The sequence below is a fragment of the Onychomys torridus genome, chromosome 14 (assembly GCF_903995425.1).
Source record: "Onychomys torridus chromosome 14, mOncTor1.1, whole genome shotgun sequence".
NCBI lineage: Eukaryota > Metazoa > Chordata > Mammalia > Rodentia > Cricetidae > Onychomys > Onychomys torridus.
In genome coordinates, this window is record NC_050456.1 from 83,700,645 (window position 1) to 83,772,733 (window position 72,089).

Sequence of the window (72,089 nt, forward strand, 5' to 3'; positions counted from 1 at the left end):
TCCAGAAGAATCTATGCTCCTGATCCAAAGTAATAACTGTATTAGACCCCAATATTCCAGTGAAATTGGTTGTTATGAACACTTATATAAGCAGAAGATAATAGACACATTCTCTGCTTTCAAAGAATACGTTGCTTTGTTGTAAATAAATCATTACATTACACCAAAGGTGCTAAAATCAGCAATCACCTGATCATCACTGGCTAGCCTTGTCTGAACTCTACTTTTTTTCCTCATTAAATGAGAAGAGAGTGAAAGAAACCTTTGCAAACTGTCCTTTATACAATGAGTTCCTGGCTGTAGGGGGTAGGAGGATGCATCCATCTCCACTTATGGTATTAGAGAATGACTAAATCACTTTCTCCATGTATACTTATGAGGAATGATATAATTTTCTAAATCACATAAAAATACATAAACAGGAGGCAACTCTCTGCACTAGCTTCCTAAGAATTCATGTAGATATGAATTTCATGGAATAATATTAAAGGGATTTTTTTCAAGCATCTTCATTCTATTCGAATTCTGTCTACTTGTTTGTTGACACAGATTTTTAGCTCTGAATGTATGAGAGACTCATATTGTTTTGAACTTTGGCATCTGTGTTTGGAACATAAGACCTTAAAAGTTACAATTTCTAAGCATGCTTACCACTGTCTCTAATAATATTAAGCTTGTATCCCAAGTCTGACTATCACATTAAAGACTGCTTTTAAAATGTTGAGTGACCATAAAACTGGCAATGTGAATTTTATTTAAATTGATTTTGTATCTTCATCACCATTCCTTAAAATGAATCTTATTACTAGAGATAATGTATGTGTCAAAAAAAGAAGCCTCAAATGCACTTCCTGTGCTCTTGACAGGGTGACAAAATATTTCTCCTATCCTTTCCTAATTGAGCTTCAGTACAAAGGAGGACATTATAATAATATTAATAATAGTTACATGGATATTTGTAGGTACTGTGTAACCCTTCAGTCCATTTTCCCAGACAATGGTGACTACAAAGAGGCTTCAAAATAGAACATTGCACAATATGAATGCCACTTTTTTCTATCTTACATTTTAAAAACATCATTGAAATCAGAAAGTTCATTTACAAAGGACTGGCAGTTGCAATCACAGCAATAATGTAGTGCTGAGAAAAAAAGGGTAATTGGTTTGGTAAAGATCGCTTTCCATTACACCATAAAGCACTACACAATAGGAAAGGTCGCCAATTAAGCAATCATGAATACCAAGTACTGAAGCTGATGAAAATAGGGCAGTGGTTTAAATAGATTTGCAAGCAATTTACCTTTTCACAATGTTGGCAATCTGATGCAATTTGCTTGCAATTTTGTCTGCTTTCAGTAGCACTCGAAGCTGACACTACACAGACCAAATGGCAAAGAGGCCCTGCATAGAAAATGTAAAACTATCTTGGCTGCATCAGGAAACCAGAATGGTGGTTCATCAGGAAAATTACAACAATTAACATAAGTGCTGCAAAAATCAACACTTTAAATGTCACACTCACTAGTCTGTCCAAAGACTGTAAAAGTACCATCCCCATTGCTGGACTAACAGTAAATATGAAGCAATCACTAGCAAACCTTGGGCTGATGGCTTTACAATTGATGTGACATTCTCTGGGTGATAAAATAGCCTCTCATTTTACAAAAAGTAAGTATTTTTCTTTTTTAGGCTTAACCTGAATTATGTCAACACAAAATTTACGTTTAATTTTTTTTCCAACTTTTTCGACAAAGCCATTTCATGCCATGGTGGGTGTAGTTGGTCTTGACATTTAAAAAATAACTTTATATTTCAGAGAATTAGAGCCAAGTTGATAAAAAATAATCCCTCCTCAAATATTGATCTGAGGCTTTCAAATGTAAATCATGGCCCAGATTTATGTGGAAAACCATTACAGAGGGTGAAGTACAGCATGTCTGACCAGAACCTACTTTATTATCTTACAGAGGGCTCCAAAAAGCATCCCTGGAGATTCCCCGGAGGACTGGCTGGAATTACAGATGCCATCACATGTCTACAACAATGTATTCCCAGCTAAAAGTTAGACACCTTGAAAATAATTGATAACTTGTGCTTTGGCATTCATGTGAAGCTATAAATTTGTTAGGCTTTGGGGAGAATTGGCTCATAGTGTAAACCTGATGATTTCTCGGTGAGCTGGGAGGGTCTTGTACTGAGAGAACAAGAAAGAGCAGAAGGTCAGAAAATCTAAGTTTAATTTTCATCTCAATGTTGGCTGACAGAGAGAGGTATTTCTCGGTTGTGTCTACAAAGAGTCATCTTCCTGTTCTTAGTGGATTATTTCATCTTTGAGCGTAAGGACAGGGTATCATTTTTGACTCTCACAAACAGTTCTGCTTTTCTTGAGTTCAGATCTTGTGATTCACACACCAGTAAAGAAATGAGAGATTCAGGCTTGGAGTATTGGGAGATAGCATGTTCACAGTAAAAATTAAACAATTATGAAAACAAGATATTGGTGAAAAGTCTACTATGGAAGATGAACCCTTCCCAAAGTTCACTACTCAGTGTGATTTGCCTTTTTTCCTTTAGGTCTGCAGAGACTCATGTCTGAGAAGAGAATACAGAATTGACCTAAAAACTCAGGTCATCTTTAACTATGGGACCTAATGGATTGTGTGGACGCGTAATTCTAGGCTCCTTTCCCAGGTGGCCTCTTCTGTCATCACTACAGTGAGTTTCATCCAATCAGGAGTTTTAATCCCCAACACTTTTCTACCTGCAGCTCTTACAATGCAATAATATTAACTCCAAAGTAAAGTTGTATCAAGCACCTCCTTCTCAGATTTGTTCAATGAACACCTGTAAGCAGCATCTAATTAATGTAAGTCTCTGGAGTGGTCATCCACACTACCCACTGAAAGCCATTCCCAGACAATGAGGATACTGACCCAATATGGGCCATGTTTGATGTCTGGGAAGAATTTCATTGCTTTCCTAAAAACAAGGGTCTTAGCCTCGATGGGAGCTGACTACACAGTTTCTCAAATGTGTTCCCATTTTCTGCAGTATGAATCTTCCAGAAGGAATGAGTTCCTCCTTGGTTTTATATAGCCTGTGTGCATATGACCTCTGAAGGAAAGTGTAAATCTGCTGCTGCCTGTTCGTGGAAGACTTGGAGAGTAAGTCAGCACAGGAAAGGTATGACCTTCAGTTGCTGTCTGTGGCATAACAGAAGTGATTCTCTGGAAGGTTGGCATCAGCAGGCTCAAGGTAAATTATATGTTTGGAGTAGCAATAAGGAATTTGCTGTATCACCAATAAATTGTTCAAAAGTTTATAAAATTGCTTCCAGAGAAGCAAAGAAAAACATGGAGAAGAATTAGAATTAACATTCTCTCTCTCTCTCTCTCTCTCTCTCTCTCTCTCTCTCTCTCTCTCTCTCTCTCTCTCCCTGTGTGTGTGTGTGTGTGTGTGTGTGTGTGTGTGTGTGTGTATGTGACTCAGGATATATAAGGGAGTAGTATACAAGAGGATAGGCAAAACCCTTTCATTAATTTTGGTAAATATAATGACCTGTGGGATTTTTTTTCTCAGCTGTTGATTGGTACCACTGAAAACAATTATTACTGGTTAATTTCATTGCTGGCATAGTACATAGTAAATATTTTTGTTCTATCACTCTTTATTAACTGCAGAAAAGACCCTTTTGATTTTATTAATCACATTTGTCAAAACCACACACAGTTACTATGTAACTATAAAGCACAACGTATCTGAATCATCAAAATGACTTCAATGCCAGTCATAGCTCACATGGTTGACTCCAAAGATCAGAATTTAGTGAAATCCAGAACTCAGACTTGGAGTTAAACAATAAAGTTACCAACGAGGAGATTTTAGAGTGTTTAGGTTGATGTTTATACTCACTGTAGTTATTTCCTAGTCCAATGTGAGAATGTGAGTAAAAGGTTGTATAGATTATTATAAGGCTACTCAACTAGATTCACTCCATTGCCCCCAAAAATATAGCCTCCTCTGGAGGTTAACATTTATCTGAATAAATGTTTAATTAGACTTTTCATAACACCTTTTCATAGTCTCTTAAGAAAGCAATGAAATGAAAGCATTATTTTTAAACATTTTTAAAAATTATTTTATTATTTTCTGTGTATGAGTGTTTTGCTCGCATGTATGTTTGTGCACCACATGTGTGCCTGGTGCCCTTGGAGGCCAGAAGAAGGTGGTGGATCTCTTGAATCTGGAGTTACAGACAGTTGTGAGATGGCATGTAGGTGCTGAGAATTGAACCAAGGTCCTCTTGAAGAGCAGCCAATACTCTTAATCACTGAGCCATCTCTTTAGCCCTGAAAGCATTATTTTTTAATGAACATTTAAAATATGAGAATGAAATTGACTTGAGTGCCAGCTGTGAAGCCATGTGGGTTAAATATCATTGGATGATTTTTTTTTAACCTTGCTCTTCATCCCTGTGCACCTGTAGGGAAATCACATTTCTATGTCTAAATTTTGTCTTTTTTAAAATGAGGACAGAAATCTCACAGGAACTTGTGTGAATTGTAAGAGCTGTGGATTAGAAATGGCACAAATCAGATGCTTAAATAAAGAGCCTGGAGCTGTAGTCATGCCGGCTGTTTTAGCTGTGAATGATGCTGGCTGGGAAGTCTAGCCTGGTAAACATCCAAATGTCTCTGTGACTCAGGTTTGTTTGTTTGTTTTCAAATGCTAATAGTGTATCCGGAGCAAAAAATGGAAAATAGTTACTAGATTTGAGTGATATAATCTGTATTAAGACATTTGAAATGTACTGTAAAATTGAAGAAGTGTTTAATATCATAATCAGAAAGAGGAGAAAAGTCTCATAGAGGGTACTCTTCACATTGCAACTTTCTTTTTTGGTGGTTATAGTCACCACATAAGACACCATCAATCATCCACCATGTATTGAGAGTATTCCCAAAAATCTATTCTGCCTAGAAATACTGTCTATGTTCATCCTAATTCATGTAAGCAGAGTCTGGTGTTCACACAATGACAAAAATCAACTATCAATGTAATCTTAGAAAGTGTCCTATTGTTAGGCAATGCATGGCTATGCTACAAAATAGTTTTGAAACTGAAACAATTTGAATTCCAAAGGCTTGGCATGTGCTTGGCAAATGGACCTTAGAGTTTCTCTCAAATCTGTAGAAATAAGCAGATTTGTGTTCTTGTGGTGTTCCTGTACTGACAGTTCTGATAGCCTAGGAATCAATGCAGAAGGCTAGAGAGAAGGCCTGGGAAAGCATGTGGGGAAGGAGCAAGAGCTCAGAGCTCATGGTCCAGGCTGTCTGAGCATCACTGAGTCTCCAAGCAGGGATGCAGTGCAAATCTGAATCTAGAACAAGTTACAGACAAGATGAGGCCCAAGAGACTACAATGTCTGTCAGGGATTATAGATTGGGAGACATCATTGAGAGGAGGAAGAATATGCATCTGTGAATGGTGAACATTTATATGCACATTCCTTATCACAAGGTACCCGAACTCTCTAAACCAGCCTCTAGTGGTCCCCAACTAACCTATAATGGCTTCTCTAGGCAATGAGATAGCTAGATTTCCCTGTGACTCACTAGAGTTTAGTCAAAGTGGATGTATTTCCATCAGACCTGTGAATCCTCAAGATCTGTGCTATGTAATCTACCCACCAAACCTTATACCAAGTCCCTGATACCTCATGGGACATGTACAGAATCCATGGTCTCCATTTCTAGTGACCCTACAGTCTAGTATAAGAGATCATGGCACCCTATTGTAAGCAAATAAGTAAATAAAAGTATAGGACTCATAGGTGCCTTAAAGAAAATGAAGGTATCAAGATTGATGGGTGAGAAGATATTGGCAGTGCCTCTGAAGCTGAGTATAGTGTTTCAATAAACATTGCCCTTTTCTTCAAGCAAGGCTGATAATAACGTCAGAGAGCTGGTGCTTGAGACCATACTTAAATATTTCCTTAGTTCTGGTTTGGATGTGTGGGGGAAATATTTCAATGTGAAAGAACAAAAGAAGAAATGAAGAAATGGAAGAAGGGAGGGAGGGAGAAACCCAGCCCCCCCCCCCCCCCCCGCAGGCCAGCAATCTCATGTCCAGTTGCTACTAGAGATTATTCACAACTTAAAGTGACCCTGTCTAGTTTCAGACTCCCTGATGCTGTGAGTAATACAGTTTCCTCTTTTTCTTTCTTTTCTTTCTTTCTTTCTTTCTTTCTTTCTTTCTTTCTTCCTTTCTTCCTTCCTTCCTTCCTTCCTTCCTTCCTTCCTTCCTTTCTTTCTTTCTTTCTTTCTTTCTTTCTTTCTTTCTTTCTTTCTTTTTTGCCAGAGCTGAGGACCGAACCTTATAGCTTTTCATACAGCATACTCTCTATTCCTGGATCTCAGCATGTATTGTAATTCTCTCTCATATATGCTTATAACACAATAATCCTATACTGGAGTTATCTTGAAAGGACAAGTCGAAGTCAGAATGGTTGAATTTTCATCCCTCTGAGGCCCAATCACACCCTAAAGAGAAGCAATGATGTCATCTTCATGACCTTAGTATTCCAGGCTGAACCGGAACACAGCCCCAGGTCATCCTTAAGAGCAAATGAGAATGTCTCCTGCTAGGGATGCTTCTGCTTTCCAGTTCACTGGAAGGGTAGACAGTTTAAACAGGAAGTTACAGTCTGTACATCAGTGAAAGTTTGTATTTGCATTAGAAATCTCTGTAAACACTAGGATAAATAAACCTGATACCATCAGGTCTTATCCTGTGTGGCTGGCTGCAGTCACTTTTTCTGCTGTGGAAGTTCCATTTGCAGAACACTCAGTCCTTTCTCTACCTTTCTCAGGCTCCTTTTAATACCTACCCACACATCATCATGTCCACAGTACTCTGCAGTGGCTCTCGTTGCGGCTGGGATCTACTGGTATGTAAAGCAGGCACAACAAAGACCAACTCTTCAGCAGCTTTGGTTACAGAATGGTGACTTCAGGTTTGGAAGGGTCTTTCCAAGAGAGGCCTTGGGGCCAGGATTATTGAATGTAATAGACCAAACTTGTCTAACAGCCTCCTTGCCATAGAGCTACTTTATCTCCTGGCTCCCAAGTTTGGTGGGAATAAAAATATTGCACAGATGGGCCTATAACTGACCATAGCCTGCCCCATTGTATGTCCAACCATCTCTAATTACAGCAACACATGAAAGGAAGAGATTTGAAAGGGCAGGTGACAGGAGAGGAGAAGAACCTGTTTGACTTAAACAGCACAGGATCCCTCACCATCAGGCCTGATGTACATCAGCCTGACAGCTAATTAGGGTAGACATGAATTTTTCCAATGTAACAGATGTTCGCTAATCAGGCCAGATTTGGAGCCCTTGCGCCAGCAACATTTCATGCACAATTTAACTATCTAAAAGGAATAAACTACTTAATGCATTGTGCTGAAGGCACAGCTGTTTCACAATCAGAAAATTTGCTGTCAAAGATGTTCTCTTTAAAACTGACATGTTTTTATATAACTCTGATGGGGTGTTTATAATGTATTAATAGTTGTCAGCGAGAGCTGCTGTCATCATCAAGGAGTAAAATATTTCTGAAGGTATATTAAAATGAACAGGCTCCTTTCTCTTCCCCAAAAATCCATTCAGATAATTTAACTAGGTTGAATGTGGTCTGCTGGGTTCCAGGGTGTATTTGAAACAAAGGACATCAATGTATGCTTTCAGTGTGTTCTAAAATTAAGACAAAACCCTCGCTCATGCCTGGCTTTTGGCTTAATGGCTTAAAATAATCATAATTCCACATTTGGTTGTAAAGGTGGAATTTTTAAAAAATCATTCTACTTTTGTGGAAACCCACTGGAGGGACAGCATTTCCACACCAAAAATGTTTTATTGAGGGAAATGAGGTTTGCTCCTCACAAGCACACACTATTGTAGTCATGTGATGAAAATGCTTCTCTCTCTCCTCTCTCTGTCTTCTTCCACTCTCCCTTGTAATTCATTTACTAATTGACCCTCTATATTACAAATGACTGATAAATATAAACTTGGAAATCTTTGTATTGTCTTTTTCCAGGCAGTTTAGTCTTGTTTTTTTGTTACTAGAGCTTATCAAAAAGAGTTCACATCTTTTTGAAGTATGGGTGTGGAGGTCTTCAAGTTGTGTTTGAAGGAAACATTATATACTGTATGCCAGTGACTTCAGGTTGGGCAACAAAAACAGGGTGCAGGGCTGTAGTGAGCTGTACTGCCTGTATAATTTGGTGATTTGCTTATTTTAGTGATGCACTTTATCAGTTTTTTCACTATCCTATGAGGCATAATTGTGCACTTTATTTTCAACCAATGATGTTAAAAGTGTCATGAGTTATGCTTTATTTGACAAAAGAGCCATGATCAATGGTTTTGTAGTTTCTATGGAGACTGGGTTACTATGAGCCTCTTTTTCATGCACAGGCCCACTTGCACTTGTGACTTCTGAGGGCAGCTATGTTGAACTGATTGGATCAGTAGCTCAGCTCTGATAAATTAAAAAATGAGGTCTTCAAATTCCAGTCTCAATTAAAGAACTCTCCTCAGGGCTGATGAAGGAGGCCAGGATTTTCTGCTATGACTGAAGAGCATTCTGTTACATTTTTCTGGTAGGATGAGCTTGTCACTAAAAACTATCTGCCCATCAACTGTGCATAGTGTCACATCTCTATAAGATGATGACCATTGCCACACCCAGAAAGAGAGTTTCCTATCTGTGTGCCAAAGCAGATCAGCCCTGAGAGTTGTTCCAAACAAACTATGAAAGATTGGAGATAGAATGTGCTGATGTACCACCTCCCTGGAGATGTTCTGTGTAAACACATTTCTATCTGTCACCCTTATGAATATCGTAAAGATACATATCTGAGTATTCAAGACAATTTCTTAGTCACCAGTAGTTTTTCTTTTATATGGGGCACGTTGTCAGCTGTCTTAGTTTTGGTTACTATTGCTGTGATGAAACACCATGAACAAAAAGCAACTTGGGGAGGAAAGGGTTTATTTCACTCATGGTTCTGTACAACAGCTCATCATAAACAGCAGTGAAGGCAGGAACTCAAGCAGGGCAGGAACCTGGTGGCAGGAGCAGATGCAGAGGCCATGGAAGAGTTTTGCTTACTTGCTTGCTCTGCATGACTTGCTCAGTCTGCTTTGTTATAGACCCCAGGACTACCAATCTAGCGGTAATGTCACCTGCAATGGGCTGGGCTCCCCATCGATCACTAATTAAGAAAAATGCCACACAGGCCTGCCTACAGACTGATCTTATGGAGGCATTTTCTCATTTGAGGTTTCTTCCTTTCTGATGACTCCAACTTGTGTCAAGTTAACATAGAACTAGTCAGCACATGAGCTAACCTGTAGGTAAAGCTTTAAAAAATTCACATGTATCATAGGGCTACCTGTTTCCTCTTTGAGGATTCAGCTTGAAATGAACATATTTTATAGGATAATTTGAAAAATTTAAAGATCTTCTATAGATTTAGATTTCACTCAAGGTAAAATCAGTATCACTTCCTATCATCTAGGAAATGCTTCTCACCTGGTTCTTCCATCTCCCTAAGGGCTTCTATTGGCTTCCCTGGCTCCTGTGCTCTCACCCACTGCACCCTGCTCCCTGAAGCAGGAGTGTGGAGGTTTTTTTGTTTTTTTTTTCTCTCTCTCTCTTTTTTAGACCTAGAATGTTGTCCTCCCTTCTCGATCTGTCTAACTTCTCTTCACTTGAGTCATCTTGACTGGAGCTTACTCATTGAAGTCTCCCTGGAAACCCTGACCTGTGCTATCCCCGCCCCCAGTCCCCATCATATTGCCTACGTATTTTCTTGTCTTCATGGAACTCATCCAAATAAAGAAGTTCAGTAACATATTTACTCACATTTTGGTCTCCATTTCTGGATAACCACTCCAAATCCTCTAGACCCAAGAAGCTGGATATAGTAGCCACTAACCACATGTGGCTATTTAGATTTATATTGGGTAAAATTTAAATGAGATATAACTAGAAGTATCATTGCTAACTTTTTCTCATTAGCTCAGATATGGAACATTTTCTTAAATAAAATGTTACCATCTAACAGAGACCAAAAGAAAATCTTGACATTTTCTGTACTTCTAGGGTCTAGACTAGCAAGTTGCCTATCACAGCTCCGTTTATTCAGTGGATGGATGGATTGGTAGACAGACTACTATTTATAAGTAATTACTAAAAATCATGATAGTCCAGCTGTTATAATATTACAGTTTCTACTTAACCTTACACAATACCCTGAATAATTTCAGTAGGATAAGAACTAAATTGTATATCACTATAATATAGCTAATATAATTTCTTTTTTTTTTTTTTTTTTTTGCCGGAGCTGAGGACCGAACCCAGGGCCTTGAGCTTGCTAGGCAAGCACTCTACCACTGAGCTAAATTCCCAGCTATAATTTCATTTTATAGAGACTCATTTTCATATTCACTTTCTAAATATAACAACAGTAGCACAGACACTAAGAGAAACAATCAATCAATGGGACCTGTTGAAACTGAGAAACTTTTGTAGAACAAAGGACATGGTCAACAAGACACGACAGCCTACAGAATGGGAAAAGGTCTTCACCAACCCCACATCTGACAGAGGGCTGATATCCATAATATATAAAGAACTCAAGAAATTAGACATCAAAATGCCCAACAGTCCAATTAAGAAATGGGCTATAGAACTTAACTTGTAATAGATCCACAAGAGTATCAGGATCTCTCCAGAATCAAAGGAAATATAGGCTGTAGATCAAAGAATTAGTAAAATCAGAAAGGATAGGCACTGAGATTCCAAAATTCAAGTTCAGATCCATACTGATCCCCTACTCTCTGCTTGCTTTTTATCTCAGCCTGCAAAACTCTCATTTTTCCCACATGCAAGTTGGAAGAAAAGAATAGACATCACAGAATTGTTCTACAGATCAGATGTCATGTGGATGCTTGGCTTGTCATAGGCCTGCACTCCATGATAGCTCCCATTCTAACACCTAGTAAGTTAATGGTGTCATGACACCATAGACTTGAGATCCCAGGACACCATGTGCAGATGTTTTAACATATAATCTATCCATGTCTTTCTGAATACTTTAAATCACCTCAGGCCTACTTATCATACCTACCACACTAAAATGCTGTGCAAATAAATGCTATGCTGTGTGTTTAGGAGGAATAATGACATGGGAATTGTCTCTGCTGTTCAGTACCAACTTTCTTTTTCAAGTACTTCTCCCCCCACACACAAACCGACCCCCTACCCCCTACCAGAGCTGAGGACCAAACCCAGGGCCTTGTGCTTGCTAGGCAAGTGCTCTACCATTGGACTAAATCCCTAACCCCTTCTTTTCCTCTTCACTTGATTTAGCTTATGGGTGCAGAGCCATGGAGGACAGACTGTACTACAAGAGACATGACTGAAGAGTTTTCTGTGAGATACCTGCACAAGAATATATAATAGGCAAAATCCCTGAAGAGAAAAGCTTAACTTCTGTGACACTTATGGATGGTACGATAGGATGTACATTTTTTTAATGCTTTGACATCATTTTTTTAAAAAGCTGTGGAAAAAGAGAGCTTTCGAGCCTCAGGCTGGCCACTTCTGACCCACACTTCTCAGAATAAGCTTTGCAAACTAGCTTCCCACCAAATGACATTTCTCATTTGTTTCACGTGTGTCTGCAACTTACAGTTACCACTTTATTGCCATTTCTCTCTCTTCTCCACTAGCTCACAGTGGTTATACTTATTAAAATAAGCAACCTTTATCTAAATGGAGCAGAGCATTGGCCAGAACACTGAATAAAACTAAACCAGTCAGTAAACAAAATGAAAGGCTAGGCTGGATATCTCATTTGGTTTCTGTGACCCTCACTGATTCTCTCCAAGGCTCCGCACCTCAGCTTCCATGGCTATAACTCTGGGGCTTCAGTTCTGCTTCTGTGGGGGGTCTTTGGGATGCTGCTGAGTCGAGGCCCTTGGTTTAATCAGGTGGAACAGCTTTTGTTACTTGCGTGTCCCTTGAAGGAATGTGGTTTTGCAGGTGTGAAAAGTTTATCTGTAAGAAAATTCCTCAGCAGTAGTGTTGTTAGGTCAAAGGAGGTAGGCATTTATTCCTTTCAATGATAACAGTCTCCTAGACTTTCAGACATGCATCCATTTACACCATCAACAATACAGCAAATGACCTGTTTCCCACAGGCTTATGAAGAAAATTTTTTGCATTTCTACGTTTTGGGAACATCTGAGATTTTGGTGGTATACTTTTGAACTGAGATATTTTGTTAGAATTTTACATTTCACTTACATTAAGTGAGGTTCTGTTTTAAATCTAGGATATACTCATTTTCTATTTACTCTTTTCAAATTATCATTATTACTTTCAGTTTTTAGTTATTTTTAGAATGTTTTGACTTGTTAGGACAATTAGCCATTTGATTGACATGCAATCATTTTTCTAGCTTATTACTTTTCTCTGGACTTGCTTACTGATTTTGTTCCTATTCCTAGGGTTTTTTCCCCTATAAATTTACTTAAATTTTATATTATGGTCTTTGAATTTTATTTTTAAATGCATTTTTATTACTTTTTAATTTATGTATATGTGTGTAAGTGTGTAAGGTACTCATGTAGGTCAGTAGTGCTAGATCCACATGGAGCTGAGTTACAAGCAGTTGCAAGCTGCCTGATGTGGGTGCTGGGAATTGATTCTCTGGAAGAGCAGTACATACTCTTAACCACTGAACCATCTCTCCAGCCCTGAATTTTATTCTTAATTGCAAAGGCCTTTTATACACCACAATTTAAAATATAGCTTTATTTTTTAAATCTTTGAATCCTTTAATGTACAGTGTGAAGAAATAAGTTTTAAAAGTGGGTGTTACCACTGCTTTGGCACCCACCCTCTAGCCCTTCCACCTGCAAACTGACTTGAGATCCCACTTGATTAATTCTTGGACACAAGCATCTAAAAAGACTTTCACTTTTATCAGTTGGTGTAAACATTTGGAATTTAGCCAGTCAGAACCTTTTGCCCTTTCTCTAAACATCTGTGCACTACTCTTTCTTCCATGTCAAGTTATCAAAATTGCAGAACATTTCAGTCACCTTGAACTGATTCAATATGTTATTCTGCCTTGCCTTACCCTAATTCGCAAAACTTGATTTGTCTGCAAGACCCACAGAAACCACAACACTTTCAAAGAAAGGCCAGAGGACAGCACTATCTAACTGAAAGTGGTATGGGAGAGAGATACATGTATAGGGAGATGATATGTGTGTGGGGGAAGGATACTATGTGTGGGAAGATGTATCTAGAAGAATGATGCTGTGTGTGGGGAGATGGTACATGTGTGGAAGATGATATGACATGGGTGGGGAGATGATACATCTATGGAAAAACTATACACCTGTGGAGAGATAGTGCTACATATATGGAGAGAGGATACATGTCTAGGGAGAGGATACATGTGTAGGAGACAACGCAACACATAAAGGAAATGCTGTTATTCATATATGTGAAGACAGTGATGAGAATAACTTTTAAGCTACTGAAAATGTTTATCATGTATTAGTTTTAAAGATATTTGCAGGGGCCTGGAGAGATGGCTCTATGGTTCAGAGTTTGTGTTGCAAACCTGGCAGTGGTGGTGCATACCTTTGATCCCAGCACTCAGGAGGTAGAGGCAGGTGGATCTCTGTGAGTCTGAGGCCAGCCTGGGCTACAGAGTGAGTTCCAGGAAAGGTTCCAAAGCTACACAGAGAAACCCTGTCTCAAACAAACAAACAAACAAACAAACAAACAAACAAACCAAAAAAAAAAAAAAAAGAGTATGTATTGCTCTTGCAGAGGACCCAAGTTCAATTTCCAGCATCTACTTGGCAGATCACAGCCTTCTATAACTCAGGCTGATGCTCTCTTCTTAAGTTTGTGGGCCCCAGGAACACACACACAATGCACAGACATGTATGCAGGCAACATACTCAGACACCTAAAAAAAATAAAATAAACACGTAAGAATAAGATACACATAGTATTTTTTCTTTAAAGATTGTATACTTTTATTGAGTAAATCTTCTCAGTTATAATACTTTTTAAAGAACAATTTCATGCTCAAGGAACAGCAATAGAACAATTATCTTTGTTGGCCAATGAAGTTAACAATGTAACAATGTAATAAATAAAAGACCATTAGGAATTTTTTCAAATTAATAATATATCATCTCTACTGTGCAAAATCCCTCTCCACTACTCCATCCTCAGCAGCAATTATAGATTTCTTCTGTTCTTTTCTCATAGCACTTCATACAAACTTCCATTTTAGCATTTTGTTCTAAATTACAGCATTGTCACTTGCCTGTCACTCCACTGAGCTATCGGCTCCTTGTTCATTACTGAAGTTCAAACAATAGATAAGAATTGCTGGCTCTTAGTAAGCAAACAACAAATGTCAGTGGAAGAGAGGAAGGCAGAAAAAGAAGTGGGGGGGGGGAGATAAGTATTCAATGGTATCAGAAGAAATGTCTGCTGCAAATTGCAAATTGGGGAATGTGAGTGTGAATGGAATCGTCTGCTAAATGGCCAGAGATGAGTGTGTGCCATCCACTAAAGTATACTGCTCAAGATCCTCTGTGTCTCACATAACCCAGGCCCAATCTTTCTAGTGAATGTCTGGCAGCTAGAGTAATCTTATTAAAAGGATGTCAGTTCATCCTCCCCTCCATCAAAGCCTTTCCCCCATTCCAGAGAATATGTTAGTATTTTTACAATTTCTCTGGCCTGCATGGTATGGCTATCTGTGACTTCTATGAATTATTTACTATTCCTTCTGAATACCACCCCAACTCCTGTCCATACTACCCTCCTCGATGTTCCTCCAACACACTGGAAACACTCTAGACATTTGCACCTACTGCTTTTCTAGAACACTCCTTTTTTCTGAAGGTAGCTCTATGATGCTCTTAACTTTTCAAGTAACAAGTAAATAAAAAATATCTTCTCCACGCCCTATATAAAATAGGTCCTAATCCTGCATTCCCCCATCTACTTTCCTTGTTTCATTTTTTTTTTTGCCTTCAAAGCACATGTGTCCTTTTACTATAAAATATAATATAAGAAAATATTTTGTTTACCCTATTAGAATATGAACTCATAGTTACTAAGTGATAAAATAAAGATATGGTCATTGAATAGATGTCTACTGGGGCCTTTTTTCCATTTGTAGCTGTCACTATGTTGAAGACATTTATTTTTTTACTCCTAATTAATTAAGTATTCTTATCATGAAAGGACTATCTAATACTGTGTCTGCATCAGTTGAGTTGATAGTGTGGTTTTGCTCCTCATCTGTTAATGTAGTTTATTATTATTTTAAATGTTGAGCCAGCCTTATATCTCAGGAATAAATCTTACTTGGGGATGGTATATAATCTTTCTAACATGTAATTGAATTTGGTTTGCTGGTATTTGGTTAAGGATTTCTGCACCAATGATCAGAAAGGATGCTGATCTGTAGTGCTTTTCCCTTGGACTAGCCTTATCTGTGCTTGGTATTAAAGTAATGCTGACCTCACAGAATGAGCTACCAACTTTCCTGATCTCTTTAACTTTTTAAAAAATAAGTTTGAGATGGACTGGTAATAGTTCTTCAAATTTTGGGTAAAAGTCCCCCACAAAGCTATCAGGTCTAAGGCTTTTTTATGTCAGAACTTTTTTTTTTTTTATTACAATCTCAATCTCTTTATAGTTATATGGCCACTTAAACTCAGGATTTGTTTCTTCTACTTTAATCTTATTCTTGTGTTTGTGGAGATGCGCCTTCTTCACCTCATTTACTCAGTTACCCCACAGCTACTTGATTTTTGGCTACTATGGTATTATGTGTCAGTTCCAAAGCTATAGTGTCTAATTTCACTTGGAACCAATTTAACATCAATATCATGTAAAAGCTTTGCTTATATTTCTGTCCCCTCCTCCTTGAGAAGTTGTCATAAATTACATGTTTAAACATTGTGGACCCTAAAACATAAGCTAGCAATTCTTTTAAATGCATTAGTCTCTTCAATTGTGTAAAACAAAACAAAACAAAACAAAACAAAACAAAACATGGAGCTATACTAATAAAACTAGCTTTTAAATAAACACATTTAAAAATTCATTTAATGATGAAGAAAACAAAAGTTGGAGTTACAAACTGCTATGACAACACCGCTGCCTCTTGTCATTGCCCAATTGTTTACCTTTGTTGAAATCTTTGTATCTTCCTGTGACCTCTGCCTCACTCTTCTCTCCAGCTACTCAACCTAATCATAGCAGTTCCACTTCTCAGGCTGATTTCAAGTGTTCGAATCTCCACAACAACCCCACAAATAGGCACTGGCCCAATTCTAATTTCATACACAAGGAAATGGAGGCATCAGTTCTCTCTGTAACCTGTTGGGCCCAGTAGAAAGTACATCACCTATTTCCTCTTGTATGTTCCAGAGTCAGACTTCCTGTTCTTCGTTATTACTTCATCTGGCTTCTAAGGATTTGTCACATCACTGCTTAAAAGCTAAGTGGCTTCTCATCCCTCCCAGAATAATGCTCAGATTCCTTGCTATTCTTGCCAGGTAACTGACTTAAGCTCATCTCTCAATGTCTTTGACCTCAACAGCAATCTCTCCCACCCAAGCTCCACACCCCTTGCCCTGACCCATTGCTCTACCACCAAACTTCCAGGTCTTTGAATGTGCTGACTCAAACCCATGCTAACCTTCTACCTTAATACTGTCATTAATACCCATCTCTATTTACCTAACTTATTCTATTTCCTCTTTGAGGTCTCACTGTAAAAGGATGCCTGGTGAGCTCAGGGCGTTATCCACTGTGCTTCTATCCCTCAAGGCTGTGAGGTCCCAGGGTGAGTATGTCCAGTCCTGTGCCAATGCCTCCTAATGTCCACTCTGAGCTCTTCTTGAAATTCAGCTCTGTGGATCTAATCATTACTATCTCTGCATGGGAACCTCATTAGCCCATGACTTGCCCAAGTCCCAAATTCATAAATAACCCTGCTGCAGGTCTTAGTTCCATTGTCTCTGAAATATTCCATACCCACCATCTTCTCTCAGTCTGTCTTATTTAGAATATGTCAGTCTTGTAATTAGGGTCCACATTTCCATTCTTGCCACATACAGCAAGCAGTGCAAATATTTGAAATCTGAACCATACAGTGCTTTCTCCCAGTCAGAATATTTCTGCTCTCTCAATGCCTCCATACTTCACTGATCTTACTCCACTCTTACTGTCTGTATATGCATCTGGCTTCACCTGTGTGTGATAGAAAACCCCAAGTGAAGATGCATCTGTTGCTTCTTTTACTCTCATATAAAACAAATCAAAGCCTAAATCATCTGGTGTAATATAAACAAGATGATGGCTCCGCGTTGCTTCTAATTATAATGATATTATCATTGAGACATGGCCTGTACCATGTGATCCATGATGCCAACTGGATCTTCAGCCATTACAGTCATATTCCAGCCAGAGAGGAGGTCAGAAGGCCTTTTTCTACCCTTTAAGGTTTAGCATGTTTTATTCCATTGGCCAACCCCATCAACACAGCTATGTCACCTACAGAAGCTGTCCAATGATTTCTTCTTACTATTGAATAGTATTTTATGTATAGGCATATAACAGACTACTTAACCATCCACTGAGGGTTATTTATAGTTAGTTATTACAAATAAAAGCATGGCACATTCTGGTATGGGTTTAGCATTAAGGTAACATTTTCATTTCTCCAGGGGAAATGCACAGCAAGACCATTGCCAGATGTAATAAATGTTTGTTAATATTGTAAGAAGCTGTCATGATCTATTGTTTTACAAATACCAGGGACTTTAAGTGATGGAGTTCCTTTTAGCTGCTCAGGTCTTCTCACATATGCACAATGATGTTCCCTTGTGGTTTTAACTTGCCTTGCCTTTCCCACCTAATGGCACCAAGCACCTACTGTTTAGTGTTGTCTCTGTCTGTTTTTGTTTCTGTGAAATGCCACTTTTTGTCTCTGGTCTATTTTCTAGTTCCCCTCCTCCTCCTCCTCCTCCTCCTCCTCCTCCTCCTCCTCCTCCTCCTCTTCCTCCTCCTCTTCCTCCTCCTCTTCCTCCTCCTCCTCTTCCTCTTCTTCTTCTTCCTGTTGTTTTAAGCATTTTTTTTTTTTAGGTATTTAGATATGTGACTATTGTCAAATGTGTTTTGCTCAGTCTGTAGCTTTTTACTTGTTTTAAGGGGGTTTAGTCCAATTAATATTTGTTCCTTTTATGGTTGGGCTTTTGATATCAAGTCTGAGCACTCTTGGCCTAACTCTGGGTCCCAATGATTGTATGCATGTATATGTGTGGTGTGTGTGTTTTATGCATGTATCTGAACATGTGAGTGTCTTGGTATATACACGTGTGTGTGTGTGTGTGTGTGTGTGTGTGTGTGTGTGTGTGTGTATGTGTGTGTAGGCCAGAGGTTGATGCTGGCATCTCTATTACTCTTGTCCTATTTTCACTGAGCTTAGAGTTCACTGATTGCCTAGGATCCCCAGGATGGTTTGTCTGCCTCCCAGCACTGGTACTATTGGCTTAAGTTAACACATCCAGTGTGCTGAGAATCCACATTCAGGCTCTCATATTCACACTGAAAGCATTTTACTCACTGTACCATCTCCCCAGCTCCCCACTTTTCTTTTTCTTTTGTGGTGCTAGGTGTCAAAATTAGGGCCTTGAATACATGAAACAAAAGTTCTGCCACTGACCTTCACTTCATCCTTGTTCCATATGTTTTTCTAAGTACTTAATTTTGCATTTTTATATAATTTCATGATCTGATCTGACTTAGCTTTTAAGTTATTAGAATTAAATTGAGGTTATTTTACATATAAAGATACAAATATAGGACATATTTTTAAAGCAGTCATTAAGTAGTAGTTGTCCACACACACAGGAGACAATAGCTAATACAAGTCAGAAGGGCTCACTAAAATCAATCCAGGCCAAGCTACTTTCCTTCCTCCTCCTCTCCCTCTCTCTCTATTCTCTCTCCCCTCTTCCTTCCCTTTTTCTCTTCCTTCCTTCCTTCCTTCCTTTTTCCTTTTCTCTCCCTTTTCCTTCCCTCCACTTCCTTTTTGTGTTAGGGACTAAGCCTAGGGCCTCTTGCATGATGGGTAAGCATTCTACCACTGAGCCTCATTCTTTACCTTTTGTTTTCTAAAATAAGTTTTTGTTGTTGTTATTGTTTCTTTATACTGGGAGATACTGGAATGTTGATAAATAACATATACTAACATACCTACTCCTGGAATAATATCTGGTGCCAAGAGGTAGTCCCATAATATTTGATACTTGCAGGATTTATGGGGTGGAGATTTTTAGAGTGATGCATTTTAAGAACATTTCAGAGTAGGTATGAAGAAGAAAGGCCAATTGCCTGCCATCATGCCTTTTGAGAAATGCTGAAGGGGCAACATTACTTGTTTCAGTATCAATGAAAAGTGAAAGGATAATGAAATTAGTCAGGAAACCATCTAAAAAGCAAATGAATGAATAAATAAGTCACACACACACACACACACACACACACACACACACACACACACCAAAATATAAAGTAAGCCTGGAAAAGATTAGGAGATGAATTTAAAATGTTCAGTAAACCATTGTATAGAAATGGAAGGTAGATTCTAGACAGATTTAAGGGCCTCTAAGCTCAGACAATGACTGGAAGCTTGATTTCAGCCCTATGTAGAAAAGACCTTTCTAATACATTGTGCTAGTGGATCATGGGGTGATGCTGCTCAAAACAAAGTCAACTTTTCATTAATACAATGGTATGATCTTTAATGAGCACTGGCCACAATGACCTCAAAGGTCCATGGACAGGATTAAAGGAGCTGAGATTTGCTGGAGAAGGGTTTTCTTATTTCCAGAAGAGGTCAGATAGGGTTTCCTAGCATGGAACATATATGTTTGACTTCCTTAACAGTTGGTATCATTGAGCTTTAAAGATAGGAGGAGGGATGTGGAAGCTGAATCATCTTGTGAAGAAATGTACTGGATGTTCTTCATCAACTTGACACTAGAGTCAACGGGGAAGAGGGACTCAACTGATGCTTGGCCTGTGGGAAATTTGTGGGACATTTTCTTGATTGATGATTTGCCATGGAAGGGCCTAGCCTACTTGGGTGGTGCCATTTGGGGGGTACAGGTGGGCCTGGGTTGTATAAGAAAGCAAATTGAGCTAACCATGGAAAGCAACCCAGGAAGCAAAGTTCCTCCAAGGAGTCCGAGTAGTTCCTGCCTCTAGGTTCCTGTCTCCAGGTTCCTGCCTCTATGTTCTTGCCTCTATGTTCCTACCTTGAGTTCTTACCCTATTGGTTTTTTTTTTTTTTTTTTTTTTTTTTATGTAATGAGGAAGGTAAGCCAAACAAACACTTTCTTCTTTTAGTTGCTTTTGGTCAGAATGTTCTACCACAGCATCAGAGAAATAAACCAAGACAGGAAGTCTGCAAAACTGGTGGTGATAACTTGTAAGCCAACTCTCTAGTTAAATTGTTCCAAGTGGTCCCCTGAACTTTACACACATTCAGTGGCATGTATGAGCATGCTTGAGCAGACACACACACACACACACACACACACACACACACACACAAATGTAAAATAATAATATAACAAAAGATAGGTATAATGGCACAGACCTATAACTCCATCTCTCCAGAGCTGATCCTGACTTTAAGAGCAGCTGGACCACATAGTGAGACCGTATCTAAAATAATAAATAAATAAATAGTTTTTAAATTTTAAAAGTAATTACTTTGATGAATACACACAAGCAGACATGAAACATCTAAATGGAAAAAATGTTATTTTATCCTAATAGTGAAGAATTGTTCTTTGTATGCAGTTTCACTATGGAGGAAAAAAGGGCCACCAGTAGCTATAGGAAGCTCTGAAGGCAAGTCTTTTTTAGGGCTCAATTGTGTTGCTTTTTCACCCAAGAAAAAGTAAGGTGTTCCTTTTCCTTCCACAAGGAAACAAATTAGCATTTATTATGCCATAGTTGTATTAAAATACTTGTTCCTGTTTTGAGGCTGTGACACATTGAAAGAGATGATTTGTTCAGTTCATTGCTTTTAATAATATAACCTCACAAAGTCATGCATTTATTTACTCAGGGACTTTCTTGCCTTGATTTATCACTTGATGTTACTTTTTGGGTTTTGTTTGTTTGTTTAAGACAGGGTTTCTTTGTGTAACAGCCCTGACTATACTGGAACTCACTCTGTAGACAAGCTGGCCTTGAACTCACAGAAGTCTGTCTGCCTCTGCCTCCCAAGTGCTGAAAAGTTTTTCTGTGAAACTTCCCAAAGAATAAAATTTCCCTCTATGATTATGATCTGCTAAGAGCAGATCAAAGTGTCAGCACACTGAGATGAACAGCAAGTCAACACACTTTCCCCGTACCCCAAACTCATCCGCAACTGTTTCAGCACACAGGGCAGTTGCAGTGGAGTGGTAGGGGACACACAGCTCCATCCACAGAGTGCGTCTTGGTTTTTCCTATGGTCCTCAGAAACCCCACAATGCAGATTTTGCAGTGGTTGCCAACTGGCTGGGGCTCCAAGTTTCTCAGAAAAATAGCCTGATTAGAAAATCATCGTGCTTCCTCCTCGCTGCTCTCACCACACCTGCACCTCTCATTTCCTCTAAGGTACAGTGGCAAAACTGCATCTTTCAACCCCGTCTCTTTTATCTGATGTAGTGGATGACAGGTAATCTAGCTGAAAGTTCCGACAATTGCACCACCAGAAAAACACTGGCTGATGAAATCCAAGCAGTTATCACACTAACCATCACCTGTCAAGTCTCTTGCTTCAATTTAAGGGCGCATCAATTTTCTGAAGAGGAAATCAAGGGCAAAGAATAAAAGCGCTTCAGATAAACACTGACAAAGGCCCTTTCTGCTTTTTTCTTCTTCTTTTTTTTAATTTATGATGGGATGTACTATCATAGGTTGTTCCATGAGGTTTTATCAACTGTCCTGATACATCCCAGATAGCTCAGAATTCTTTGGCCATTGATGAAGTGCTATACAGCTCTCACAGAAAGGGCAGAAGATTTCCAACTGAAAATTACTTTCACTAAATACCACAAAGATATTGAAGGCAGAGAGCAGGTGGAGATGGGACAAATGACAGCAGTGTCTAACAATGAACCTCTCAGTTCTCTAGGATGGCAGACAAGACTGATTAGAGTAAGAACACGAATAATGTTTTCTTAAAGCCAGGGAGCATATTATATAAAGTGTCAGGTACAAAGAGTTCGTATGTTCTTTGTGGTGAATTGAGAAGCTGGTGCTGAAGACTGTACTTACAGTGTGGCCTATCACAGCCACCAGGCCAAGGTATACACATGCAAATTCTGGTGAGGAAAAAGGAGGACAGAAGTGAATGAAATAGTGGGGTAGATCATGTAAAGGACTTACAGTTTGGGCTTTTACAAAGAGATCTGTTTGACTTTGGGGTTTGGTGTTTTACTATGGTGGTCCTGGGATTTGAGGGGGCAGCATTTCAAGAGGAAGTAAATAGGTAGGGCAGATATTATTATTATTATTATTATTTTTTGCTAGTTTTTGAGGTACTTGGAATTGGCCCTAGACATGCACATGCTAGGCATGCACTCTATCAGTGACCTATGCTCCTTTTACTTATTTTGAGACTAGTCCCATTACATTGCCCCAACTGGTCTGGAACTCCTCTATAACCATAGCAGGCCTTAAACTTAATGATCCTCCTGCCTCAGCCTCTTGAGTAGCTAGGATTATATATAGGCTTGTGCCACTCCGCTGAAATGCTACTTTTGATTGACCTTAAGTTATACAATTTGATGTGAGGTGAGCTGGAATTTTTCCATCACTGATGTCTCTGGCAGCTCTTGGTCCACTGGAAAGTGGTAGCTGAAGCTCCTGAAGGAGTGACTGTCAGTAACTCTTCAGTTTCCTCAAATTGTGACCCATGTGTAAAATAGCCAGGGTAGAAAATACCTACTTTATCAACACTGAAGTGAGACTGGAGATAAAGGTGAATCCTTTAGGAGCTTTGAAAGCCACATGAGAATGGACTCAGCCTACTGGCTGAGTAAAGGAAAACAGGTATAGACCACCTGAGTGTAGCTGAACTTTTTAGTTCTCCCAGTCAGGTGTACAGCCTGTCCTTTAGGTGGGGAAAAACAAGTAAGAATGTGGACAATGGCTGACATATGCCTGTAATGCTGGCACTTAAGGGGTAGAGGCAAGAAGATCAAGAATTCAGGGCCATCCTCAGGTACATGAGACCCCATCTTAAGAGAAGAATAAAAAACAACAAATGTAGCATGAATTGTTAGAAGGTCTTATTAATAAAAACAAACCCAGAGCCAGGTATTGGGGTGAATGCTGGAAGATCAGAGAAGCAGAACAAGCCACAGCTAACCTCACCTTGTTAATTCCTCAGCTGATCCTGTATCCTCAGACTGGAAGCCTGTGAGTCCTTATCCAAATGGATCTCAGCTGAACTGCTTCTCGAAAACTTGAAAGCCTAACCAGCCTAGTTCCTGGTTTTCACGCCTTATATACCTTTCTACTTTCTGCAATCAGTTCCTGGGATAAAAATGTATGAGTCACCAAGGCTAGGTGTTTCCAGTGTGACCTTGAACTCAGAGATTCTGCCTCTGGAATGTTAGGATTAAAGGCATGTGTGCCACTATTTTCTGGCCTCTATATCTAGTGGTTCTTCTGTTCTCTGACCCTAGATAAGTTTATTAGGGTGCACAATATTTTGGGGAACACAGTATCACCACAAACAAACAAGAAACAAAACCCCAAACAATGACAAAATGCTAACAAAGCAATATATTCTGAGAGGCCTAAAATTTGATTTTTAAAAAAAAAATTGTGTTGACCGAAGCCTTAAAATTTCCAATATTGGTCTATTTATTGGCCTTTTTTTTTGGTTCTAGGGGCAGTGAAGAAGAAATATTTACAAATTAATTTACCTTTGGGTCCAAATCACATTCACCAATGTGTGTGTGTGTGTGTGTGTGTGTGTGTGTGTGTGTGTGTGTGTGTGAATCTTTTAATGGGAAAATCGTAATTTGGTTCATTGGCATTTTAAATCTGCTTTAATTCTGTGTAGTCCTATATGGTCATTGTCCTATTGGTAAATAGTATATAATTGACTGATGGTTGATAAAATAAAGAAATCACTTTGTGTGTGAGAATAAGCCACCAACAGTATTAACAGTCCTAAAGCAAAGGGAAAGTGTTAATTTCTCATGGGGCCTTTCTTCGGTGGCCATGAGGCAGGGCACTCTTGTCAACCACTAGAAGCAGAAAGGAGAGGCATGTTTTTCTATTGCATTTCTAGTTCTATGTAAAAGTTGCAATGCAAGGTATTTGTTAATGTGACCCAAGGTATTTTTTGATTATACTTCGAATTTCTAGATATACCTGTGAGTAAGTATGGCAGACTGCAATCTACTTGTCCACTTTTCTTTTACTTTGTTCATTTATTGGAGGGTAGAGGAAGGCATGTGCATAGAGGTCAGAGGACAGTTTGGTGAGTGGCTCTCTCCTTCCACCAAGTAGGTCCTGGGGATGGAACTCAGGCCATCAGGCCTTCTGTAGGAGCCTTTACCCACAGAGTCATCCTGCCAGCACTGCTTTTTCATATTTAAAGTGCCTCTTGTTTAATGTAGTTATTTCCTCCATATTTTTGAGCCACTATTAAATCCTCATCCTTTTTCAGAGAATTTTACTTTCCCTACACGTTACTTGGGACACAATGGAGAGTCACGCCAGATTTAAGACAACCTTGAATTTAAGACAATCTTGGCTTTGGTACTTGGAAAGTTCTGTGTTAATTTACCTGGTAACTGCTTCTGGAGACAAAGCAGAACAATTTATATTAAACAAATAAACAAACAAACAACTTACATACTCTTAAATACGTGATGATGGAAGACTTTTATTCAAATATGTGGTGATGGGAGACTTTAATTTAGAGGGACCAAGCATTAGGAATATTCAGATTGAGTAATACCAGCCTTCATCTGGAAATAGCTCTCTTCTCCCTAAGAAAATCTCTTTGTTGGGGAATACCAAGAGGGAAACAGGATCCAAGGAGAATCCCCCCAGCTCCCAGCTCCAGAGAGTGGCTTCTTTTTTTCTTTTTCGTGTGTGTATGTGTGTGTGTGTGTGTGTGTGTGTGTGTGTGTGTGTTTGTGTGTGCCAGCCAATACCATGCTGTTTTATTTATTTTAATTTATTTATTTATTCATTTTACATACCAACCACAGTTCCCCCTCCCTCCCCTCCTCCTGCTTCCCCCAACTCATCCCCGAGGGAGTGGCTTCTATTAGGCCTTGCTAGTAGTCATTAAGACAAAATCAGTAACTAAGATGACTATATGTATGGGGAAGTAACCGCTTCATTTTCCCTCAGGAAGCTTTGGTCAGGAAGTCCACAATCCCCATGTATCAGTTCCAACTGTAGCACAAGCTAGAGCTGTGCTTGACTCCCTTTTCTTAGTGAGGAAAGCTGCTTTCCTGAACATAGAAAGTGCAGGCTTCCAACTCCCATAATTGTGATGAGGCTCATGTAGTATTAGTGGACAGCCCATCTCTTCCTAGGCCTGTGTTTCAACTGCTCGCTCCCTGTTTCACTCCTTAGGTTGCATAATCAATTATTTTCTTTCTTTTTTGAAATTGGTTTTTCAAGACAGGGTTTCTCTGTGTCATAGTCTTGGCTGTCCTGGAACTCGCTTTGTAGACCAAGCTGACCTCTAACTCACTGAGATCTGCCTGCCTCTGCCTCTCAAGTGCTGGGATTAAAGGAGTGCACCACCACCACCTGGCTCATCAACTCCTTTCCAGAAAATATATATTATATTCGTAACTCTTAAAGATCCATTTCAAACAGGTGATTCGGACATTGCCCAGTGTTGCCTAAGCTGAGGCCTCACATGGACTCAAAGCAGAGTTCTTGGCTAGAGGTAAGACCTACATAGGTGCCATCAAATCATTACAGTGGATGCTGCTGGTTAACTTTAGCAATCACTAAACATTTTTAAAATTAAAAAGAGGCAGCACATTGACTTGGTGTATTTACAAAATGATTATATCTTAAATTCTAACATTTTTATGTTGTAAATCAAAAGTTTTAGTTTTGTTTCACCAAAAACTGTGTTTTTGTTTTGTTTTACAAGGACAACCTGAAATGAAATTAGTTAACATTTGCATATAAAATATTTATACATAGGCTGTGTGTGGTATCCCATACCTCTAACTCCAGCACTAAGAAAGCAGAGGCAGGTGGATCTCTGTGAGTTTCAGACCAATCAGGGATACATAGTGGGACCCCAGTTTAAAATACACACACACACACACACACACACACACACACACACATACACCACACTACACACACATTACACACACACACACACACACCCCACCACTACCACCACATACACATTTTACACACACACACCACACCATACACATGTAACACTCCACATACAGACAACACACACACCACACATACTACAGACACATACTGCACACACAACACAACACACACATCACACACACACACACATGCACTACATACAATATGGTTGGAGGGACAAAGACAGAGAAATAGCAATTTGCCCATGAGAAAAATTAATTTTTTTAATTAATTAATTAATTAATTTTGGGGGGTTTTTTGAGACAGGGTTTTTCTGTGTAGTTTTACGCCTTTCCTGGAACTCGATTTGTAGACCGGGCTGGCCTTGAACTCACAGAGATCCACCTGGCTCTGTTTCCCAAGGCTGGGATTAAAGGCGTGTGCCACCACCGCCCGGCTAGAAAATTTTTGCCATGAGAAAATTGAGCCTTCAATTGAAGACTCAAAAAGTTAGAGAAAATTTAGAATTCTTTCAAAACTATAGTTTCCTCAACATGTTTTATTTAGTATTGTAGCCAAACTATCTTTTGAACATATGATGTTCTATGATAGGGACAAGTATTGTACATAGTTACATATTATCACAAAATAAATTATAAAAATGAGACTTTAAGGAAAATATTGCAAAATACAACATCATTCTTTGAGGGCAGGAAGCCTGATTACTGCTCCTTTGATGGTATGTAACAACAATAAATACCTCTTAAAGGAATGAAGCAAAGCTCACAGGAGCTCATGGTTCATGATTTTGACACTTAAGGAATATACATATTTTACAAAGGACATCATTAAACATTTTTCTGGTGGGATAAAAATATACTTCTTTTAAAATAGTAAATGAATTATCTTCTGATCAAATAGATCTTAAGTTATAACTCTAGATTTTATCATAAAATTCATTAGTAGTACAAAGATAGAAAATTTTGCCTCATGTGGAAGCTATTTTTAATGTGTAATAATGATATTCTATATTCAAATGTTCTACTTTCAACTTATAAATTTCCTTTCCCAGGAGCAGCAAGGCACACAGAATCTGGTAACTGGTGGGAACCTAGTCAGTGTGAAGACAACAGACAGACAGAGCTCCTCAGGAAAGCAGGTTGTGGTTTTTATTCCTTGAGCGCTTTCACTTCTTCACGTATGGACTGATCTTGCGTTCCCTGCTCACCACGTTCACAGACAATGAGTCTGTGGGTTAGCAGCAGCTTTCTCTGCTCCGGTTTTTTGTATGTTAGCTGCTCATACCCAGGTGAATGGTGCAAGTTATGAACATAACGCTGCCTAGAAAGCAAAGAACCTTGGCAAACATTCACAAAGCAGCACACAATGCTTTAATGCAGCTAAGTGATTTAATGACAGGGAGGGAATCACTGTAAAATACAAGGCCCGGACAGGGCTGCAACAACGCCTGCGGTCTAGACTAAGAAATCCAAAATGGATTCCAGGAGGAAGCACGGTGCCAGGCAGTGGAGTGCTCGCTTGGTCCTCAGATACTGTTATTACTGTTCAGCAGTCCTGAAATCTGAATGACAGTGGCCTGAGCCCTTTCAAACAACAGAAAGAAGGTCAATTTTTGTAATGAGGAAATGGAAGTGGTGGTGCCGGAGATCGCTGACCCTTACTGTTTCTTGCGCGATGAAGGAGCAGTGAAGTGCGCCGGGAAATTATGGTGTAGGACGGCAGTGACACCCGCCATCACAGAACAGAACCAAGCACCAAGGACCAAACACACTAAAATGTGCATAAATAAAATGCACGCTACCAACCCTGGCTTTATTACTCTTCTCCAACTATGAAAAAAAGGGCCACACAGTTCCGCAAAGAAAGGAAAAGACAAATGGTCTAAATTTAGTTCCGACAATATTCTCATCCAGGGCAGTATTTAAAATGCTTAGGAGATTGTGGGCTAGGTATGGACCAGTTAGAACAGACATTGCTCAAAGGGCTAGAGTAGGACTCTGGAGGCTCACTGCCCTGCCAGTGGTCATCTGGCTAGCTCCCAGGTCCTGTAGGTATCCAAGCATTTCAGGAGATGTGAATGTAGCTTACACAAAGAGATGGGTAATAACTGTTGCACAGGATCGGTGTGTTGTTCACTAACCAATACACAATTGTTTCTATTGTGTATGTGTGACAGAGCGAAAGGGAGGAAGGAAGGGAGGGAGAGAGTGAGGGATAGAGGGAGGGAAGGAGAGAGAAAGACAGAGACAGCGACAGATACAGAGACACAGAAGAGAGACCGCATGTGGAGGCCAGAGGTGAACGTCAGATATCTCCCTCTATCATTTCCTACCCTATAATATTTGGAGACTGGGTCTCTCACTGAACCTGGAACTCACCTAATCGGTGAGACTGGTTAGCCAGCAAGCTCCAGGAAACTTCCCCTCTGCCTCCCCAGCACTGGAAGTAGAGGTGCTCAACCACCACACCTAGTTCTTATATGGCTACTGGGGAACAAATGCAGGTCTTTATTCTGGCACTAGCAAACAATTTACTAAAAGAGACATTTTCCGATCCTATTTTAGTGTTTTAAGATCAACCTGCATATATTGCAGGCAGACACCAGGTCTTCTCTCAACTCTGTTTCAGTCTGGTGCCATGCTGACTCAAGTCTTACTTTATGGCATTTTTCAGGGGAAGAATAGCTTGTTAACTGGGCTGGAATATGTGCCTTCAATATCTAATCATCTTCTCCTATCTCTTGTGTTGTGGAATATTATTTTAAGGTGTGTTATTTTGTTTATGTTGCATTTGTTTAACTCTATGAAGCTGTGTTACTGTGCCTGTCTAAAACACCTCATGGTCTAATAAAGCGCTGAATGGCCAATAGCAAGGCAGGAGAAAGGACACATGAGATTGTGAACTGGACTGCTAAATTGAACCAATCTAGACATCTTAGAAATGTCTTAGCTTTTAAAAAGTCAAAAAATATATTTGTCAAGTGGAAATAAAAAATGCTTTGGAGTTTTGTTCCCACGGGAGATGAGAGGCTGTGGATTCCATCAGGGTTAATATGGATCAGGTTTGATCAAGTGAGACCTCCTGAAACTTGACAGGTGATATCTATCAACAAAGGTTACTGCTGGTCTCCCCAGTACTTGGTCATTATCTCAAAATTTTCTCTCTGGGACCCTAAAGATACTTCTCCCACAGACAGCAGGAAGAAGTATGGAGAAAACTACACCCACATCCTCAAGAGTTAGGGCGTGTGTATGGTTTTTGGTTATTTGGTAGGTTATGGATGTTTATTATCATTTATGGGAATATAGACTATTGATACAAATTTAAAGTTATTTTTGTTATACTGAATATATGTTTCTACTCTTGTTTAATGATATAAATTTAAGGTTGATTTTGTTACAACATATTGTATATGTGTTTTTGTTCTTGTTTAAGGTATTGTATCTATGCAGTTCATTTAAAAACATAAGGTGGTTTTAGGTTTTTTTTGAAAGCTACTATTATAAACTATATAGGACAACCAAGACACATAGGTCAGTAGTTAGTCATTTATAACAATGAAATTTGTAGATATGTTAGGTATGTTTTCTAGGTTAAATAGATATATTTTAGGTAGATGGTTTTCAAATACTTCAAAGATCTATAGAATATGACATTTAAAATGCTTTGTTAAAGTTTTTCATGACCATAAGACACATCTACTTCTGGCAGCACCAATTTACTTCAGAGAAGATGATGGGCACTAAAGAAACTCCTTATGGAGTTTGCTTTCATTGTGGCAAGATTAGCCACTGAACAAAAAACTATTCTTGCCTTTGACTCTGACAATGTGCTCTACAGACTGGACATGCAAGACACACAGGAAAGCGCCTGTTGAACTTTGCCAAAACAAGGCAGGACAATTCCTGCTTCACAGTCTGCCAGATATTCTGCAGGACACAAAGGAAAATAGCTAATAAACTTTGCCAAAACAAGACAGGACAGTCCAAAATTCCTGCTTCATAGAAAAGTCTGCCAGATACTCTAGGCCTGTAGAAGCATTTGGATGCTTCAAAATTGCAGAGGAGCTTTGGGTGACTGTCCAGGCAGCCAAATGTCTCTGTCGTTAGATAATATTACATCCTTCTAGATCTTTGATGGAGTTGAATAGTTATAGTTGCAGTTTCTCTTAGTTATGATAGAAAGTAAATTAGCTGTAGAATTTTGGATTCACTAAGATAGGATAAATAATGTATTATTTTCTCTGAATATGCTAACTATAAATGGACAGAATATTGTAAATGTAACCCTTACTTGATAATCATTATTATATAGTCTTACTGTGTTTAAGTTAAAACTCTTTCATTTTTATTTAGACAAAAAGGGGAAAATGTAGTAGAATATTATTTTAAGGTGTGTTACTTTTGTTTATGTTGCATTTGTTTAACTCTGTGAAGCTGTGTTACTGTGGCCTGTGTAAAACACCTGATAGTTTAATAAAGAACTGGCCAATAGCAAGGCAGGAGAAAGGATAGGCGGGGAGGGCAGGCAGAGAGTATATAGAGAGGGAGAAAAGGAAGGAGCCAGAAAAAGAGGAGATCTCCAGAGGCTAGTCACCCAGCTTCACCACCAGCAAGCCACTGAGTAAGTATAGGATTTACAGAAGTAAGAGATCGGTAAAAGCCCAGAGGCAAAAGACAGACAGGATAATTTAAAGTTAAGGAAAGTTGGCAAGAAACAAGCCAAGCTAAGACCAGATATTCATAATTAAGAATTACCCCAAAAGAGTAAAAATGAACATCAACATTCATGTCCTTTTACGTTCATCCTGTTATATCATCCTCATATTTGTAAGCCAGGAGCTTCTGAATAAGGGAGAGCCCAAGCTCATTACCATTGCTAATTTAATTTCATTGGATAATAACCTAATGCTTGATCATCTTGATGATTCCAACCCAAAGAGGTTTGTGAGAGTTTCCTAGACTTTCTTTTTCCAAAACAAAACAGAACTATAATTCTAATGAGGTTAGGCCGGGCTTCAGAACAATGTTTACGGTGTCAAAGGCTTTGTTTATTTTATTTTATTTTTATCAATTCAGTAGTTGTGATATTTTAAGGGGGAAAAATGGGAAAATTTGCAAACAGGATACAGAATAAGGCATAGAATGATCAAGACTTGGAAAGGACTCAAAGATCAAGGGTTCATTAGCTTCTCTATGGAGTAACTCTGGTCCCTCCTTGATTCTTCAGAGGCATCTGGAAAGCTAAAGAAATGCTCACAGAAGCCACCGGTCACAGCAGTGTCAACTTTAACTTCCCCTGTAACAATAAAGGAAGTGCTCACAGCTCAGTAACTAAAGACAGAGAACATCCAGTCACCCAAGAGGAAGCCATGAGACATGGTTGCAGAAGGACAAGGCATACGAGTTTGCCCAGGACACAAACTGTCTTAGCACTTGTAAATATCTAGAGGAAACAATTCATGCTGTGAGCTCCCAAGCAGCGATGAGCTGAGCTCCCAAGCAGCTAAATTATCATAGGCAAAAAAAAAGTTTTTTTCAGGCTAAGAAGTGATGAATATTTAAGACCATTTTTCAAACATAGTTAACAAATACTCAGAAAGTGCTGTCTTGGCCACACACTGTTATTACCTTAAGTGCTGATATGACAGAAATAAGCTAATAAAGAAACCCCACAAAGGTCAGAAGCAGAAACCAGCAAATTAAGAAGCTGTGTTGACCTTTATTCTACCTTGTGCTGGACCAAAATGTGAAGATTTTTGCATTTTGTTTTGTTTTGTTTTGTTTTTTCAATCCAAAGAAGATAAATTACCCACCCACCCAAGAGAGGATTTCTCTGTGTAGCCCTGGCTGCCCTAGAACTCACATGTAGGTCAGGCTGGCCTTGAACTCAAAGATCCACCTGCCTCTGCCTCCAGAGTGCTTCAATTAAAGGTGTGCACCACCACACCAGGGTTTAAATTCAAACTTTCAAGTCTCAGAAGTGTTTGCTTTGAAATTGCCCATAAAAGAAAGTGGAGCATAGAGCCCATAACTCTGAAAAACTATATATCATGTCATATATTTCAAGATGACACCATAAATTAATAAGTGAAAATAGCTGTAAAAAACATAATATTGACATTTCAGAATACAACTTTATATCACCCTTTTTTTCTGAAGCCCAATGGAACATAAATGAATGCCAAAGGGATTTTATACATAGTCATCTATTAAAATTGCAAGTCTTAGATTTTCTCTGAGTCAAAGTGGTGTTTCCACACTTCTTTTCCCATCCCATTTTTATCCTAGTATAAATGGTTGATATTTTAGCATCTTTCATTGATTATATACTTCACTGTTATACAAGAAAAGATCATATTAAAAAATGTTTAAAAAAATTCCTGTCACCACAATGCCCTGAGTACCAAAAACATTGTATCAAACATTTTTTTTTTTTCATTAAAATTGTTAGCAGGGTCTACAGAAGTGGCTAGGTATGTAATGCCTACCACCAACCCTGACAACCTGGGTTTGTTTTCTCTTTATTTAAATTTATTTATTTTTATTTTGTGTGCATTGGTATTTTGCCTGCATGTATGTCTGTGTAAGGATGTCGGATTTTGGAGTTACAGACAAATTGTTAGCTGCCATGTGGATGCTGGGAATTGAACCCATGTCCCCTGAAAGAGCAGTCAGTGCTCTTAACCGCTGAACCATCACTCCAGTCCTGACAACCTGAGTTTGATCCCCGGGACACATGTGCACGTCATGTGGAATCCTCCCCCAACACACAAACACATACATAATTAAAATATATTAAAAAGTATTTGTAGGGCATAATTTAATAAAAGTCATATCAAAATTCAAAATATTTGATTAAAATTATTAAGTATAAAATGTATCCCCTAATAAAATGGATTAGTAATTACACAGTCTTAATTATACCAGAATTATTTCCCATGCTAATAGATAAATTACCTTCTATATGGTACCCTAGCAATTGCAAAGCCTAGGATGTCATGACGTCTACATCTTTTAGGCATGTGATCCCAACACTATATAATGAGAGCCTCACTCTTCATTATCATTCCCATGCCAAAGGTACTCAATATGCATTAGTTTTCATGGTCTTCTTGTTTCCCATCCTTTTAGGTTTCACTGTTGATATAGAGAAACTACCTCCCTCATAAACCAAGCTACTTCTAGTCCAAGAGTATCATTTTAACAGGGATATTTTAGATAAACAGGGACTTCTCAGTGATGTAACCACATTGTTGCCAAAGCAGGAAGCAAACAAACAAAAACCCCAAGGGTTTTAACCAAATTATTGATGTAGATAGGGACTAAATGGCTTAATGGAACACAGATGCAACACACATGCAACACACACACATACATCATACAGATAACTCTTTCTCTCTTTCCTCTTTCTCTTGTTCTCTCTCTCCTCTCTTGCTCTCCCACCCCCCCCCCCCACGCCCACCACCGCCTCTCTTCCCATTCTCACACACACACAAATCCAATGTTACTGAAAACCCAAGAAATCCTACATAAAAGGCAGTTAAGCTGACACTGCAAAGTTACACTGAATTTAGGAAGCTGTGTTTCTTTCCTGGTGCTAAAGGACTGTGAGCAGAAATTGCGTGGAGACACAATACCTGGAGCACTTGCCTCATTCTGAGAGCCATAGATGGTATGTTAGAGGGAGACTGCTTTCATTAGCATATGTCAGCTGTAATGTAATGACTTCTGTTTCTACCCCTGCCTGAACTGGTGCCTACTATTGCCATAGTCTGACGCCCACCTCCTAACTGGTGTGTGTCCTGCGTCCTTCTGTCCCTGTCCCCAGCATCCCCCATCCCTCCTCTCTCATGTAGGGAAAACTCTCTCCACAGAAGATGCTTAAACAACAACAAATATGAAAAGATATTAATGGCTCATTGTCTTTTTTAACCAAAGACCATCACTTTTTTTTTTTTTTTTTTTTTTTTTTGCTTTTGGCAAGGATATTTCTGTTTCTCTTCAAAGAAATGTGCCAAGTACTTAAAGGCTTTTTGAAAAATAAACAAAATTTTGTTTCAAAATAAAAAATTTAAGAGTTCTTTGTAAAGGCATTCTGAATGTCCTTTTTGTTAGAAGCCCAAATATAGTAACTCAGCAGTAATTGCTATTTTATAATCTCCTGAATATCGAACTATTTATTATGCAAATTAACGCTCTTTGGAGTATGCACCCGCCTAGCCATGGAGTCTCTTTTGTTTACAGATTTTACTTTTGCAGCTTTTGCCAGTCAGGGTGAAGAGGCATCTTGATATTTACTAATCCCAGGCCTAAGCAGAGTCTACTAGACTGGCAGCAGCTACACTTCGTGTTCCTTGTTTTTAAGTAAAAGAAAGATGTATGATAGAGTTGCAAAATTTGAGGCAGAAAAAAAAATTTTGTAACAGCTAATGGAAATTTCCAGCAGAATTTTACTCCTATGGTTACTATCCTGGAACTCTTCTGTGACTCTGGAATCCACAGAATGTGGCAGCTTGACAGGGTGAGCAGAGCATATCAGGTCTCAAGAAAAGGGTTTCTACGGAGGGTGACATAAGGCTTCTCAGGGCTGATGAATTTCTAGCCTCTGGCCAGGACAGGACCAAGGACATGTCTGGTTTCTGGCCAAGAACAAGAATTAATGCCCTTGTCCCTCAAGTGCCTGATGGTTTCTGTCTCCTCTGCTCATCAGCTGCACTAGTCTAAAACATGACTCTACCTTGCATGTGTATTATTACATATGTTAACAAGGGGCCTTATTCACACTTCATAGATCAGGAAACTATAGCTGTAAGCTACTAACCAGTTTAGTCAACACACCAGTGATGCATGTAGAACGCTCTTCTGCTCTGTTTCATTGAGGAGAAGACTTTGTACACTCAGAATGCTATATAGCACAATTCACCCAAACCCTTTTAGTGCCCTGTTATCTCAGGTGTAGCAGATCTTTCTTGTCAGACTTTCTTTAGGACCACCAGCTCCCAAATAATGACACAGAGACTTCTTACTAATCATGACAGTGTGGCCTTAGGTTAGGCCCATTCCCAGCTAACTCTTAAGACTTAAATTAACCTGTTTATATTAATCTACATTCTGCCACATGGCTTGTTACCTTTCCTCTATAATGTATATCTAACTGACTTCCTAAGTGTCTCACTGGTGAATCTGCCTCTCTTCATCCCTGAGTTCCTATCTCTGCCTGGAAGGCCCACTTATTCCCTCCTGCCTAGCTATTGACCATTCAGCTTTTTATTAAATCAATCAGAAGGCGCCTTGGCAAAGATACATCTTCACAATGTACAAAAAGATTATCTCACAACACTCAGGGCTCAAATCCACTGAAGCCTTTGAAGAAAGAACAGCCTCTGCCCTTCCACATTCACTCAGTGTGGGCATGAGTCCAGAAAATTCAGCTTTCAGGAGGTCCAAGTACCAACATGCCACCCAAACCTCAGACAACTGAAAAAATCTTAAAAGTTTGTAAGATTGTTGAAAGATTATATGTGCTCCAGATGTGTGCAGAATCCTCAGATGCCACCTTCAACTTTATTTTGCATGTCATCATATTATTCTTAGAGTATTTTGGAGACCCCAAATCAGAAGAAAAGACATAAATCAATATACATCCTGACAGTTTTAAAATGCTAAAGATAAATTGTATATGTCATCTCACACACAGGTCATTTTCTCTCATTGCTTATACCACCCACGTATACTTTCTCATCTTTTTCAATGTACCTATGTTAATATCTTTACCAAGGCACATGTGAGTAACTCACTAATGAAAAAGCTGACAGTGCCAAGTATTGGGAAAATGAAAGGTATTTATTGATGGTGGAATATCATCTGTTCACAGTCAGTTGTGTTATAAAAGTTCATTGTTTCAAGCATGGGAAAGAAATTATTCCAATGTTGAGATCTTAAACTAATTTCAGGGGATGTTTCCTCCTTTCCAAGTCCAGCATTCTAGGTTCAGTGTTCTTGAGTCTGACATGCCAAGACTCAAGGCCTGGAAATAACAGGAAGACTCAGGGAACTCAGTGCTCACTCAGCAAATACAACCTTCAATTACAGCAAGGCACCAGTAACAGACTGCTTTCATCACTCGCAACTGTGAGCCAAGCATTGTGTTTTCCAACTAGTTTTCATTTCATGTGTCTTAGTCAGTGTTCTATGCTGTGAAGAGATACAATTACCAAGGCAGTTCTTATAAAGAAAAGCATTTAATTGGGGCTTGCTTACAGTTTTAGAGGTTTGATCTTTGGCAGGAAGCATGATGGCATACAGGTAGACATGGTACCTGAATGTTCCACATCTAGATTCAAAGGCAGCAGAAAGAGAGAGAGCCACTGGGCCTAGCTTGGGCTTCTGAAAACTCAAAGCCCACCCCCAGTGACACACTTCCCCCAACAAGGCCACACCTCCTAATCCCTCCCAAGTAGTACCATTGCCTGATGGCCAAGCATTCATATATATGAAACTATGGGGGCCATTCTTATTCAAACCACCACATCATATAATATTCACAAAAAATGCTAGGTGGGAAGTGTTGTGTTGTTTTCATTTCTTGTGATGTAGAAACCAAGACCCAAATCCAACTTTTAGTAAGCAGTGAGTGTTAATGTAAAGCCGGGCCAGTCTGCCTATGCTTCTTCTGCTCAGTATATGGACAGAAACTCAAATGAGACTTGCAGGGCTCCATTGAAGCCCTTCTCAAAGAGGTAGCTTTGGTATCTGGTGACTGAGACCTTGTGGGATGGCTAAAGCAGGAACCTATAACTTTATTCTTTAAAATAGAAATAGGGCCCATCTTGCCTAACATAATGAGTACTCACTTGAACTGATCTGCTGTCATCTCTGCTTCTGGCTCAGCTCTAACAACTTCCTCTTTTACAAGTCTTCAGCTATGGGCTGGATATGGAGCTCAATTGGTAGAATGTTTGCCTACTATGCACAAAGACCTGAGTTCAATCTCCAGGACCATGGAAGTTGTAAGTGTGGTAGAAACAGGAGGATACAAAGTTCAGGACCATCCTCAGGGAGTGTAAGATCAGCCAGAAATACATGAGACTCCACCTCAAAATAAAACAAAATAATAAAATAGTTTCCTACTGCCAGCATGCCAGTCTAGTTCCATTTGTACTAATGACATAAGCTCCTTTCTGGAGTGAAGCATTAAGATACTAACTCTGTCTTCTTCTTTACAATTAGTATGTACATGAGGAAACTCTTGTATCAATCAGCAGAGTCTCATCACATCATTTAACTAGACAGTATTTATGGAAAATGAGATACATCTAGTTCAATCTTACCTTTTTAAAAGGAGAAAACCAAGTTGGAGAAAATTCAAGCACTGACCAAAGCCATGTCTAGACTAGAATATAAGGACCCTGAATTTCCAGAAAGGAGGTAATGTAGGGCAACCTTGTTTAATTTGACCTGCTAACTGAATCAGAGGAGTTAAAATCATCACCATCATGAGGAAGCCCACAAATTGTCCTCAGTCAATCAACCAGTAACTCAAGTCATAGCCTTTGGCTGCCTACTATGTGCAAACTAGTTGGTTGGGTGTAAAAGGTACCAAGATCCGTTCTTAAAGATCTCCAATTGTGAAGTCAGGTTCAGAGCACTCTTCAGGATCTAATATGACTTATCATTATGAGCCATGAAATCTAGGATAGGGATTTCAGGGACACTGAAATAGACATGTAGGATGCCTGGCACCAAGTAGCTATTCAATAAAAGAATAACTGCAATGTGGTCATTGTTGTTATCAGTAGTACCTAAATCAGACTGTAGGTCTCTATCAGAAACATTTTAGTCCTTGAGATTTATCTGGAGTTAAAGATAACTGCAAGTTTGAATGAAGACAGTAGACAACTTCTACCATAAACAAAGACAAGAACAAAAGCTGTTTTCACTCTGTGTTTGTAACCTCTTCACACTTTGGTGGCAGATTTTGTTAAAAGAAATTGTTTTTTCCAGGTTGGTGGCAGGTTATGTTAATAGAGATTGTTTTTTCCAGGTTGGAAAGCAGACTGTCCTGAGCTCAGTCTGGCTGTCACTAGCATTCTCTTCATGTCTTAAGAGGGCTTTGTAAATATTTGTGAGGTCCAGGGAAGAGCACACTGGTTCAAGGGTTAATTTTAATGTGTGGCCTTGACTGAGTTATAGGGAACCCAAATATTTGATTAAACATTATTTTGGGGTATGTTTTTGAGCATTTTGAAAGATGAATTAACAATGCAGTTGACAGACTAAATAAAGCAGATTGCCCTTGCCAGCCAGTGTGAGTGGGCCTCATCTAGTCAGTCAAAGCCTGAAGAGCACGGAAGGTGGAGCCTTTCCGTTACAATGTTTGTCTTATCTTGCCTGTCAATCATACTTACTTGGCACCGTTGTCTCTCCAGGACCCCAGATCATGGGATGTTATTGGGATTGTATTGCTAGCAATCCATGGAGTCTATTTAATGAGCAAAGGAACTAATTTGTGGGTTAACTCACAAGGCAAAATAAAGGAATTTGTCACAGGATCTTGGAAGGGTGAGGCACTGTCCAATGCTGTTCTCTGGTGAGCTCTACCCTGGTTCATTCCAGCATCCAAAAAACCACAAGGTAGCAAAGAGTGAGCCTTACATGCATCCCAGGTCTTAAGAGTCCCTCAGTAGCCATGCCTCAGGGGCATGTACCTCAAGGTCATAGGCAGGTGTAAGAGTTACCGGTTAACTCACTAGGGGTGGTGCTTCAGGGCATGGCTCAAACAGCCACCTACTACAGGATGTTTCAGTCCATGAGTTAAGTCTCTGTCTCTCTTGTCTCTCTCTGTCTCTGTTTCTTGCTGATACATTCCCAAGAAAACCAAGCTGGAGAGAATTCAAGGAATGGCCAACACCATGCCAGGACTAGAACTAAAGGACCCTGATTAATCAGGTCATTCCCAGAGAAAGGGTAATTGAGAATCTCTGGAGAACCCAGATCAACACTGTCATTCATGACACTCACACACTCCAGGAAGTAAGCAGCAGTAGCAGTCTTTATGGTGAGGAAGAGAAGAACCAGGGTCATATTTAGGGGAGTGTGGGGCAACCAAGAACCATGTGCCAGAGAGAATAGTTTAAACATTACATACTACCCGGGAGAAGTAAAACTGACAGCAAGGCTTATTAAGACTGTATCCAACTAACAAGAGCATGTGGACAGATACAGGACTCAGTTCTGGAAGAAGCTGAAAAAGCCATTTTTCTCTAAAGATAGAGAGATGATATTTCCTGGTAGTAGAATTTGGGATGAATCATTCATTGAGTTTCCAAATAAGATGGGTTTGTTTGGCCATTTAGAAATCCAGAAGATCAGCTGGGCAGTGGTGGCACATGCCTTTAATCTCAGCACACAGGAGTCAAAGGCAGGTGAATCTCTGTGAGTTCAAGGCCATCCTGGTCTACAGAGCAAGTTCCAGGCCAGGGAGATGCAGAGAACCCCTATCTAAGAAAAAAATTGCAGAGGATCTAGAAATATGTGTGAAATTTATTATGAAAGTAGGGAATATAGAAATAGAAATTCCAGACTTGGCAATTCATTTTTACCAGCGACAATTATTCTGTGTTCATTGTATACATCACTCAAGTTACAGAAAAAGCATGGCACAAAGGGTTCATTTCTTTGGAACTGAGATCTAGTGAGAAAGCCTTACCATATAGTCTATGATTGTTCAAACTCTCACCAGCAAGGTGGCTCAATATGTAAGGTGCTTGTCACCAAGTCTGATAACCTGAGTTCAGTTCCTGAAACCCACATGGAGAAGGAAAGAAGCAACTCCCTCCAACTGTCCTCTGGTGTACACATTATTTTACATGTACACACACACACACACACACACACACACACACACACACACACACACACAACTAATTTCTAAAAACAATTATTGTCTATACCCTGTTCTGAGTGTCTTATAATCCACAGGCAGAGATCTTTCACAGGGGAAGACTTAAGCTGTGTAGCATCCCCTGTGGTTTTCCATAATTTGCATAGAGTGACAAAGTGGGCATAAGAAATACCCTTGGCACAGCCATTTTCCAAGTTCTGCTTATAAGACAGAAGGGCTGTATTTTAAATTTTTCTAATAGACTAGCTCTTCTAACCACCTTTGTCCATTACTCTACTCATGCAATCCATCACCAATGAATACATGAATATTTATGTGTATCTGTAATATGTATAGCATTTTAGCAGGCAATTCCCTTAAAGACTACTGCAGTGTTCTGTGAGCAAACATCATTGGACTCCCATGACCCTTTTGTAGGCCAACTTTTAACCTGATTAATTTGACTTACAATATCACAGGCAAGCTCTCATAGGGAAACAAAAATATAAAGCATATTACAGGACAGTGGGTTAGAAATACCAGAAGAAGCCACCATCCCCACTGCCATAGCTGAGACAGTGAGGTCCTACAGATACCGCTGGATGAAGAGGATTGTGGGGAAGGAGCACACTGGACTCAGCCTGATGCTATGGGTCATTCCACAGTGGTTTTGTTTCCGTTTTCTATCTTAATGAACATTCACAGACTTTACATTGTCAGTACACACACACACACACACACACACACACACACACACACACACACACACAGTTCTATGCCAGGATACCTTTTAAGGGTTATATGTGCCTATGCTTCTACCCTTTCTGCTGCAACACTAGAAATATCAGAAAGCTCCATGTGAATGAACTTGGATGTACTTCATAAGAGCCATCTCATCAATTCCCCCTTTCCATTGGGGTCAGAGCCAATTAAGAAGTAAATAAGGAAATCTAGTAGATAGAAGCTCCCTATCACATTGCCAGCTTCTTTACTGAATGGCTCTAAAGGGCAATACTTAGATGCATAGGTGCATCTAGATTACCATGTTACATGCCAGAATTTGACCAAACTTTCTCAGAGGGAGATGGATTCATGGCACTAAGCCTGAAGAAAGGAGTACTTTAAAAAGGACTCAGTGAGTGTAATGACATTATCTATTTAACAGGACCTGGAATTACTTAGAAGGCAAACCTCTGGGCATGCCTAGGAGGGATTATCCAGGTTGGGTTCATTGAGGTAGGAAGACTCACCCTAACTATGGGCAGTGACATTAAGTGGGCTACATGTATAATGCTAGGTTAAAAGAGAGAGCAAACTGAGGCCATGCACTCATGGCTGCTTCCTGACTGGACACAGTGTAAGCAGCTGCCTCACAGTCCTGTCACCATGTGGACTCTGCTCCTCAACTGTGAGCCAGTGGCTGAAGTTGCTTTATCAGGTGTTTTGTCTCAGCAATGGTGCAAGCAAGGCTAGAGTCACACAGACATGGTCACTAGTCCACTGTGTCTTGAAGGCCATGTTTCCTTCCTCTGGGAAGTAGAAATGAAGAAGCAGAGAGAGTCCAAGAGGGCATCTCTAAACAGTGCCTCTCAAAGGGTAGTTCAAAGACCAGCTGCACCTGGTCGTTAGTGAAAAATGCTAATTCTGGGGCTCCAGACCAGCTGAAGCGAACAGTCCATTTCACAAGCTCTCCGGGCATTCTCATGGTTTGAGCAACCAGATTCAAATGAATGAATTTTTGGAGCATTTTCTTTTACCTTGAAAACAAATTATTCAATTATTAGTGTGTGTGTGTGTGTGTGTGTGTGTGTGTGTGTGTGTGTGTGTGTGAGAGAGAGAGAGAGAGAGAGAGAGAGAGAGAGAGAGAGAGAGAGAGAGAGATGAGGACATGTGAATCATGATTCTAATTAGCCTTAGCAATAAAAATATATCAGATATCAGGGTGAAAGCTGAAAGATCAGAGAAGCAGAGCTGCCAGCTACTAGAAAGTTCTTACCTCTACAAAATCTCAGACTGAAAGGGGGGCAATCCTGTCTCTATGAATCTTCAAACTGAATGGGCACTAAGATCCTGTCTCCACCTCCCTAGTGCTGGGATTAAAGGTGTGCACCACCACTGCCCAGCTCTGTTTCTCTTTTAAAGTGATTCAATTTCTTGTAGTCAAGGGTGGCCTTGAACTCCTGATCTTCCTGCTTCCTCCTCCCAAGTGCTGGGATTAAAGGTATGTGTCACCACTGCCTGGCCATTATGGTTAACTAGTGGCTAGCTCTGCCCTCTGATCTCCAGGCAAGCTTTATTTGCCAGAACACAAACAAAATATCATACAACAACATGTGCTTGCCACATCACATTTATGGGGGTCAAAAGACAACTGTTTGGAATCACTTCTCTTCCTCCACCATGCTGAGGCATGGTCCCTTATTTCTGCAGTTTAGCTGGCCTTCCAGCTTCCAGGTGACTCCTGTATCACTGTGTCTCATCTCACTGGGATTACAGATGTATGCATCACACGAAGCTCTTTACAGGGGTTCTGGGGGTTGAACTCAGGTTGTCATGTCTGGGGTGGGGCCAGTTATTGATAGACTGGCACCTGTGATGGTGACTGAATATGAAGGCTTTCTGTACAAAGCAAATGTTTGAAACTAATTCATCCACAAACATTAGTTTTCTCTTTGAAGAAATTTTCTCTTCTTGATAAATTACTAGATTTTTTTGTTTGTTTGTTTTTTAGAATGAAGGCTACAATGTAGATAGTTTAGATCAGAACAGCCATACTTTTTGTTAGGTTATCAATATCTTGCAAACTAGTTATAAAGTTAGTACTTCTCTGAGCCTCCTAAGCAGTCTTCCAACCTCCCTCACCTTTTCCTGAGTCAGCAGCTGAAGGGTTAACCCCAGCACTTGGGGAACAACTTAAATATCTGATCATGCACCTCCTGGATGTCTCTTTCTATTGGACCTGGTGCGGTTAACTGTTTCTCATATCAACTGTAAGTGTGCCTCTCGTTTTAAACCATACGAACAAGTTTCCAAAGATAACCACTTACAATAGAACTATAACTGTGTGTGAGTGTGTGTGTGTGTGTGTGTGTGTGTGTGAATAAAAACATGTCCAATGTCCTGTACATGCTCACCTTTCTTCTGAGTGCATCTCCCTTCGTCTTTTTCCAGGTTGCTACCATAACAATTCTCTGGCCTTCCCGAGGGACTAGCCATGGAGCTATTTACTTGTCAAGGAGGGCCCATTTATCTTCTCCCTGACAAATTTCAACACATGCACAGCTCTAGCATGAACATTTTTGCAGATTAATCCCTCACCCTTCTCAAAAGGAAGAATTATTTTCAAACAATCTATTTCAATACAGAGTTCCTGGTGTGAAGTTAATCTCCACAAACCTTGTGTGTGTGCTACCCAAACGACATCTCAGTTATTCACTCAAAACAGAAGCCTTTGGCTTATAGTTTTTCAACCTTATTGTTTAAATGTAAACAGCAGATAAGAAAGGGCAAAGTATGCTTTTTAAAAATTGGTGATTCCTGCTAGCTCTTGAAATGGCTTCTGTGTACAACAGTCTGTGGTCATTAACCATTAATAAATATTTACTCAGCATCTACTACAAACCACTACATGTATATAACATGATGAATAGTGATAATTCACATACATGTGTAAACAAACATTGTGTGGTTTCTTTAAAAAAAAAAACAGGCTTTGCAAAATCAACACAATATTTAGATTAGTATGGATAGCAGGGCTTTATCAAACATTCCCATATTTCTTCATAAGAATCCATTAATATTTAATCATTGGAATAGCCAAAAATATCAAATAGGGTGAGTATAGATTAATATACCCTGGGAAAATTACCAGATACCACAAATATGTAATAGGTAAAGCAAATATGAACAAATAAAATAGGAAGTGAGTTGGTGATGGCCACAAGCTGAATATGAATCAGCTATTTGGTGCTATTGTGATAAAAGTCAATATGATACTAATCAATAGGAGTGGAGAGGCAAGGCTGAGGTGTAATTCTTCTTCTGGACTCCCTATTAGTCAGAGGGAAGACAGTATCCTGACTTGGATACAGTTTAAAAGAAAAAAAGTGTAGCAGGAGATGCTCAGTGGTGGAGCGGTAGCATGCAGGGGATCCTGGGCTCAATACCCAACACTGAAAAAAGGGGAGTCTGAGAATTAAGACTAACAGATTTTAACAATCAGACCCAGGATTGCTTGAAGACTATTACTAATGATCCAGAGATTTTTTTTTTTTTTTTTTTTTTTTTTTAGGGAAATTCTGGGCAGTAACTCTGTGATGTAAATTAAATGGGAATTGTTTTTAGTCTAAAGTAAACTGCATAGAAAGTTCCACTCTGAAGAAACCCTTTATTATTGTAACACGAAAATGAAGAAATGAAGTAGAAACTGCACTAAGATAAAGATGGTCCAGGGGCATGGTGGGGCATGCCTTTAACCTCAGCATATGGAAGGCAAGTGTGACACTAGCGAGTATATCTTTGCGAACTCCAGGCCAGCCAGGTCTACGCAGTAGCTAACTTGTTACTGTATGATAGGACTTTTCCTGGGGAGACACAGCACGTACATAAGGATCCTCACCCAAGAAAGGGAGTGTAGTGGATAGGCATTAATAATTTCACCAATAAGGGAGTCCACAACAGATCAAAGTAAAGATTTCACCAGTGTACAACTCTGTGAACTGATGATTATTGGGATTCCTTACAGGAATATGGGTGAGGTATTATTTACAGGAGCAGAAAGGCTCAAAGACAGCTGCATCATCAAAGCCCACCCGAGCAGGAGTGACAGCTCACAGAAGCTGGAAATCTGGAATACACCACATAGCCTGCTGTAAAACAAATTGGTAAATGGTCTTATTAATAAGAAAACTGAAAGATCAGAGAGACAGAACAAGCCACAGCGAACCTCACCTCGACAACTCCTCAACTGATCTTGTTTCTTTAGACTGAAAGCCTCTGAGTCCTCACCCGGATGGATCTCAGCTGAACTGTTTCTAAAAAGCCTCTATTTCCTGGTCCTCACACCTTAAGAGTGCGAGTTCCTGTTTCCTCGCGCCTTATATATCTTTCTGTGTCCTGTCATATTATTTCCTGGGATTAAAGGCTTGTGTCTTTCCCAAGCAAAGAGTGAGATCTCAAGCGTTGGGATTAAAGGCGTGTGCCATCACACCTGGCTCTATTCCCAGGGTGGCCTTGAATTTACAGAGATCCAGATGGATCTCTTCCTCCCAAGTGATAGGATTAAAAGCGTGTGTGCCACCACTACTGTCTGGCCTCTATGTTTAATCTGGTAGCTGTTCTGTCCTCTGACCCCCAGATAAGTTTATTAGGGTACACAGTGTATCAACCACAGCCTGCAGACAGCTTAACAGATTTCTGGCCCAGGCAATAACCTACAATAATCGTATCCATGTTACATAGATTTTTAGCTATATACTCAGTTATTTTATGAATTTGCTGTTGGTCAAGAAGATTACATGTGAGCAGCAAGACATGTAGCTTGTAACTCTATTGTTGTACAATAGGAAAATCAGATGTTCTGTGATTTAATTTTACAACTTCATAGATATTAAGACCCCTATAAATAGGATACCAAGAAGATGGTCAAGTGTGATACTAGCCACAGATTTTCTCTTTGAATGCTCTCATAAGAAATATTTTATTATTAAAAATCAAACTTATTTAAGGTAATTTCATTTTCATTCTTTCTTGAAAGTGTCTTCCTTTTCCATATCAATATTTTGCTCATCTGAGGATTAAGACGCCACAGAAGAAAGAGTTGGCTCTGAGGCCTGTGTCCCATTTTGGAAATGAGAAGAAGCAGTGCTTTAGCATAGAGGACTTTTCCTCCAACCACACCCACATTACTTGAATATAACCAAGAATTTTTAGCTAAATTATGCTATTTTATTTATAATTTTTTTTTCAATTTAAGAATTGTGCTATGACTCAGATTGAAAGACTTATTGTGTTTCTCAGGTTTTAGCTGCATTAATACTAGGGTGCATACCTCTCATGTTAGCCTATGAGCCCTGTCCTTATGTTGTCTCTCATGGAAGCTCATGACAGTCCCTCCCTAGCCCAGTTCAGCACAGCTCAAAACAATTGCATGTGAAGAGGCAGAGGCACACAAGTCATATCCTGTCCTTTTCTGGCTGTATTCCTACCCTTGTTTTTTTGGAGCTTCTTAAGGAAATATTCTGGTAACTGCTATTGCCAATTGCTCATGAATAGTAAAGTGGTCTCAGAATTAAAAGACAAATGACCAACTGTTGGCATATTGACTATGTAAAGCTGGCATGTGCTGAGTACATACAATGTTTCAGAAAAGGCATCAGACATCTTGTGAAGATATAAAAATTTATCAGAAACAGATTCTAGATAGAAAACCTAAAATCTAGTTTTTGAAACACTCATTTTCAAAATTGGCCTTTAAAATTATTATTATTAATAATAGTAGTAATATTAATAACTATTACTATTATTTCAAAACAGGTTTCTTTGTGTAACCCCAACTACCCTGGAACTTGCTCTATAGACCAGGCTGTTGTTGAACTCAGAGATCCACCTGGCTCTGCCTCCTGAGTTCTGGCATTCCTGGCTTGGCATTTTATTTGTAACAAAAATTTCCATGCTTACAATAATCATCAGATGACTAAAAGTCTCAACACAAGATTCTTAAACACTCAGGTTTTTAAAAACTAATACACACACACACACACACACACACACACACACACACACACACACACACATATTCAGAAGACACTGAGTAAATGATGCTACAGAGTGTTCTGATTGGTGGAGATACTTCTCTCACAAGATCAAACTCTGGACTTGAATTGAATTTACTTCTGCTATTGACCATCTCTCACTGCTCAGAATCTTGGGCAGCTACCTCAACCAGAAGCCATGCTGCTCTGGAACAACATCCCTAATGTTAACTCCCAGAGCACAGCTCTTTCCCTCAGGGGAGGTGGATCCAAGTCACTCTTGAGCACCCTTTAGTGGTTTGTTTATTTGTTGGTTTTTTGAAACGGGGTTTCTCTGTGTGACCACTAGCTGTCCTAGAACTTGCTCTGTAGACCAGGCTGGCCTCAAATTCACTGAGATACACCTGCCTCTACCTCTGCCTCTGCCGAGATTAAAGGCGTGGGCTACCACTGCCAGGACAGGGTTTCTTTTTCACCGATCTCCAGACACACTGTTTTGGCCATAAGCTTTGCCTCTTGTCTCCTGTAGCTATGCCTAAAATCCAGAGGTCAACAAATGCCTCAAGGCAGACAGGACTCCAGACACCTTGACTGACCCCCTCAACTCTCCATTCTTACCATGTCCTTGCCTCCAGTCTGCAAGGACTTTCTGTACTTCCTATTGATTAGAATAATGCATTTAAGATATTTACTAACAGGCTGGGCAATTAGCTCAGTGGACACGAGGACATGAGATTCCCAGAAACTAAGTAAAAAAGCTGGGTGAAGGAAGAAAAAAGGTGTTGGGGGTGAGGGGAAGCTGGGTAAGGCAGAAAATGCTCATAGTCCTAGTGCTAGTGGATCCATTTGGGGCTCTTTGGCCAGCCAGTCTAGCCTAATCAGTGAGCTTAGAACCAGGGAGAGACCCTATCTAAAAAATGAAGGTAGATTGTGGTGATATTATGTTCCCCAAAATATTGTGCACCCTAATAAACATATCTGGGGTCAGAGAACAGAACAACCACTAGATATAGAGTCCAAAAAATAGCGGCACACACACCTTTAATCCTAGCATTCCAGAGGCAGAGATCTATCTGGATCTCTGTGAGTTCAAAGCCACACTGGAAACAGCCAGGCATGGTGACTCACGTCTTTAATCCCAGGAAGTGATAGCAGAAAGCAGAAAGGTATATAAGATGTGAGGATGAGGAACTATAGCCTGGTTAAGCTTTTAGGCTTTTGAGCAGCAGTTCTGCTGAGATTCATTTGGATGAGGACTCAGAGGCTTCCAGTCTGAGGAAACAGCATCAGCTGAGGAATTGCTGTGGATATCGCTCTGTGTAAATAAAGTTCTGATTGGCCAGTGGCCAGGCAGGAAGTATAGGTGGGACAAGAGAGAAGAGAATTCTGGGAGGTGGAAGGCTGGGTGGAGAAAGACACAGCCAGCCGCCGCCATGACAAGATGTAAGGTACTGGTAAGCCACGAGCCATGTGGCAAAGTATAGATTAATAGAAATGGGTTAATTTAAGATAGAAGAAGTAGATAACAAGAAGTCTGCCATGGCCATACAGTTTCTAAACAATGTAAGTTTCTGTGTGTTTACTTGGTTGGTTCTGAGCGTCTATGGGCCTGGTGGGTGAGAGAGATTTGTCCTGACTGTGGGCCAGGCAGGATAACTCCAACTACAAATAGCGCCCAACCTGTTGGCAAGAGTTTCCACTGAAAACCTAAGAAAAAAATTCTAAGACGGAGCTAAAAACAGCTTCCTAGTTGTCTCTCTCAAGTTAGCAGCAGCCTGCCAGTTTGAGCTACTGTGGCGGGTTCCTGGTGTGTGCGTCTGACCTGCAGTGTGGCGGGAATGAGGAGTCTACAAGCGACATTTTACTATGCTGTGTGGTAGATTTAGCCTTTGCTAGTTCAAAAAAAAGGTTTCTGGGCTATGCACTGTTTTGATAGAACTGCTTCTGATAGTTGATGGTACACATGGCTCCAGACCCAGAGCTGGCGGTAAACTGTACCACAGCCATGTTGGGAAGCTGAGGTGGGCAGAGCCAGCAGCCACAACAGCGTTTCAGTCTTACAAAGATGGATATTACACAGAAAATCTGGTTTATGTTGTCTTTGGGATTTTTAACTGCAAAAAAAGATTTGATCATAAAAGATGTTGAGTTAAACAAATATGTAAATTTTAAAGGTAACTTGACTTCAAAATTTGGATATAGGGATATGTTGCTTTGGAAAGGAGTCTCTGCTTTTGTTTCCACAGAAAGCCAGAGGCTGTGAATTTGTTCCAGATTAAGATACATCAGGTTTGATCAGCCAAGACCACCTGAAAGGTCTCCAATGACACCATGGCCCAGATAATCCGACATCCAGAATGGTTTCAAGGCAACTGGCTCAGAGGTTCACCCTAATGGACTACTCCATAATCCTAAAATTTTCTTTGTGTCCCCATAAGATATAGCACCCCCCTCCAGCAGGAAGTAGTAAAAAAAACTATGCCCACATTCCCAAAATTATCAAGCTGGCTTTGGAGATGGAATTGGCTCACTCCTTCTCTAAACCCAGACATATTGCTAAAAAAAAAAAAAAAAAGGTTAAGAGATTCTTGTGTCCCAAATCAGAAGAGCCCTCTGGTGTGGGACAGAGAAAAACCAATATTTTTATTTAAAGCAGGTTGATTATAAATGTGATCTCTTTCTAAAGAAGAAAAGGGGATATGATATAGATATAATAGGATAAAAGGATAGATTAAGGAATTTACTTCTAAAGAGCAACAACTTGTTTAAAAGGTTTTACATTGGTATAGACTTTAGTCTATTGATACAAACTTAAAGTTAATTTTGTTATACTGTGTGCATATTTCTACTCATGTTTAAGGTATTATGTTTTATAGCTCATTTTAAATTGTAATGGATAATTAAAAATAGATTAATAATTAGTCATCTATGATAATCATACTTGTAGCCATGTTAGGTAAGTCTTCTAGGTATACATAGAGATATTTCAGATAGATAGGTAATCTTCAAATACTTCAAAGACCTACAGAATATGGCATTTAAAATATTTTTAAAATTTAGACTTTCTGGACAGTGAGACATGTCTGCTCCTGGCAGTACCGTTTTACTTTAGAGAGGAGGATGGGCATTTAAGACACTTCATATGGAGTTTATCTTCACCTTAGCAAAAATAGCCATTTGGACAAGAAACTGTTCTTGCCTGGACTGCTTGATCGACTGGACATGCAGGACCCATAGAAAGGTGACCACTAAACTTTGCTTGACAAAATGGTCCTTCAGGTTCCTGCTTCACAGAGGAAACTGCCAGACATTCTACAGGACACTGAGAGAAGTGACCAAGAGTCTCTAGCCCTGTGGGCTGAAGACAAATGCCCCAACTTTACAAAGGAACATTAGGTGACTGTCCAGGCTGCCAGCTGTCTCTGTCTACTCTTACAAGACTCCTGAAAAATGCTTACATCCTTCTCCCGGTTCTCAGGTAATATTATATCCTTCTTAGGTCTTTGATGTGGTTGAAGACTAGATACTTATAATTTCCTCAGTTATGATAAAAGATAAGTTAGATATAAAGCCTTAGACTCACAAATATAAGATAGATAGGATATCTTCTTTAATATTGTAACTGTAATTCTTGCTTGATAATTGTTTTGTTGTATGTAATTGTACTATGTAAAAGTTAAAACCTTCCTTTAAAAAAAAAGAAAAGGGGATGTGCTGTGGATATCGCTCTGTATAAATAAAGTTCTGATTGGCCAGTGGCCAGGCAGGAAGTATAGGTGGGACAAGAGAGAAGAGAATTGTGGGAGGTGGAAGGCTGAGTGGAAAAAGACACAGCCAGCCGCCGCCATGACAAGATGCAAGGTACTGGTAAGCCACGAGCCATGTGGCAAAGTATAGATTAATAGAAATGGGTTAATTTAAGATAGAAGAAGTAGATAACAAGAAGCCTGCCACGGCCATACAGTTTCTAAACAATGTAAGTTTCTGTGTGTTTACTTGGTTGGTTCTGAGCGTCTATGGGCCTGGTGGGTGAAAGAGATTTGTCCTGACTGTGGGCCAGGCAGGAAAACTCCAACTACATGATGTTGCTGTGGCTTGTTCTGCTTCTCTGATCTTCCAGCCATTCACCCCAATACTTGGCTCTCAGGTTTGATTTTATTAATAAGACCATTTAAAATTCATGCTACATTAGATAAGTCCTGAGAAATGATATCTGATGTTTTTCTATATGGCCTCTATACACACATGAGTATGTGCATTAACATATGCACATGTGAAATAAATTATTTATTCAAAAATCAATCCAGTATTCTTAAAATATCTGTCCTAGGAAATTTTCTGCCAATATTTAGCCCACCTTAAATAGAAGCTCTTAAAATTAAATTTTGGGTAGTCTCTCAATTCTAAAAATGCTTAAACTATCGGAAAGCATTGCTCTGTACATATATGTGTATATATATATGTATATATATATATATATTAATCAATCTGTATGATCTATAGGTATCTATATCCATATGCACATACATTTCCATCTCTATGTAGTCATGCACTACGTGGCAACATTTTGGTTAATGATAAGTTTCATATACAGTAGTGGTCACATCAGATTATGTCACCTAGTCAGGTCAGAGATCTTGTGTGCAAGCATGCTCTGTGGTGTTCACACAATGAAACCATCCAACCATGTCTTTCTCAGAGGCTGCCCTAGTCAAACAATGTATGACTGGATACAGAGAGGGGAATAGACTACAGATAGTGACAGATGACACAGATATGGATATAGATGTAACTATGAATAGATTAAATAGATACCCACAAACGTGTAAAGTAGATCCATGAGTTATGATCGACATAGCGTTAAGCAGAATTACCTAGGTAAATTAAGTTTAGGTTTTTTTTTTTTTTCTAATTCTAAGAATCTTATAAAAGTGGGGTTGGGGGACAAAAAGACAAGACAGAAAGTACTCAAGCAATCACAAAGCCACTTAGCAAATGATTCAATTCTAAACAAGTAGGTCAACAAATACATTGACTACGCAGCTCACATTTTAGATGAGGTGGCTATTGGTGAATTTACAAGCTTTTCTATATAATTGTCTTTATTGCATCTGTCTTCGACTTCCTCATTTATCTTACTTTATTTTTATTTTAATAAAGTTGAACAATCATTTTTAAATGAATGATATGTGGGCCTATCCCATCTTAAAATATATAATTTTCTTACCAAGTACAAACAAAAATTCTATAAAAAAATAATAAAAAGTTAAATTATAATATTTTACTGTTCTTGTATTTACCTGAAAATTATTCCCAATGACATTTTTAATATATCAGCTAAGTTCTATTGTACTTCTTTTGATAATAGTATTGTTCAAAAATACATGACTGTCACTGAGACCTATTGAATTTCTCACAAATTAGCATCATAAAGCAACTGGCCATGCATCTATGGCCTTCAGTGATTCTGGTTTTCTCATCTTGAAGCTGCCATTTGAGCACTCAGTGTCGAAAGATGATTGACCATAAGAGATGCTAAAATCTGAAAGCACATAATGCATTTGATTCATAAAGCCAAGGTTGCTAATTGGGTAATATTATGCCTGTCTATAAATTGGCTCTCATAAATTTGATGAAGGCATCTAAAGATATTACATGGAATTTTTCACCCATAAAAATATTTTTCATTAAATTGCACATTGCCTAACACATTTTGTATATTATAGTTTAAATAAAACTCATATACTACCACAAAATGTTTTATTGAATCACTTAACCACCTAGCACAAAATCCACAGACACAGTACAGGTCATTAGAATAAGATGTAAAACTAACTAGAATTCAACAATTCTGTGCCCAAATGCTGTTTTATTTTTCCCTAATAGCAGTATTAGAGACCTAACCTAACTTTGTTTAAAAAATTTTAAATAATTTTTAATCTTACCTTTGTTGACATAATGAAAAATCATTCATAAGAACAGATAAAAAATGTATTTATTTATTTATTTACCTATTTATCTAACTATCATTTATTTATTTATTTGTTTGTTTATTTGTTTGTTTGTTTATGTTTGTCTATTTATATATTTGTCAAGACAGGGTCTCACTATGTAGCCCTGGCTGTCCTTGAACTCACAGAGATCACCTGCCTCTGCTTCCTGAATGTTGATATTAAAGGCATGTGCCACATAACTGGCTGACCTATTTTAATAAGACATTTCTAGTTTTCACTGTTATGGAATACTGTTTGTGTCAGTGGAAGCTCAGCACCAGTAGTCTATGAATGGGTCACAGATATAAAATTTCTACATGACCAGGTTACTTCTAAGTAGGGACTTCAAAACCTGTATGTATGAGCAAAGCTGAGTGGTTTTGTATAGATATGTGAGCATACACATGCACACACATACACATACATATGTATACATGTAACAGCAATAATTAAAGATGAGATCAGGAATTTGGGAAGGCCACAAGAGGAGTTAGAGGAAGAGAGGGAGGGAAGGAGTGATGTAACAAAGTGCTCAGGTATGAAATTTAAAAAATAAAATTATTAAAAAACAGCAACAAAATATTAAACAATAGAGCTATAGAGTTAGCTCAGCAGTGAAGGACACTAGTTAGTTTCACAGAGGCTCTAGGTTCAATTCCTAGCACCCACATGGCATCTCACAACTATCTGTAACTCCAGTTCCAGGGAAGCCAATACCCTCTTCTGGCCTCCACTGACACCAGGCACACATGTGGTATACAAACATACATGCAGGCACAATACCCATATACATAAAATGTGTGTGTGTGTGTGTGTGTGTGTGTGTGTGTGTGTGTGTTTACTTTCTGTTCAATCTCAGCTACCCTTCCATAACTAATTCAAGATTGAAAACACTTCAGAAAGTTCTAGAATATGCAAACAGTACACATCTATTTGTTTCAAAGTAATTCCAGAATTATCTGTTCAACAACTAAAATAATCCTAGCACCACACAAATCTTGATGTGAAAGGAAAGCTAGCAGGGTTGGTTTCTTATCGAGTAATACTCCTTTCCCTTCCCTAACGTGACATGACTATGGCACCTTGTCATTTCCCCACAACTGTGTTTCAGTTTGGGAAGTGGTTTGTCATGGTGACCGGGGATGCATATCCAGGACAAATCTGAATCCTGTTACTACTTTCTCACAGAAGACCCATTGCAGAGTGTTTCACAACAGTGCCCTGAGAAACTACTTTGAAATGAAAGAATGTTTATTGAATCTTCAGTATAGTAACTGAACCTCCTTAAGGGTGAGGAAGGGACTATCTCTTACATTCCAAGCTGTGTCCAGATGACTCATGAGTCCAGAGCAGAGCACATCAGTGTCGTAAGAACCGCTTTTTTAATATCTCCCTGAGGCTACCCAATGCACTAATAGCCAAGACACTGCTGAGATACTGTCAAATGAGAATTTAAGGTGGAAAAAGCTCTATTTGTCTTCCTAGAAAAATGATTTTAGAAGATAAGATTTTAGCTCCGTTTATTGACTTTTTAAAGTTTTTAACAGCTGATCATCTACTGTGCCTATTTTTGCAATCTTCTGCTCTTTCTTCCAATCTCTAACCACTATATTTTTATATGACTACTATTTTTCTGAAATTGGAAAATATGTTATTGAGAAGCAGTTTAGGTTGGCTACAACTTGGTGAAAAGCTACTCACTCTTCTTAGGACTTTACAGTGCTCCAATATTGGGAGAAATATTGATTAGTGGGGGGACATTTTAAAACTACTTAAGGTTCACCAGTCAACTTTTAAACTTTGTTTTTGTTGCATCAAGACTTAAGGAATTTTGTTACTACTTTCATATATATCCTCTTCTTTTTTTATTTTACTTTATTTTTTCCAGAGCTGTGGAAACCAGGGTCTCACAAATTGTAGGTGAAAGATCTACCACTAACCTATCTCTCTAACATATTTCTTTTATTTATTTATTTATTTATTTATTTATTTACTTACTTACTTACTTACTTATTTACTTACTTAGAAAAAACTTTGCAAATTTTAAGACTTAAATCAGTCTGAAACACTAACTCCCATGAGGCAAATACTTAAGTGAAATGGGTATAGGTATATGTCTGTTGTAAGCATGTCACACTATTTCTTCCATGGTTATATAAGAGTTGGATCTTCAATGTAGAATCTCTGTAAATTCTAATCACTGTTATTATCATTCTTCGAGTGGCCTTCATCAGGTGACTTGAGTCTCAAAGAAAACAGCCTTAATTGCTATCATGAAAAGTATGCTACACAAAATACATTTGGATAAACAGAATGGTAAAGGTAGTAATAAAGTATAGACATTAACACTATTAATTGGCCTTTTTTATTTAAACATTGTTCCAATTAAGTTTTATATATATATATATATATATATATATATGCACATATTCCAATTAATATATAAAAATTATATATATAGTATTGAAGTATCTGGCATTTACCATTTAGTTACTTGTTTCATGAATCCTAAATGGTCTTATAATAAAAACCTGGAGCCAGATATCAGTGTGAAAGCTGAAAGATCAGAGAAGCAGAGCAAGCCACAGTTACCACCTCTTACTTCACCAACTCCTCAGCCTGACAGAGCATCTGTAAGACAGCAAATTCCTGTCTCCTCCCACCTTATATTCCTTTCTCTGCTCAGCCATATTACTCCTGTTTCAACCTTCCTAGTGTTGGGATTAAAGGTGTATGACCCCAAGTGCTGGAATTAAAGGTGTGTGCCACCACTGCCTGGCTTTGTAGCTAATTCTGTGGCTGGCTCTATCCTCTGATCTTCAGGCAAGTTTTATTTCTTAGATTACAAACAATATATCACCACATTTATTTGTATCATTCTCAGTATCAGCCTTGTCAGACCCTGAAAGATCTGGAAATCAACTATGCATATGAACTGTCTAACCAGGAGAGCGGGGGGGGGGGGGGGGGGGGGGGGAGCAGCTCCCTCTGTGTCTCCACCCTTTTCTGCATAACAAAACTTCAAAACACTGTGGATGGAAATATTTCTTCCTTCAGTCTGTTTTGCCTGACTCAGGTGGCCCCTAGCCCTCCCTCCACTGGGTGGCCAGATGGGAGGCCTAAGGAAGCCTGAATCCTCTATGAGCTATCTGGTGCTACTTCTGAAACCTTGGCTTGCCCTTCTCATCTTTCAGGACACAAAAATTTCTTCAGGATGAGACTCAGGCCGTCTAGGAAAAGCAGAAACTGTAGCCTTTAAGTCCTATTATCGGTATGTCACATAATACTGTGTCTCAAAAGTCTGTTGCTTTAACAATCACAAGTTTAGGCCAGGGCCAAGGTCCAGAAGAAGGGACTCCTTTCTGGATGGAAGTAATAATGAAATAGAATTGCACAGATACCTGGGACTGGAGGATTTGTGGTCAGTAATCAAGTTACATCTTTGATTGCAAAGGCCAGCTACTTGGTTCCTAGAGAAGGTAGATATCTCATCCCAGAGATGCTTTTGAAATAGCAAGCATCCACAGTGTCTGTCAAATATTTGAAAGACACTGTGCACAGTGTAAGCACAGTCAATAATCTTTCCCAAACCAATACAGAAACTTGACCTTCACTATGCTTTACACTTCCAGCTAATGCTTCCTCTATGGTAGCAGTCTTGGTGCTTTCTAAGAAAGTTCAGCAGCTCAGATTCCACCAAGAGCTCTCCAAGGGTTTATTAGGCCACCATTTCTAAATTCAGCTCTGTTTCAAATATTCTTTCCAGTAACAACCATATGGCATGTTACAGGCCTTAAATGAAAAAGAAAGTTAAATATTACATAAATATGATGAAATGGTAGAGTTAGGCTCTAATACTTTTGGGGGATATGGGGTGACAAGACCAAAATGGTGATTTGACCATGGGAAATACAGATCTATCTTCTTCATTAGCATCTTTGCACAGCATTTTTCAAATGCCAGATTATGTCCTGGAAAACTACAAGTAAACATGCTGCAGTGTAAACAGAGAAGGTTGGGCAGAGATCTGTTTTATGTTATTTAAATTCTACTGACAGCATCTACATTTTATAGCTTAGTAATCTTTCACTGGCTATGCCTTGATGTATGTAAAAATAGATAAATAACAAAATTAATAGCATTTATTTTGTCTCATTCAAAGATCCCCATTATTTGTGCTATAAATAATGCTGGCCATTAATACTTGTCTATGAACTGTAAGTACTTTTTAATTACATCTCATTATAGCAAACACTACAGAGCACAGATCTCCATCCCTTTCCTTCTATGTAAAGAATCTGTAGATTATAGAGAGGTGTGCTTCATGTATGCATATGTTGTTGTGTCTGAAAGCAGAAGATTTCTTCCCATTTTAAATGTTTCCCTTGGACAATGATCAATATTTTTTTGTATGTGTGAGCAGTGTTTTATCTTTTAATTTATTTTAACTGCTTGAAATGGACCAGCTGCAGAGTGGGAAGTGTGTTGACATTTATCTGAAGTCTTATCTTTATTAAATCACTTGTATTATTATACTACATAAACAACTTAATAAAACAGTAAATACTTATCTAACTGGAGTCAGTAAGTCTATTGAGCCAGCCAATTTACTCTTAATTTTCTGAAAAAAAAAAAAAAAGATAAAACCTGCTGTATCAGTTGAGTCACTGGGGAAATTAATTCTTCAGTTATCAAATCTGTTACCAAATCCAAAGTCTCCCCAAGAGTACTTGGAGAGCTTTTGACTCTTTCTTTTCTATAGACACAGGTGGAACCATATCTTGACCTCTCTACACAGTCTACTTCAAAAGTGCCAGCATGGACAGGAAGGCTTTCTTCCCTCAACACACACAACCCAATTTCCATCACTTTCAGTTGTCCTTCTCCAATGTAAAGGATAGCATCAGGAGAGTCAGTATTTGTTTGTATTTATATTATTATTATTCATTTGTATTTATACTTTTACTCATAATAGAAGAGCAAAGATATAGCTCTTTCAAGAACATTCAGAGGGCTCTTCATGGTCTGAAGTCATATGGTAGCCACTAGCTGCATAATTAAAGTAGAACTTTAAAGCTGCTTTTTCAGTCAAATTAGTAATTTTTCAAGTACTCAGTAGTTCTATGTGGCTACAATCTAGCTATCTGGCTAGTACAGAGATAAACATACCTATCCTCACAAAAATCTATGGACCAGAACAGATCTAAACAATATAGAAATAACCTTAACACTCTAACCTGAACACCTCTATTTTTTCTGTTCTAACTATATCTTATTATGCTTTTTAATTTACCTAGACTAACATACACTAAAAACTCCTTTCCCTGTCTCCTTCTCTGGGAGGAACTGCTGCCATGAGAATGGCTCAGTTTTCAGACAAAGCATACTTTTCCTAAATTATAATGTGTGTCCTAAGGAAGGAAGCATTTGACTTTTTTGTACTAATGAATAAGTCATTAAATTTCTTCACTTGACATTCAATTTAGACATAGAAGCATATGAACACTGTAAGTATGTCTTACATCATTCTCTATTCCATTGCATGGATGCATGATGTTAAGTTTCAAACCCTGGACAATGGCTGAGGTGCCTATTTAACATACTAAAGTGGACCTAGCTACCAGGTTTTCCCAGCATCCCTTGGTCCCTATCTGTTCCCCAAGAGGCTTTTCCTATATAATCCAGGAATCCAGTCATTTTGTTTACCTGCTCCTTTTGTACCTTTGTCCTACTGGGTGCTACACCTCCTTCCCCCATTCTTCCTTCTCCCTTGGTTGCTGTACCTCATTCCCCTTTCTCTTCCCTTCCCCCTGTCTGCACATGACTCAGCTCAACCTGGTCAGGTCCACTCTGGACTCTCCCAGATGTCTCTGCCTCTGGCTATGCGCCCCCAAATATCTATAATAAACTTTCTCTGTAGTTGGACCTTTTTGTAAGGACCACCAACTCCCCAATAATGACATGGAGACTTATTATCAATTATAGCTAATAGCTTAGGCTTGTTTCTGACTAGCTCTTATAACTTATATTAACCCATTTCTATTAATTTATTATTTTTGTCTCGTGACTTTATTACCTTTATTCTGTATGTCCCATGCTGCTTTCCTGCTGCCTCCATGTCTAGCTTATGACTTCTCACATCCTCTGTGCCTAGAAATCCTGCCTAGCTATGGGTTGTTCACCTCTTTATTAAACCAAAATGAATGACACATCTTCACAGTGTACAAAAGATTATTCCACAACACTTCACCACCATACGTAGGCAGAAGTTTCTTCCCTCATGGTCCCACAGCCACTCAGTCCCAAATAAACAAACAGAGGCTTATATTAGTTACAAACTGTTTAGTCTATGGCTCAGGCTTCTTGCTAGCTAGCTCTTACAACTAAACTCAACCCATTCCTATTAATCTGTTTTGCCATGTGATTTCATGGCATTACCCATTCTTTCACATGTTTCTTCTCCTGGTGGTGGCTCAGAACATCTCCTGACTCCACCCTTCTTCTCCCTGTCTCTCTGCTTGGATTTCCTGCCTTGCTCTATTCTGCCTTACCATAGGTCATAGCAGCTTCTTTATTAACCAATGGTAGCAACACAGATTCAAAGTGTGCAGAATGACAATCCCACAGCAACCATACCTAAGAACAAGCATGGCCCGTCCTCTCCTTTCCATTTCTTTTTTCATTCACACAGTATGCAAGCACATTTGATTTTATATGTATTTCCTTGATAGATTTCTGTTCTCAAAAATAGCTAAGAATCTGAGTAAACATTCAGTATAGAAAGACTCAATGACTTTTTCACTTGAAAAGCAGATCCTTCTGTTGGACTTTTCACATCCAAATCCTACTCCCAAATAAAGGCTCAGGAAGTCAGAGGATGTTAAACACAAAGACTTCTGTACTACTTGTTTACTTAGGAGACAGTGAATAACTGCAGGGATTAGTTGTGTAATAATGCAACCTTTTAGTGACAAGAACTGGTGCTGTTAGCATGCCATAATTTTAAAAAATATTTATTTTTAAATAAATATTTTTAAAAAACATGTATGCACATGTGTCTATGTAAGTACATGCCACCTGTGTGCAGGTACTTTAGGGGCCAGAAAAGGGTATGAGATATCCTGGGGTAGGAGTTACAGGCAGTTATGAGCCACACAAAGTGGGCACTGGGAGCCACACTCTGGTCCTCTGAAAGACCAGCCAGTGCTCTTAGCACTGCTTTGCCCCCAAATGCCCACATCTGCCCTAGTTTTAAGTAATGGTCTTGAATGTTGATCCTTCTCCCTCCATCTTGTGAGTGCTGGGATTGCAGGTGTGCACACAGTTCTCTGGACAGTCTTTATTGAGACTTGCACATGAGAAAGAAGTGAAATGCAATCCTCTCTCTCCTAAGTTTCTCAACAATTAGATAGACCTTTGAATGTTGTCATAGTTAGGGTTTCTATTGCTGTGAAGAGACACATTCATGATCATGGCAACTGTTTCCTTTTTTTTTTTTTTTTTTTTTTTTTGAGACAGGGTTTCTTGAACTCACAGAAATCTGCCTGCCTCTGACTCCCACATGCTGGGATTAAAGGTGTGTGCCACTAACACCTGGCAATCACGACAACTCTTATAAGAAAAGTATTTAATTGAGGTCACTTACTTACAATTTCAGAGATTCAGTCCACTATTATCATGGTGGGGAAAATGGCAGTGTACAGACATACATGTTGCTGGAGTAGTAGCTGAGAGTTCTACATCTTGCAGGCAATAGGAAATGGACTGAGACACTGGGCAGTATCCTGAGCAAAGGAAAACTCAAAGCCCACCCCCACAGTAACACACTTCCTCCAACAAGGCCTTATCAACTCCAACAAAGCCACACTCCTAATAGTGCTGCTCCCTAGGAAATTATGGGGGCCAATTACATTCACACTACCACAAATGTATCATGAAAACATGATCTTGAACTTCTCTGTCTTTAGAACTCTAAGAAATAAGTTTATTTTCTTTTTAAGCTACTTGGTCCATGGCATTCTGTTATAACATCAGAAAATGGATTGAGACCATCTGCTTGTGTCTACAAGCCTTCGATTTGGACTTCTCTGACTCAGTGTGCCCTTCAACACTGGAAATACAGGAAACCTGAAGAACTTGGCAAGCGGGTGTAGGTTCTTCAGACTACTGAATATCACATACTTTCCAGCAGGCTATTATTTTGTAAAGAATAGGTTGTTTTGACACTTGTACTGCTGTAAACTGGGTGTTTTTCTTATAGTAGGTTGTATCTGACCTGCAGCTATGAGGAAAAATTCAGAGGAATGCGAGCCTCTTTCTCTATTAAGGGAGCTCACATAGTTAGATGCTTATTAAACAAATCTAGTAAGGTTGAATGTTGTCTCTATCCTTTTACTTTTCACAAGTTAGCATCACACACACCAGTAAGCTTGGGTGGGGAGAATTAAGCAAAATTGGCAGCAGGATCCCAAGGAGATTACAGGAATCAGCTTTGCTCACTGTTTAGTGAACAAGGCCGCATGTTTACCTCCTCAGTCTCAAGAGAAAGTATGTGTGGGACATTCAGTATTTCCTCAAAATCAGAAAGTTCTTGGGAACTGTCAAGTGCCTTTGGCTGATATCTTTGCAGGTAGGGATGTGACAGCCTGGTCTACTGCATCACACTTTGTGGGTAGAGAGTGGGGGAGAACATTCTAGAAAAGTACTTCACTGAGGAGCTTTGGGGATGTCTGTGTTCATGCACCCTATTCCATGGTCTCCCAAGTGAAGCTTCCTATCAGTTTCACAGGCCAAACTTTCTTTTACTTCAAAGGGAATTTGACTTTCCCCAGGAATAAGGGTGCAAGGCACAGTGACTGCTAAAGGACCCAGAAAGAATGCAAACTTGATGGCCCTGGAACACTTATCTTCATTTTAGGTCAGTACAGCAGGATGAAGATCTAATTCATTATGACCTGAAATAGGTGAGATTGTGAAACCACTGCTAAGTTTGGGAATGATAAACTAATCTGGTATCAATTGTGAAATTGCTTCCAGGCCTCGTGGAACTATGGTTTATTTTCAATAGCTTTGCCAATATGCTTAACTGAATATCATAACTGGCCCTCTCTACAGAACTCTAAAGACTTACTTAATAAGCATAATTCAATTATGAGTTACATACATACAATTTTTACATAGAAAATTTTCTCATTCACTCTCTTCAAATACAACTTAGTAATTATTAGTTTTCCTCATATGAAGATCAGTACAAACCCATTAAACTCCCCTTTCCTTCCTCCATTCTTCCCTCACTTTTGATTCATTGAGATTTTAATCTGAAAATAAAGCTCAGCAGGCAATATGTAAAACCTAGAAACTTCCATCTCTTAGTATATTTCTAAATCCTTTGGCTAGAACCTAATGTTAAACATGTTTTCAAAGCAAACAAGGAAAGACACAACCCCATTATGACATTATTTTCTTGGCATTGAGAAAAAAAATTCATGACCCACTTTATTAACAGTATTCCTAGTCAAGCTTATAATGATTCCTGGCCTCTGCCCTTTGGTGATTTCCAAGGGATTTAGAAACCTATATCACCTTGGCTGATATGTGATATAACTATTTAGTACAGCTGGGAAATTAACTGTTCACCCTTTTGCCTGGGGCTTAATGGAATCCAGTTTTGATATCACTGGCACTACTTAACAACTCACATGCAATCCTTTTCCTTTATGAAGTTCAAGGTTTCAACAAATGCTGACCACTTGTTGCCTGTGCTGAGATTCCCCATTTCCTCCTTGCCAGCAAAGCACATTCATCTTCCACACTCATGAATTCATTCAACAAATAGCAGTGAGTACATATGATGTACCAGGTGCCAGAAGCTGAAACATCGTGGCCAACTTCCTGCATTCACTCTTTTCAGAAAACCAGGTAGTGTTCACGCTTTTTTACATTAACTACACAGACCTGCATCTACAATTAGCCAATTTTTACCTTCAGTTTCAGGCTTTTTTTTCACCAGTTACTGGAAATCCACTTGTTTATAACACAGAATCATGTAGATGCAGGAGAAGGGTAGAAATTCAAATAACTTAATGTGTTATAAAGACATTATACTATATATGAAACTAAACTTCCAGACTGTGCTTTACTCAAATAATCTAAGTCTATGAGGCAGCACTGACTTCAGCGTTAATACTGTGGTGTTTGGGAATCATCGTCTGATACCATGATTTTACCTCTTTGTTTCTCATGAATTAGAGGTGGAGGGGGGCGGGAGAGAATTAAGAAAGTTCCTAACTTTGCCTGAAGGCATCACAGGCATCGTTTGCTCTGTGTCCCTGCAGTACTCAACACATACATCTATATGTTGCATATTATTTTCTATAACCTGCCTTTTCCATTACAGTTTCCAATTCCTACCCTGTAATTTCTAAGTACACATAATTACTACTTCAGGTGTTAAATTCTACATTTGCAAGTATCTACACCCTAGCCCTCCAAAACAAAAGACAGCTAACTAAATACAATTACCACATTATGAAATGTGCAAATTTTAGCAATAATCATGGTCTAAGAATGTTCAGACTGAGACAATTTTTCTTAGGTTGCTGAATTAAATGACCAAGTGGTAAAAATCTACATTTTTCCTTTGATAATTTTGACTTTGGGTTGCATATTTAATAAGTGACCAAACTTCACATGTTAGAAAACAGAAAGTAGAAATTAACAGGAAAATTGAGTGTTACTATATGAATATTCACAGCCTGTCTCTGAATAGAACATTTTATATCATTCTGGTTCTTAGCTCCAGTGTTCACTGAAACAATTTTGCCTCTACCTGGGGGAACTTCTACATGATCTTAATGTTGATGACATTTGTCTTGATTAGGACTAATATAGATCATTTTGTGTGTAGTATAAGTATAATGCTTTTATCACTACATCCCCTGGGGGTTCCCAGTAATGTTGTATTGGTTATAAGGATCATTCAAAATCATTTAGATTGAGTAAATTATGTAAACAGGAATCACATTGGAAAACTAAGATTCTACCTCAATCATGAAGATCAGTCAGTCCTACCAATTGTTAAATGTTCAATGCTTGTCAAAATTCAATTCAATATGCCTCTTGGACCAGAAGTTCTACTCGTGAGGATATCCCACAGATATATTTGTATGTATAAAATATAATCTAATGTAAAGGGGGAATCATGAATGCATTATTCAGTATAGAAAGAATTGAAAACAGCCTGAATGTCCATCAGTGAAGGTATGATTAAAAACCCTGTGGCATATCCATAGAATGGACTGTTTTTCAGACTTTAGTATGAGATGATTATACAAATTAGAAACAATTCAAAAGCACTATTAAATGTAAAAAAAAAAACAAGGAAAGCACGTGATGCAACATGCCACCATTTCTATATGTGCACATGTGTATGAATACATGTTCTATACTGTATGCATATTTATCAATGCATTAAGAATATGTTTATAAATATGCATAAGAAATAGGTAACCACTTACTCACAGGGTGGGTATTAGCATCCTAATATGTTGCATTTAAAGAAAAGAGGAATTCCTTTACTATCTTTTGAACTTGCTACTATGTTCATGCATCACGTATATACATGTGTGCATATTGCTTGCACATATTCTTTTTTTATCAATTAAATAAATGTGGTGTCTCTTATTTTTATTATGCCCATGAAGAAACTGAAACTATACCCTGGTGCATGTGGGCCCTATGATGTTTTCCTCCTCTTGTCTTTTCACACTGACAAAATAGCATCAGCCTGTATGTTCTACAGTTTCTTCATAATACATAAATCAGAACATTGACAAACAGCCTATATGTAGTTTAGGACCAGTTCCTGGGTGTTTACCTTTATGCTTCTTAGAGTATGAAGTTGCCTAAAAGTGGCCATTCTGTGTGTGCGCAGATGATTCTCAAGGACTGTAACTCAGGATCAGACTCATTCCTAAGCCCACTGCTTGGCAGTTTCTACTCACAAACAGAAAAGCCTGGGATATTTTGGACTTGACTCCTGTTCTCATAACATTCAGAAATCTTTTAGAAACTCAGGCACATGCTTGCAATGGCTTAAAAAAAGAGAAATTTAACTCAATTATTTTAAAGGCAATGACTAAGTTTTCCCTTTGCTTATTGTCAACTGATGATACCTATTGACTTAGGAACACATAGATTATTTTCAAAGACTGTCAGGGAGAATTTTTAATCTATAATAAACAAAGAAGTTTGCATCTCACAAAAAGTAATGAAACTTTGTGTCAAGATGAATTTAGCACATTAAATTTGCTGTAGGTTTAAATCAATGCAGATGGAGCCAAACACAACACAACAAAACAAAATAATACAAGGGAAGATTCAGAAACATTGATCATAGCCAAAATACGCCCCAGCACTGCGAAGAGGTTTACTTCGGTAATATTTGTGGTCATTGACTAAATCGATAAAACTCATTCTTTCAAGAGCATCCAATTATCAGCTTACTGTTGAGTGGGCATTCTAATAAATCAACATACTTTATATAGAATTAGACAAGGGTAACATGCAAATTAATAATAGCACAAAAAAATGTGGGGTAAACTCCCAGCAGGCCCAGAAAATCATCTCATGATTAATTGTTTCATTTAAATTTGGTTCATAGAAGCAAACATTTCACAGCCATACCCATCTGATGGGTAGTTTATGGCTAGCCATATTAATAGAGTTTGATTAAGCACTTAAGAGAAAAGATCAATACACCTTTGTCATATTTATACAACAAAAGGTAGTGTGTCAGTGAGTGGGCACCAGCAGGAGCTGAGGTACTATATTATTCAGGAAGTTAACAGTAATATATTTTATAAGCACTTTAGTCATTTAGAAAACGGGCCTTATTAATAGAACTCAACAGCTTAAATGCAATGAACTGAAAAATGAGTAAAGCAAAAGAATTTTCAGAAACAAAATAAATCAAGACAGTTAATATTGACAATAATTTTTTTGCAAGAAACATAAACAAATTACAAATAGAAAAGATTTGGTTGACACCTAAGCTAAGTATTTCTAATAATAGCTTAGACCATAGAAGAAAACTCAGACACTGCCTTAAAATTGCCCTAGAACATCATGGGCCCTCTTGCAAGATCCACTGAAAGTTACAATTCATTAGCAGAAATGTTCCAATAAATCAGCATCTCATTTTTATCTAGTCAACTTGCTCAATGTGGAGAGCCAATCATTTACATCACAACAAGAATTCAGACATAGAACATGATGAACTGGGTTCTTGATGATCCACAGCAAACACTTCAGGAAGAGAAAACAGCTTCTAAAACTGAGCATGGGAGGAGCTTGTGGGGAACACCATTGCTCCTCTGGATTAGATGCACTGGATGGCTGTATATTGTCTTGGTCACACAAAGTAGTCTAATAAAACTGGCTCATGACTAGAATGAGTTTAAAACCTAAAAGCTTTAAGGGAGGAACCAGAAATGATAAATTACAGTCCTGGTTTTGCCCCTTTTAAGCAGGAAGATTACTAATATGGTTAGAGTGGAAACTTGAACTCTGAAATCCAAGAAACTTGGGTTTGGAGCTGGTCAGATGACTCAGTGGGTAAAGGCACTTGCCAACAACCATGATGACCTGACTGCAATATCAGAACCACTTACATTAGAAAAGGGCCACACGGCCCCTGAGCTAGAGAGCTCAGGGTAGGGTGCAGGGTACACTAGCCAGGAAGACCCTGTAACAGGTAGGGACTGAGGAATTCTGGGAGAAGCTGATGGCCAGCATCAGTTTTAACATGTTAATAGGCACCTCAGTTTTGTCCTGGGTTTGAGACCTAATATGCCCTATATCGAAGTGGAGAAGCACTGATTTGTATAGTCTCTGTGGAAATCCCCAGTCATTTTGGATGACCATGACTTACTTAGACATTCAAGAGATGAGGTTTACAGATGCAACCATGCCTGGATTTTGCTCTTAAGCAGGAATCATTGTCAGATGAGCAACCAACACCTCCACATTTGCCGGACTGATTTCCAATATTTCCTTTTGGTTTAATTCAAATCTCTAGAACTATTCCAAATGCTGTTCTCTCTTTTCTTAGTTAGGGTTTTTATTGTTGTGAAGAGATACCATAACCACAGCAATTCTTACAAAGGAAAACATTTAATTGAGGTGGTGGCTTACAGTTTTAGAGGTTTAATCCACTATCATAATGGAGAGCACAGCTGCTGGGAACATGGCAGCATGTAGACAGATATGATGCTGGAGAAATAGATGAGAATTCTACATTTTGATCTGAAAGCAACAGGAAGTGGTCTGTGACACTGGGTGTGGCTTGGGCATATATGAAACCTAAAAGCCCACCTGCACAGTGATACACTTCCTCCTACTCCAGCAAAGCCATACCTCCTGATAGTGCCACTTCCTTTGGGGAGGTGTTTTCTTTCAAACCACCACATCTCCTTATAGTCAACCTTTGTGATGTAACTATAAAGAAGTCTATGAATATGAATAAAAGAATAAATTAAAAGGTATTAATTGGATGTTTGCAAAATTGTCTTTCTTATATAATATTTCAGTACCAGAAATAGCCATTGTAGCCCAGATCATGGTAGTTAGAGCCCTTGTGTGTGTGTGCATGCACATGTGCATGCGTGCATGTGTGCTTGTGTGCATGTGTGCACAGATATGTGTACATCTTTTTCACACTTCCTCTTTACTCTGTTCCACTGTCTTCTCTCATATGCCACAGAGGCCATACACTGTACATAGAATCAGTGTTGCTACATGGTGAAATGCATTATGAACGAGAGTTAAAATTACAGGTCATCAGACTCCAGTGGTTATTCTGTCAAGCATTAGGGAAGAATGCAAATTATTAAAACCCCTGAGCAATCAATTAAAATTGATTCTGGCTTGCTGCCCATTGATTCTGTGGCTGAAACTTGGACCAGAGGGAGTGTCTCTTGGTGACAATAGCTATGAAGTAGTTTCACATGTCCATATTCTTGGGTACTGTGGTATATTGAACACACTTTGCAAGTGGCAGATATTCAAGATGGAGATCGTTTAAATGTGGGAGAAAATATTATCTGGGAAAAAAATACAAGAAAAGGAGATGTTTCCTATAAGCCAATATTCAACAATAACCTACTCTATTATAAATCTATCACTATTAATATTTCAAGAAAAGACTACAGATGGGTTTCAAGCAGAGAAAGGTGCAAACTGATAGGATCTGAATGGTTTAATGTGTAACTGACTGGTGGACTGATGTTCTGAAAGGACCTGCTGCTGCTGCAGTTCAGCCTCTTCTCTTGTGACTTCCTTTGTGAATATCTACTTCACCTCTTAGCAGCCAAATTACAAAAGGACATTTTCTTATTGCTCCCTGCTTTCCACATTCAGTGTCACTACCTTGACACTTCCTAGATTTGTCTCTGTAGAACATCTACTCTGCTTCCTGCCTGTAGCCATCAACCTTCGCTGGTTTTCAATTCCAATGGAGAGCATAAATGTAATTTCTGTAAAGATTGCTCCTTATCCCACAAGCTAATAATTTCTGAGTGTGGTCTCTAGTCCAGTACCATTGGCTTCACCTGAGACCTTGATAGAAATGCAATTTCTTATGGCCACTCTTTGTTCTACCAAATCAGAAACTCCAGTGATAAGGCCCAGTGGCCCTTGTTTTAGCAAATGGTTCTGATACATGCTAAAATCTAAAACACAGTAGTACAAACATTGTTCTGAGAACTCACAGTGGCAATCCTTTTGTGCCCAACAATGAATGTGGGTAGCCTTATAACTTTCATTCCTGATGTAAATGAGCTAGTTGGCAGTCCTACAATGTCATTAGCCAGAGGACAGGTTGCCTGTGTTGTTCTGTAACTTTATGTTACTAGTATTGCATTCTTCTACTTTGCAATTCAAGGGACATTTTGAACTTCTAGATGATTTCCTTTAGTCTCTGGGTATTATTTATTAGAGGACAAATGACCAACATTTAATGAGAGGGTATTAGTGAAGAGCTGATGTTTCATGGTTGTGCAGGTGATAGTATACCTGTGAGCCCAAGCTTCCAGGTAATAATCTCTGCCTTAGTTAGGGTTTCTATGCTTGAAGAGACACCATGACCATGGTAACTCTTACAAAGGAAAACATTTAAATGAGGTGGCTTGCTTCCAGTTTAGAGGTTTAGTCTATTATCATCATGGTGGGAAGCAAGGCAGCATGGAAGCAGACATGGTGCTAGAGCTGAGAGTCTTGATCCAAAGGCAATAGGAAGTGAACTATCTCACTGGGCATGGCTTGAGCATATAAGAGACCTCAAAGCCCACCTCCAACAAGGCCACACCTGCTTCAACAAGGCAATACTTCCTAATAATGCCACTCTCTTTGGGGGTCATTTTCTTGCAAACCACCACATTCTACTCCCTGGCTCTTGAAGGCTTATAGCCATAACATAATGCAAAAAATGTTTTCAGTCCAACTTCAAAAGTTCCCATAGTCTGTAACAGTTTCATACTTACTTAAAAGTCTGAAGTTTAACGTCTCTTTTGAGATTAATGCAATCTCTTGACTGTAATCCCCTATAAAATAAAAATCAAAAAGCAGGTCACATATATCCAACTTATAGTGGCACAGGATATACGTTGCCATTCCAAAACATAGGAAAGGAAGCTTAATGAGAAAATACCAGAGCAAAGCAAGACTGAAAAACCAGCTGTGGGCAAACTTCAAACTCTACAATCTCCATGTCTGATGTTGAAACACTTTTCAGATCTCCAACTCCATTCAGCTTTGTTGACTGCAGCACACTTCTTTCTCTTGGGCTGTTTCCACTCTCTATTAGCAGCTCTTCTCAGCAGGTATCCCATGATTCTGGCATCTCTAACATCATGGATTCTCCAAGGCAATCCACAGGCAACAACTTTACAGCTTCACATATGACCTCTCTAGGCCTTCATTCAGTGACACTCCTGACACATACCTGGCCTCAGCAGCTTTCCATAGGGGCAAATTCTATAACCCACTTTCTCTATCTTTAACTATAAGCGCAGAACCACCAGGCCAAAGCTGCCAAGTTTTGCTGCTTGCATGGGTTGGAACATGGTCCTCCTCATTCAATTACATTCCTACCAGCTTTCTGTTCTTCACTGCCTATGCATGGCTGTCCTGAAACTGGTTCTCTAGACCAGGCTGGCCTCAAATTCAGAGATCTGCCAGCTTCTGCCTTCCCAGTGCTGAGATTAGAGACATGTACCACCACACCAAGCTCTTAGTTTTTCTTTAATTCCTTTCCACAAGTTGAAAACTTAGCTGGGTGGTATCTTGCCCTGAGGTCACCACTCTCTTTATTCCATTTCTTAATCTGTTTATCTCTCTGAATATAGAATTTAGTTCCATTCTCTTTTTCTCCTCAAATATTTTTCCTTGCTCAGCTTGCTCCTTTTCATTTTATATCTTCATTAGAGTTATCTGTAGCATGAATCTTAAATGGTCTTATTAATAAAATCAAACCTGAAGCCAGGTATTAGGGTGAATGCTGGAAGAACAGAGAAGCAGAACCAGCCACAGCTTTCTCACCTCACCAGTTCCTCAGCTGATCCTGTTTCCTCAGACTGGAAGCTTCTGTGTCCTCATCCAAATGGATCTCAGCTGAACTGTGCTGCTCAAAGCCTAAAAGCATAACCAACCTAGTTCCTTGTTTTCATGCCTTATATACCTTTCTGCTTTCTGCCATTACTTCCTGGGATTAAAGGCTCTTGTTACCATGTCTGGCTGTTTCCAGTGTGGCCTTGAACTCACAGAGATCCAGGCAGATCTCTACCTCTGAATTGCTAGGATTAAAGGTGTGTGTGTGTGTGCCACCATTTTCTGGCCTCTATGTCTAGTGGCTGTTCTGTTCTCCAACCCTAGATAAGTTTATTAGGGTGTACAATATTTTTGGGAACACAATATCACCACAGTTTTCTCTTTTTTTTTTTTGTACCACCAGTAGTAGGTTTCTCCACCTACAAAGTAAACCAAATCGAGCCTAGTAAAAAAGTAAAGGACCAGGTTTAATCTGAGCAAAGTACTCCCAGATGATTCTTGGGAAAGGGAGCAGGAGAGAAATCACATGGCTGTTCTAAAAGGGATGGTTTAAATACCTTGTAGGGGCATGGTAAGCTTTTGGGTATGGTCTTGGGCCGCTGCCTACATGGAACTGAGCTTTTGGTGGTTTCTCTGAGAGGATGAGGTTTGAAGGGGAAGGAGTAGGGCCGAGGTAGAGGTTCCAACTGAACAATCACTAGTAATCACAAGACAGATTCTATACTAGGCTGTTTTAAGATTTCATCTGCCAACAGAATTAATCCAAAACTCTTCACTTTAGCCTCAAGCAAACTTTTCAGACAAAGAAGGGCAAAGGCAGCCACATTCTTCACCAAAATATCACAAGCATAATTTCTAGGCAACATACTAAAATTCTTCTCTTCTGAAACCTCTTGAACCAGCCCTCTACAGTTCAAATCACTCAGCACTACTATCTTCCATGCTACTACTGGTATGGCCCATTCAGCAGCACTTAAAGCATTCCACTGCTTTACTAACCCAAACTCTCAAACTCCATATTATTCCAAACAAAAACATGGTCTGGCCTATCACAGTAATACCCCACTTCTTGTACCAACTTCTGTCTTAGGGTTTCTATTGCTGTGAAGAGACACATGACCACAGCAACTCTTATAAAGGAAAATATTTAATTGGGGTGGCTTGCTTCCAGTTTAGAGGTTTAGTCTATTATTGTCATAGCAGGAAGAAAGGCAGCATGAAGGCAGACATGATGCTGGAGCTGAGAGTCCTTATATCTTGATCCAAAGACAATAGGAAGTGAACTGTCTCTCTGGGTATGGCTTGAGCAT